The sequence below is a fragment of the Callorhinus ursinus genome, unplaced genomic scaffold, assembly GCF_003265705.2.
Source record: "Callorhinus ursinus isolate GAN/ISIS: 27379988/994484 unplaced genomic scaffold, GSC_fseal_2.0 scaffold107, whole genome shotgun sequence".
NCBI lineage: Eukaryota > Metazoa > Chordata > Mammalia > Carnivora > Otariidae > Callorhinus > Callorhinus ursinus.
In genome coordinates, this window is record NW_027397169.1 from 339,741 (window position 1) to 410,347 (window position 70,607).

Consider the following 70,607-nt stretch of genomic DNA (forward strand, 5'->3'; position numbering starts at 1 on the left):
TATATTTAATTTTGAAGAAACACCAAAATGCCTTACAATGTGGGTAGACTCTTACTTTCCCTCCCCCAGCAGTGTATTTATTCTTGTCCCTTCACTTGCTATGGGCAACCTTTTAAATTTTAGCCATTCTCATAGGTGTGCAATGGTATTACATGGAGCCATTTTTTTATTGACGTGAAATTCATGTAACAGAAAACTAATCATTTTTAAAGTGAACAATTCCATGGCATTTAAGCACACTCATAATGTTATGCAACCAGCACCTCTAATAGGTAGCATGGGAATCTTTTCATGGGCTCGTAGCATCTCAGAGAATATCTGCTTGGGACTTTGACTGGGACTGCATTGCATTTCTAGGTTAATTTGTGGAGGAGAACAAATACTCACTGAGCACCGACTGGGTGGCAGGCATTGTAGGTGCTGGAGACTGGCCTTGAACCGAATAAGACCCCCTCCCCCATGGAGGGGAGTGAGTGGAGGTGGGGTGAGGGGGCAGATGGTCAGCTACTAAACCCTACTAAACCAGTGCATCGGTGTCAGATGGTGCTAAGTTCTGGGGACTAAGAACCAAAGGAGGAGGGATGGGCATGCTGGGTTGGGGGAAAGAAGGGTCACTATCTTTATATATGATAATCAAAAGAGCTTTCCGGAACAGAGAGACATTCGAGTAGAGACCCAAAGGAAGTAGATGAACTGTGCAAGTAGGTAAGTGGAGAGCATTCTGAGAAGCACAGACAGCAAGTGCAAAGTCCCTGAGGCAGAAGTGTGTTCCAGAAACAGGAAGTCTGGAGGGAGTGTGGAGGGGGTGGTGCAGTGGTAAGAGATGATGTCAGGGGGTGGGGCTGGGGAAGCACAGAGTGAGTGTAGTGAGATAGGTCCTTTGGGAGATTTCAGCAGAGAGGCGCATGCTCTGACTTAGGCTTTTAAGGGTCTTACTGCAGTGAGAAAAAAAAAGCCCTCTTTAAGGAAGTGATTTATCTAACTGAAAGCTTCTGGCTCAGGACTATGTTTTCTCATTTGTTTTGTTTTTGCCAGATTGGTTTAATAACAGCAGTGTCTAGGTACACTTTGTTCTGAAGCAGCAATTATGTTAATTTGTAATGCAGAATGAAAAGCGTTGCTGGGGAAGAAAGGGATCTTTCTGATACTTTTCTTCTATTCTCATTACAGTGTGAAATTTCCGCTTGCATGGAGTACTTTGGGTTACATGATTAAGTTTCTTCATTTAGTCAAAACGTATTTGCTATAGATGAATGTTCCCAGCCAGACAATCGCCAAGAGCCCAAATGTAGAACCAGCCGAAAGGTCCATCATCGGATGAATGGATAAACCCGATGTGGCCCATCCATACAATGGGGTATTATTCAGCCATAAAAAGGAATGAAGTCCTGTTACGCCACAACGTGGCTGAGCCTTAAAAATATCATGCTAAATGAAAGGAGCAGAAGGTCAGGTATCATATGATTCCATTCATATGCCATGCCCAGAATAGGTAAAGCTGTAGGGGCAGAAAGAGAGTGGTTGCCGGGGGCTGGGGTAAAGAGGGATACGGGTGGGTAGCTAGAGGCTATGGGGTTTCTCCTTGAGGGCTGAAATGCCCTACAGTTCCTTGTAGTGCTCACTGCACAAAATCTGCAAATGTACTAAAACCAACCAAATTATACATTTAAGTGGGTGAATTCTAGGGTATGTGGCTTGCCGTGGGCTGAGTTGTGTCCCCTCCAAACTTCTGTGCGGAAGCCCCAATCCTCTGTACCTCAAAACGTGACTGTATTTAGGGATGGAGACTTTATTATTTATTTTTAATTTTTAAAATTGCAACAGGGCCTTTAAGGAGATGATTCAGGAAGCCATTTGGGTGGGCCTTGATCCAATATGTCTGGTGTCCTTCCAGGCAAAGGAAATTTGGATACACAGAGTGGCCTCATGGATGTGGACGTGGAGGGTCGTCCACGTGAGGACACGGGGAGAAGGTGGCCACCTGCCAACAGAAGAGGGAGGCCTCAGAGGGAACCAGTGGACTTGACCTTGGACTTCCAGTCTCCAGGACTGTGAGAAAAAACGTGTTTAAGCCCCGGAGTGTGGGGTATTTTGTTATGGTCGCCCTAGCAGGCTAAAGTATGTGTCATATCTCAAAAGCTGTTTTATTTATTTTTTAAAATTTTATTTATTTGACAGAGAGCATAAGCAGGGAGGAGGGATCAAAGGCAGAGGGAGAAGCAGGCTCTCTGCCGAGCAGGGAGCCCGACGCGGGGCTCGATCCCAGCACCCTGGGATCATGACCTGAGTCGAAGGCAGATGTTCAACTGACGGAGCCTCCCAGGCTCCCTGCTCAGTGCGGAGTCTGCTTCTCCCTCTGTCCCACCCCCCAACTCATGCGCTCACTTGCTCTCTCTCTCAAAAATAAAATCTAAAAATAATAAAAACTATTTGTTAGATTAGTTGCAGGTTCACAGCAAAATTAAGAGGAAAATACAGAGATTTCCCACATACCTCCTACCCCTCCCGGACATGCATAGCCCACCTTATGGATATCCCGGTCAGAGTGGTACGTTTGCTACAGCTCATGAACCCTGACCTGTCATTACCACCTAAAGTCCATCAAGGTGCACTCTTGGTGATGCACATTCTGTGGGTTTGGACAAGTCTGTAATGACGTGCGTCTATCATCGTAGGATCAATTACAGTGTTCTCACTGCCCTAAAAATCCTCTGTGCACTGCCTCTTCGTCCCTCCCTCCAACTCTGGCAAGATCTTTTTACTGTCTTCACAGTTTTGCTTTTCCAGAATGTCATAGAGTTAGGATCATACGATCTGTAGACTCTTCAGATCGGCTTCTTTCCCTTGGTCAGATGCATTTCAGTTTCCTCCACACAGTTTCGTGGCTTGATAGTTCATTTCTTTTTAGCGCTGAATAATATCCCATTGTCTGGATGTCCTGCAGTTATCCATTTACTTACTGAAGGATATTTTGTTTGCTTCCAAGTCTTTGCAAATATGGATAAAACTGCTATAGACATCTGAGTGCAGGCTTTTCTGTGAACATAAGTTTTCAATACCTCTGGGTAAATACCAAGAAGCATGACTGAGGGATCGTATGGTAAGATAGTTTTGTATGATATGTTTGGTTTTGTCAGAAATCGCTAAACTGTCTTCCAGAGTGGCTGGACCATTTTGTATTCCCACCAGCAGTGAATGAGAGCCCTATTTGCTCCACAGCCTCGCCAGCATTCGGTGTTGTCAGTGTTTGGGTTTTTTTTTTTTTTTTAAGATGTTATTTATTTATTTGACAGAGAGACAGCGAGAGAGGGAACACAAACAGGGGGAGCGGGAGAGGGAGAAGCAGGCTTCCCCCCGAGCAGGGAGCCCGACGCGGGGCTCGATCCCAGGACCCTGGGATCATGAGCTGAGCTGAAGGCAGATGCTTAACCAACTGAGCCACCCAGGCATCCCCAGTGTTAGGGTTTTTAATAGGTGTGTGGTCGTATCTTGTTTTAATTTGCAATTCCCTGATGACAGATGATGTGGAGCATCTTTTCGTATGCTTATTTGCCATGTGAATATGTTTTGGAATTAGACAGTGGTTGCACAGCCTTGTGAATACACTAAATGCCACCAAAGTTTACCTTTAAATGTACTATATGCCACTGAAGTGTAATTTTATGTTATGTGGATTTCATCTCAATAATAAAACCAAACCAAAAAAAAAAGGGTGAAAGATGAATCAGCATATCTGTGTGCTGATGGGAATCATCTGGTTCAGAGGGAGCACTGTTGGGGTGGCTCCTCGCATAGGCAAGTGGGTTTGGGAGCGGGTGACCGACTGGCTTCGCCTGGGCTTGGGGCATGTTGCTTACTCACAGCAGTGGAGGGAAGGCTGGGCTGGCATGTGGGTCTAGATGCACGCTGGCAGGTTGGTGGGGGTGATGACTAAGGATGTGTCTTTTTTTATTTAAAAAAAATTTTTTTTATTTATTCATCTGAGACACAGAGATACAGAGAGAGAGAGAGAGAGAGAGAGAGAATGAGCGGGGGGAGACGCAGAGGGAGAGGGAGAAGCAGGCTCCCCGCTGAGCCAGCAGCCCCATGCTGGGCTCAATCCCACGACCCTGGGATCAGGGCTTGAGCCAAAGGCAGACGCTCAACCATCTGAGCCACCCAGGCGCCCCTCGGATGTGTCTTTCTGCTGGCTTCTATTTTCTCGGTGATGCCTCCGTTCTGCCACAAGAGTGGGGGAATGATGTCCCCATAAGGATGGGATGTCTGTGGCTTCTGTGCGTTTTGCCGACGCCGCCAAGATCGCAGCGAACTACCTGTAGGTGGCACTCTCTCCCTTTACCATCCAGCCATGAGGCTCCTTTTCACCACGTGCTTACCTTAGTTCATTTCCCGGTTCTTCCCGGGCGGGGGCGGGGATGGGGGTGGGGTTCCGGTGTTTTCTTTTGTCTCTAACCTTCCTCACTCGCTGTGCCATCAAGTGACCTTCAGCTTTGTGTTTTTCTTGTTGCAAAATATACATAGCATGGGGGCGCCTGGGTGGCTCTGTCGGTTAAGCATCTGCCTTGGGCTGAGGTCATGATCTCAGGGTCCTGGGAGTGAGCCCCACGTTGGACTCCCTGCCCAGCGGGGAGTCGGCTTCTTCCTCTCCCTCTGCGCCTCCCCTCCTCCTGCGCACGCCTCTCTAATAAATCTTTTTAAAAATATATACATAACATGAAGTTTACCGTTTTAACCATTTTTAGGTGCACATTTCATTGGCATGGTGTGCAACCATCACCAATGTCTACTTCCAGAACTCTTCATCTTGCAAAACCGTGACTCTGTCCCCGGTAAACACTGACTTCCCACCCCCTGCCCCACCCGTGGCTCCCACCATCTACTCTCTGTCTCTATGAATTTGACTCCTCTAGGAACCTCATAGAAATGGAATCATGCAGCATTTGGGTTTTTGTGCCTGGCTCATTTTACTTACATAGGGTCTTCAAGGTGTGTCCATGTTGTAGCAGGTGTCAGAATTTCTGTATTTTTTTTTTTTAATTTTTGAAAGACTACCTTATTTCCTTCCACGTATTAGAAATGTAACAAGCAAGTCTTTTAAACGGTGCTAGTGTTTATCTTAAGCTGGTTTCTGCTTTCCTCAGTGCTTTGCTAACAGACTTGCAAGGGCGTTGTGTGGGCTGCCCCCCCCCCCCCCCCGGGTCTGCAGCAGCCCTATCATGCACAGGTCTGAAGGTGTCGTGGCAAAAACATGGGTCTTGTGTCAGAAACAAGCCTGTCAGCTGCCAGAGATAAATTGCCCTGATTTTCTGAGGTTAACTCATCTGTGCTTTTCTGGCCAAATTGTCCTTTGGTCATGATGTCGCCCTAACCTCCCCCCAACACCCTGCCCCATGGTGAGATTTGGATGGCAGTATTTTATTTAGGATTTCTGCTTCTAGGTGACAGTATTGAAGATTGGTGTCAATTTTCCTATCTTGGTCCATAGTCTTTCTTACCTGTTTTTATTTTTATTGAGGTGAAATATACATAAGAAAATTAACCCTTTGAGGGGCACCCGGGTGGCTCAGTCTGTTAAGCACCTGACTCTTGATTTTGGCTCAGGTCATGACCTCAGGCTTGTGAGATGGAGCCCTGCTTTGGGCTCCGAGCTCAGTATGGAGTCTGCTAGAGATTCTCTCTTGCCCTCTGCCACTCCCCCTGCTTGTGCATGTGCACTCTCTCTCTCTCCCCCCCCACCCAAAAAAATAAATAAATAGAATCTGGGGGAAAAAAGGAAGAAAATTAACCCTTTGAAAGCAAACAGTTCAATGACACGTACGTAGTACGTTCACAATGTTGTACAGCCACCACCTTTGTCTGGTTCCAGAACGTTCCCATCATCGCAAAAGGAAACCCCATACTCCTTAAGCAGTTGCTCCCCGCCACTTCCTTTTTCCCTTGGTAACCACCAATCTGCCTGTGTCTCCGTGGATTTGCCTATTGTGGGGATTTCATATGAACAGAATCCATGCAATATGTCGCCGTGTATGTCTGGCTTCTTTCCCTTAGCATCATGTTTTTGAGGTGCGTCCACGCTGTACCCTCTCTGGTTTGGTTTGTGGGTTACACTGTCCTCCGAAAGGAAAGCAGCTGTTCCCCTCCTCTTACTCTTTTTGCCTGTTCCTGGTTTCATCCTGCACCAGATGGGAATTATCTGCTACCTGAAGTGCCAATAAAATTTGATCGTAAAACCCTCTGGGTTCTGTCCTTTAGGGAGAGGTCCTTGTCCCCCCAGTATTTCCATGTCGGTCACATTTACGGATCTACGCAAGTTTTCTGATTCTTCTTGGTATGATTTTTTGCATTTTTTTTATTTAAAACATTTTGCATTATGTTTCCCCATAACTGTATTCATTTCATCTAGATCTTCAGATCTATTGGCTTATAGTTCTTTAGTTTTTTGTTTTTAAATATTTTATTTATTCATTTGAGAGAGAGAGAGAGAGAGACAGAGGGAACACAAGCAGGGGGAGAGGCAGAAGCAGACTCCCCGCTGAGCAAGGAGCCCAATGCAGGGCTGGATCCCAGGACCCCAGGATCATGACCTGAGCCGAAGACAGATGCTTAACCGAGTGAGCCACCCAGGCGCCCCTATAGTTCTTTAGTTTTGTTTCAGTTTTCTGTTTTGTTTTTTGTTCTGTTTTTACCACCCCTCACCTACCACCCCTGCAGCCACCAATCGGTTCTTTGTATCTGAATTCGGATTTTTTTTTTTATTTATTCCACAAGTGAGGTCATGTGGTGTTTGTCTTTCTCTGTCTGACTTATCTCACTGAGCAGAATGCCCTCAAGGTCCATCCATGTTGTTGGAAATGACAGGATTTCCTTCTTTTTTGAGGTGAATCCTATTAGGTTGTATGCATCTTATTTATGCATTTCCTCAAATGCATAAAGACACTTAGGTCCTTTCCCTGACTTGGCTCTTGTGAATCAGGCGGCAGTGAACCTGGGGGTGCGGATATCTTTTCATGGCAGATTTTATTTCCTTTGGGTAAATACCCAGAAGTGGTAGTTCTAGTTTTCATTTTTTGAGGATCCTCCGCTACTCTTATCCTGCGTACTGTTAGTTGCACCCATTTGCTTTCCCACCGGCAGATGCACAGGGATCTCCTTTCTCCCTGGCCCTATGTGATTGTTAACTTCTCATAGTTTTGACCTATAGTTGCTCTTAACCTCATGTATATTTTTTTTTAATTTTTTATTGTTATATTAATCACCATACATTACATCATTGGTTTTTTTATGTGTTCCCTGACTCATTATTTGCGTATAACACCCAGTGCTCCACGCAGAACGTGCCCTCTTTAATACCCATCACCAGGCTGACCCATCGCCCCCCCTCCCCTCTAGAACCCTCAGTTGGTTTTTCAGAGTCCATCGTCTCTCCTGGTTCGTCTCCTCACGTACATTTTTAAAACTCTCTCTCACTTGCCCCCTGCCCCTTCTCTCCAAGTGTTTATCTCCTTAGTCTTCCCAAAGAGCCAGGGTTTTTGTTTGTTTGTTTTTAAAGATTTTATTTATTTATTCGACAGAGAGAGACACGGCGAGAGAGGGAACACAAGCAGGGGGAGTGGGAGAGGGAGAAGCAGGCTTCCCGCGGAGCAGGGAGCCCGAGGCGGGGCTCGATCCCAGGACCCTGGGATCATGCCCTGAGCCGAAGGCAGACGCCCGACGACTGAGCCACCAGGCGCCTCAGGGTTTGGTTTTTATTCTCGGCATTTTTGTTCCTTCGCCCTCTGTTTTGTTGATTCCTGCTTTAATCTGTGTTACTTCCTTGTTTTCTTGTGTCGGGTTTTCTCTATTGCGCACTTGCTGGCCTGCCGCCAGGTCCCCTCTCTGGCTGCACTCAGCCTCCTGCTGTGGAAGTGCCTGGCTGGGAGCCTGTGGTCAGGTTCAGAGGTCCTGGCCAGGCTGATGGACTCTCAGTTCTGGATTGTGAGTGTAGGGTCTGCATGGGTGAGGCCAGGCTTCTCGGGGCTGAGTGGTGGGGCACGGCTGGGGACTTAGGTACAGGCAAAGGGGTGTTGCATCCCTCAGGGGGGTGAAGCCAGTGGAAGAAGAGATGAGGGCAATCCCAGAAGGCTTCCTGGAAGAGTAGCCTTATCTGGGCTGAGAGGTGGGTGGAAGTGGGCCTTGAATGGTGAACCTTTAGCATCTTGGAGAGGGCTTGTGGGGCCCTCTAAAGAATGGATAAAAACCTTGTACCTAGAATCAAATAAGACAACTGTAGAGAAAGCACACAGACACACAGGACAGCATGCCTAGGTCACTAGTGTGCAAAGAGAAACACTTGATGACACACTGGGGAACACGCTTGAGCAGGTATGGGCTGTAAGCAGCATGGCCTCAGTGAGGACCCAGAACACACCTGACCTGAAAACAGATCTTCAAATATTTGCACACGAATGATCATAGCAGCACCGTTCACAATGGCCAAAAGACAGAAACAAGCGGAATGGCCGTCAGTGGATGAATGGGTAAACCAAATGTGACCTAGCCATACAATGGAATATTATTCATCCATAAAGAGGAACAACACAATGAACCTGCAAAACATGAGGCTGAGTGAAAGGAGCCAGACACAATAGGTCATGTAAGCTGTGATTTCATTGCTAGGATTCCGTTGCTCGGAACAGGCAAACCCACAGAGACACAAGGCTGGTGGGTGGTTGCCAAGGACTCGAGGAAGGAGGAGGGGGGTGTGAGTGCTAATGGGGGTGGGGTTTCCCTTTGGGGGATGGAAATGTCTTGGACCTGGGTAGAGGTGGTGGTGGTGTGCCACTGAATCATTCACTTTATTTATTTTATTTTATTTTATATTTTTTAAATATTTATTTGACATGGAGTGGGGGTTGGAGAGCAAGCACAAGCAGGGGGAGCGGCAGGCAAAGGGAGAGGCAGGCTCCCCGCTGAGCAGGGCCTGGGATCACAACTGCTTAACAGACTGAGCCACCCAGGTGCCCCCGAATCATTCACTTTAAGGTGATTAATTTTATGTGAATTTGACCTCGATAAAAAAACATATATCAAGAAAAACTTTTCCATCATTTCCATAGATTTGGAGTATGAAAAGAGAATCTAGCATGTTCTAGCTGGCAATATGCCTGCTTCCTCTGTGCGTTTTTTGATTTTTGGTTTTCTTTTTAAGTAATCTCTATGCCCATTGCGGGGGCTCAAACTCACAACCCGGAGTCCAGAGTCCCGTGCTCGCTCGGCCGAGGGAGCCAGCTGGGCGCCCCGCCGCACCCCACCCCCATGCAGTTTTTGAAATCTTTTCATTGTTTTATTGTGAAACGGCGTCTATAAAAAGGTACACAAAATAAACTATGGATACTTACAAAGTGAACATCTGCTTATACCCACTTTTCAGTTAAAAAGCTCATTCTCCCATTTTTTCCCCCTCTCATTTTGTTTTATTGGAATTTTGGCAAACATGAAAAACAGAAACATATTAATAGAAAAAAGAAAGTACTAATCATCGATATCTCTACCACCCCAAATTCATTACCGTTGATATTTTGACGTATTTGCGTCTATTTTCTGTGTATATTTCCTAAAAATGTGCAAATGATTTGGGCACCTGGCTGGCTCAACTGGTAGAGCATACGATTCTTGACCTCTGGGTTGTAAGTTTGAGCCCCATGTTGGGCGTAGAGATGACTTAAAAATAAAGTCTTAAAAAATTATACAAATAATTTATAAATAAATGCATCCTTAAAAAGTAGGAAGTTATAATGAAACTGCCTTCTGGTCTCCAACCTTCGTTACCACCGACTACATGGTCTTTATTTATTTTTTTTTAATTTTTAAAAAGATTATTTATTTGACAGAGAGAGCGAGAGCACAAGCATGGGGAGCGGTGGGCAGGCAGAGGGAGAGGGAGAAGTAGGCGATGTGGGGCTCGATCCCAGGACCCTGGGATTGAGCCACCCAGGCGCCCCCCCTTTTTAAAAATTTTTTAAAAATATTTTATTTATTAGAGAGGGCATGAGTGGGGAGGGGGAAGGGCAGAGGGAGGAGAAGCAGACTCCCTGATGATCAGGGAGCCTAACTCGGGGCTTGATTTTGGGACTCCGGGATCATGACCTGAGCTGAAGGCAGATGCTTAGCCAACTGGGCCACCCAGGTGCCCCCTACTACGTAGTCTTTAGTCTACATTAGAATATTATATATATATATTCCATAATTTGTATTTTTATGTAGATGCGATTGTATACATATTTTTGCAACTTGTTTTCCTTTACTCAACAGCATGTTTTTGGTGCCTTTTCAGGTTGATAATATGACTGTAATTTGCAGTGATACAGAGCACTGAATCACATGCATTTTGCTAGTACATTTCCCTGTTACTGGCCTGTTGGATAGCTTTCCTTTCTCCTACTAACCACAAAGCCCCTACAGCCTCAGGCATTGCCCGTGTGTCTGAGATGCTGAGAAGCAAGGTCTGGGCTTGTGGGGTCAGCATGTTTTCAACTATTTTAGTTAGTGCCTACTTGTCTTCAAAAATGACCTATATCCATTTCCACTCTACACCCTGCCCCCTAGGAAAATATTCCCCTCCTCACCCCCCCCACCATCTCATTAACATTTGATAGTAATGAACTTACATTTTTGTCTTCCCTCATGGTTGGAAAATAAGTCTCATGGCGATTTCAATAAGCATTTTCCTGATTATTAGGGAGGCTGATTGACTTTTTATATTTTATTAATAGACTTTCTTTTCCAGAGCAGTGTTAGGTTCACAGCAACACTGAGCAGAAAATAGAGTTCCCACACACTGACTGCCCGCACACAGGCACGGCCGACCCTGACATCCCCACCAGACTGGTACATTTGTACAGTCAGTGAACGTACGCTGCCATCATTCTTCCCTCTGTGGTTTGGACAGCTGTATAATGAATGTGCCCATCATGATGGTAACACACAGGACCTTCACTGCCCTAAAAAATCCTCTGTGCTCTGCCTATATTCATCTCTCCCCGCTCCCCACCCCCGGAAACCACTGATCTTCTTACAGTCTCTAGTTTTGTCTTTTCCAGAATGTCCTGGAGTTGGAATCATCCATTACATCGCCTTTTTAGACTGGTTTCTTTCACTTAGTGATAGGCTTTTAAGGTTCCTCCATGTCTTGTCGTGACTTGATAGCTCATTTCCTTTTAGTGCCAAAGGGTATCCCATTGTCTGGATGCCCCGCAGTATACTTCCCTGTTCACCAACTGAAGGACATCTTGGCTGTTTCCAGGTTTGGAAAATTGTGAATAAAGCTGCTATACACATCTTTGTGCATGTTTTTGTGTGGACCTAAGTTTCCAACTCCTTTGGGTGGGTAAGAAGAAGTGCACTTGCCGGATTGCTTTGTTAGAGATTTGACTAACTCCCTCCCAGAGTGACTGGACCACTCTGCACCAGCGGGGACCGGGAGCCCTGTTGCCCTGCATGCTTGCCAGCATCCGTGTTGTCAGTGCTTTGGAGTTTGGGCATTCTTATTTTTTGTTGTTTTTAAAGATTTTATTTTATTTTATTTTAAAGATGTTATTTATTTATTTATTTGACAGAGAACACAAGCAGGTGGAGTAGCAGGGAGAGGGAGAAGCAGACTCCCTGCTGAGCAGGGAGCCCGATGCAGAACTCGATCCCAAGACCCTGGAATCATGACCTGAGCCGAAGGCAGACACTTAACCGACTGAGCCACCCAGGCGCCCAGGAATTTTTCATTTTAATGGAGTCCAGCCTATCAATTCTTTTCCTCAAGGACCACATCATTGGTGGCATGTCTAAGAAGTTCCCGAGAAACCCAAGGTCACCTAGGTTTTCTCCTCTGTTATGTTCTAGGAGTTTTATAGTTTGGTGTTTTTACATTTAGGCCTGTGAATCATTTTGAATTTATTTGTGAATGGAGTAAGGTCTGTGTCTAGATTCATTTTTCCCCTGCAGGTGTCCGTTTGTTCCAGCACCATCATGGTGGCAAAGACCGTCTTTTCTCCGCCAAAGGTGAGTTGACTCTATTTATGTGGGTGTATTTCTGGGCTCTGTTCTGTTCCATCGATCTGTTTTTCTGTTCTTTCACCAATACCTCACTGTCTTGGTTATCACAGCTCTATAGGAAGTCCTGACATCAGGTCGTGTCAATCTTCCAGCTTTTTCTTCAATATTGGACTGCCTCTTCTGGGGTTTTGCCTCTCTGTATAAACCTTAGCATCAGTTTGTCAATACTGAGAAAACTCGCTGGTGTTTTGACCAGAAGTGCATTTTATCTGTAGATCAAGTTGGCAAGAACTAATGGGTTGACAATATGGAGTCTTCCTGTCCATGAACATGGATATCTCTCCATTTATTTAGTTCTTCTTGGTTAGAAGATTTAGATTCCTTTCATCAGAGTTTTGCAGTTTTCCTCATATAGGACTTGTATGTATTTTGTTAGATTTATACCAGCGTATTTAATTTTGGGGGTGATAACGTAAATGGTATTCTGCTTTTAATTTCTTTTTTTTTTAAAGATTTTATTTATTTATTTGACAGAGAGACAGCAAGAGAGGGAACACAAGCAGGGGAAGTGGGAGAGGGAGAAGCAGGCCTCCCGCTGAGCAGGGAGCCTGACGCGGGGCTCGATCCCAGGATCCTGGGATCACGACCCGAGCTGAAGGCAGATGCTTAATGACTGAACCACCCAGGTGCCCCTGCTTTTAATTTCAAATTCCACTTTTAGATGGCTGGTACGTAGGAAAGTGATTGACTTTTGTACCTTAACCATGTATCTTGCTACATTACTATAATGGCTTATTAGTTCCAGGAGGATTTTTTTATCGATTATTTTGGATTTTCTGTGTAGATGGTCATCTCTGTGAACAAAGACAGTTTTATTCCTTCCTTCCCAACTTGTATCCCTTTTATTTCCTTCTCTTGTCATATTGCATTAGCTAATACTTTCAGTTTGGTGCTGAAAGGCAGTGATACATCCTTGCCGTGGTCCTGTTCTTAGTCAGAAAGCTTCAAGCTTCTCCCCATTAAGTATGATGCTAGCTGTGGGGTTTTTGTAGATATTCTTTATCAAATTGAGGAAGTTTCCCTCTATTCCTAGTTTACTGACTTTCCCATGTTTTTTTTTTTCTCTTTTAAATTGTGGTAAGATACACATAACATAAAAATTACTATTGTAACTATTTTAAGTGTATAGTTCAGTAGGTATAAGTGTATTCACATTGTAACCAATCTCCAGAATTCTTTTCATCTTGCAAAACAGAAACTCTATACCTGTTAAATAATTCTTCATTTTCCCCTCCTCCTGCCCCTGGCAACCACCATTCTACTTTCTGTTTCTGTGAATTTGACGACTTTAGACACTTCGTAAGTGGACTCATACATTTGTCTTTCTGTGTCTGGCTTATTTCAGTTAGCATACTGTCCTCAGAGTTGATCTATGTCATTGCATGTGTCAGAATTCCATTCCTTTTTAAGATTATATTCCATTGTATTTTCTCACGTTTAAAAAATTCCAGTTTTGTGACATGCTTGTTCATACCCTGTTGACCTGTTTTCTTTTGGGTGGCTCTTCTACTCACTGATATTTGGGAGTCCTTTCCCTTCCCCTTCCCTTTCCCCTGCCCTGTAATCTCCATACCCATTATGGGGCTCGAACCCACAACCCCAAGATCAGGAGTCGCATGCTCCACGACTGAGCCAGCCGGCGCCCCCCAGGAGTTCTTTAGTAAGTTTCACTCTGGGAAAAAAAAAAAATCTCTACGGACTAAACAGTTATTCCCTACTCCCCCCTTCCCTCCCAGCCCCTGGCAACCATAAATGCACATTCTATTTTTTATAGCTTTAGCTATTCTGGATATTTCAAATCCAGAATTTTGGTTCAAAGGAACCATAAAATGTGACCTTTTGTGTCTGGCTTCTCTTTGTAGTTTAATGTTCTTGGGGTTCATCCATGTTGTAGCATGAATCAGTATTTCCTTTTTCTGGCTGAATAGCATGTCTCAGTACGGATATACCATAGTCTGTTTACCCATCTGCCCACTGACGGACAGTGAGGTTGTTTCCATCTTTGGCTACTGTGAAGGGTGCTACTATGAACATTCGTGTACAAGTATTGTTTATCTGTTTTCAGTTCTCTGGGGGTATATGCCTAGAGTGGAACCACTGGGTCATATGGCAGTTTAACTTTTTGAGGAATTGCCAAACTGTGTCCCACAGTGATTAACCATTTTACATTCCTACCAGCAAAGTATGTGGGTTGTTCCTTTTTTCCACATATTTACCAACATTGCTTTTGTTTTGGGGTTGTTTTTTCTTTATCCATCTTTATGGATGTGAAGTACTATCTTGCGGTTTTCATTTACATTTCCTGAGGACTTACCATGTCGAACCTCTTTCATGTGCTTGTTGGCTATTCGTGTATGTTCTTTGGAGAAATGTCAGTTCAGGGGTGCCTGGGTGCCTCAGTTGGTTAAGGGTATGCCTTTGGCTCAGGTCATGGTCCCAGGATCCTGGGATCGAGTCCTGCATCGGGCTCCCTGCTCAGTGGGGAGCCTGCTTCTCCCTCTGCCTGCCGCTCCCCCTGCTTTGTGCTGTCAAATAAATAAAAAATAAAATCTTTTTTTTAAAGATTTTATTTATTTACAACAGAGAGAGAGAGAGAGAGAGAGAGAGAGACAGCTAGAGAGAGAACACAGGCAGGGGGAGCAGGAGACGGAGAAGCAGGCTCCTGGCTGAGCAGGGAGCCTGATGCGGGGCTCGATCCCAGGACCCTGGGGACCATGACCTGAGCCATAGGCAGACGCTTAACGACTGAGCCACCCAGACGCCCCAAAAAATAAAATCTTAAAAAAAATGTCAGTTCAAATCCTTTGCCCACCTTTTGTTTCTTGTTTATGCTGTAGTGTTCCAGGAGTTCTTTATATATTCTGAGTACTAGGCCCTTTTCAGATCTGTGGTCTGCAAATATTTCCTCCCACTCTGTAGGTTGTCTTTCTGCATATCCCTTTTAAGTTACATTTATTAATATGAATATTTCTCACCACGTTTCACAACTCTGAAGGCTGGAACAGAGGCTGTATATCTGTCTACCTGAATCCCCTTCTCCTGCCCCCCCAGGTCAAAGGTAACATCACGGTTCTGCCTTTGTTTCTATGTCCTGCTTCCTAATGAAATAGCCCTATTGGACAGATGTTCAGGCCTAACCAGTACCTCATTTTCTTTGTTGCTTTTGAACTTTGTAGAATGGTCAACAATTTTACATGGTGCTGAATGGTTTTCCAGAAATGGTTGTACCAACTCACACTCCCCACTGTAATAGAGATTTTTGATCCCTGTCTTCTCCAACACTTGCTTTGTCCAATTTCTTTCTTTTTGCCAATTGAATGGGTCTAAAATGGTATCTGCTAGTCTTGCTTTGCGTATCTCTGATCATTAATGAGATTGAATCCATCTCATGTTTATTGGTCTTGACTGTTTCTTTTTTTTAAAATTTTTTATTGTTATGTTAATCACCATACATTACATCATTAGTTCTTGATGTAGTGTTCCATGATTCATTGTTTGTGCATAACACCCAGTGCTCCACGCAGAACGCGCCCTCTTTAATACCCATCACCAGGCTAACCCATCCCCCCACCCCCCTCCCCTCTAGAACCCTCAGTTTGTTTTTCAGAGTCCATCGTCTCTCATGGTTCTGCTCCCCCTCCGACTTACTCCCCTTCATTCTTCCCCTCCTGCTATCTTCTTCTTTTTCTTTTTTCTTAACATATGTTGCATTATTTGTTTCAGAAGTACAGATCTCTGATTCAACAGTCTTGCACAATGCACAGCGCTCACCATAGCACATACCCTCCCCAATGTCTATCACCCAGCCACCCCATCCCTCCCACACCCACCACTCCAGCAACCCTCAGTTTGTTTCCTGAGATTAAGAATTCCTCATATCAGTGAGGTCATGTGATATATGTCTTTCTCTGATTGAAAGACATTTCAATTTCACTCAGCATGACACCCTCCAGTTCCATCCACATCGTTGCAAATGGCAAGATCTCATTCCTTTTGATGGCTGCATAATATTCCATTGTGTATATATACCACATCTTCTTTATCCATTCAGCTGTCGATGGGCATCTTGGTTCTTTCCATAGTTTGGCTGTTGTGGACATTGCTGCTATAAACATTGGGGTGCACGTACCCCTTCGGGTCCCTACATTTGTATCTTTGTGGTAAATACCCAGTAGTGCAATTGCTGGATCGTATGGTAGCTCTAATTTCAACTTTTTGAAGAACCTCCGTACTGTTTTCCAGAGTGGTTGCACCAGCTTGCATTCCCACCAACAGTGTAGGAGGGTTCCCCTTTCTCCACATCCCCGTCAACATCTGTCGTTTCCTGAATTGTTAATTTTAGCCATTCTGATGGGTGTGAGGTGGTATCTCATTGAGGTTTTGATTTGGATTTCCCTGATGCCGAGCGATGTTGAGCACTTTTTCATGTCTGTTGGCCATTTGGATGTCTTCTTTGGAAAAATGTCTGCTCATGTCTTCTGCCCATTTCTTGATTGGATTATTTGTTCTTTGGGTGTTGAGTTTGATAAGTTTTTTATAGATTTTGGATACTAGCCCTTTATCTGATATATCATTTGCAAATATTTTCTCCCATTCTGTCGGTTGTCTTTTGGTTTTGTGGACTGTTTCTTTTGCTGTGCAAAAGCTTTTTATCTTGATGAAATCCCAATAGTTCATTTTTGCCCTGGCTTCCCTTGCCTTTGGCAATGTTTCTAGGAAGAAGTTGCTGTAGCTGAGGTCGAAGAGGTTGCTGCCTGTGTTCTCCTTTAGGATTTTGATGGACTCCTGTCTCACATTTAGGTCTTTCAAGCATTTGGAGTCTGTTTTTGTGTGTGGTGTAAGGAAATGGTCCAGTTTCATTCTGCTGCATGTGGCTGTCCAATTTTCCCAACACCATTTGTGGAAGAGACTGTCTTTTTTCCATTGGACATTCTTTCCTGCTTTGTCAAAGATGAGTTGACCATAGAGTTGAGGGTCCATTTCTGGGCTCTCGATTCTGTTCCATTGATCTATGTGTCTGTTTTTGTGCCAGTACCATACTGTCTTGATGATGACAGCTTGGTCTTGACTGTTTCTTCTGCTATCAATGTCCGTGTCTTTTGGTCTTCTTTTCTTTAGTAGACCTATTGTCGTTTCTTGCTGATTTGAGTGTACTCAGAATATCTGGATGTGTCTCTAGGGATAATGAGGAAAGGTGTGTGTACTTTTGGTTCTGGCCAGATTCCCCTCTTCCGGGGGCTCCCCAGGACCGGTTCCTTTTCTCTGCCAGTCCCAACAGTGTTTGTACCAGAACAGCTGGTGAGAAAGGGATTTCACTGCGGTCTTCAGCTGCCCCCTGCTTACGCCGAGTGAGCATGAGCATCCCTCCATTCACACCCTTCCTGCGGACCACCTGCTCGCCTCCTTCCTCCCTTCTCCTCTCCGATCAGCTCTCTGCGGATGTTTAAAAACGGAGGGGCAATTGACATTGCTTCTCTCTTTTTTAAAAGATTTTATTTATCTGACAGAGAGAGACACAGCGAGAGAGGGAACACAAGCAGGGGGAGTGGGAGAGGGAGAAGCAGGCTTCCCGCGGAGCAGGGAGCCCCATGCAGGGCTCGATCCCAGGACCCTGGCATCATGACCTGAGCCGAAGGCAGATGCTTAACCGACTGAGCCACCCAGGTGCCACCCCCCCTTTTTTTTTTTTTTAAAACAATTTTATTTATTTAGTTGGTGCAGAGAAGGGGAGCACAAGCAGGGGGAACGGGAGAGGGAGAAGCAGGCTCCCCACTGAGCAGGGAGCCCAATGCGGGACTCCATCCCAGGACCCTGGGATCATGACCTGAGCCGAAGGCAGACGCTTAACGACTGAGCCCCCCAGGCGCCCCTCCTGCTTTGGTTCTTGTTCTCTCCTTTCTCTTCCCTCCAGGTCTTTCCATCGAGTCTTGAACATCTCTCCAGCTCCCCGCGCCCCCGCCCAGCTCACGCTGGCTGCCGCCTCTCCCGGCGCCTCTTTCTCCAGCCCCTCAGTGTCCCTTTCTCGCCTCCTGTGTGCTTGTTCCTGGGCCACCTGCAGTTCCTATTTGCCCTCCCTTCCCTGTCCTTCCTCCTGTTCGCTCTCCCAGGGGCAACAAAGCAGGGCCTTTCTCGTCCCTTTTGCTGAGCAGAACTACCAGATCCATACCCCTGCCCCTGGGCCCAGCTTGCTGGTCGCCTCCCCCTCCCCCCCCCTCCCAGCCCCCCTCTTCCACTTCCACCTCTGCACCTCTGGGAGGGTCCTTTCTCTCTTCTTTCTTGCTCTCAGTGACCTGGCCTCTCACACACTTCCTCTCCTGTCCCTGTCCTCTGCCACCTCTCGACCCCAGGCCTCTCCTCTTCAGTGCCCCTGGGGGCAGCACATGTGGCCCTGCACGGCGGGGGCGCTTGTGGTATGATTCCCAGACCCTCCACACCTTCCCGCAGAGCTCCTGCAGAGGTGGTGACCTCACCCAGGCTGATCCTGGGGGAGCCCACTGGAACTCATCCCCTGGGCCCCCTTTCAGGGTCTCCACGGAGGCCCTGGGATTCTGCCAGCCTCGAGCAGGGGCTGCCCACCCTGACTTGGGTGAGCCTACTGCCTTCTCCCCTTTAAGCTGGGTCTGTGAGTGGCTGGCCAAGGGCGGCCCCGTGTTGGAAAGAGGTGGCTTGGCTCTAGTCTTGGCTGGGAGCCAGGGACTCACCTGGGGTGGGGGGATCTCTATGCACTGCCTGCTGAGTCCGCTGGGGGTGGGCATGTGTCTTAGGGTGAAGGTGAGTGTCTCATCAGTAGGATATGTAATTAGAGACCCCTTGGGGCCTCCAGGGACGGACGAGGAACTCTAACAGGGACATAAGCTCTCAGAGAATTTGGCTCCATTCAAGTTTTATTGGACTCCTTTCGGCCTGGAGCTGGCTCTGGTGGGCTGCGGAGGTGGCCTGCTGCCCAAGGGAAGGGAAGGGAGAAGGGAAGGGCGGGCAGAAGGAAGGGGCTGGAGAGAGATCATTAGCCCTCACCCCCCTCCCCCAGGGGAGGGCCGTCCCTGTCTCCAGCACTGGCCCCAGGGCCACCAGTCCAGCCACCCCATAAATCCCAGCCACGGGGCACAGGGGGCCAGCCCTCAAGGCCAGTCCTCGGCTGGCTATGTGGCCGGTGTGTGCCCGTTGGCCAGCCGCCCAGCGAGCCGGCTCCGAGGGCCGTCCATGGGGGCTGCCCCGGGCCTGTGAGTGGCGCCATTCTTCAGCGGCAGGTGCCCCTGGTCCGCCTCCCCATCGCTCGAATCGGACTCCTCCACGTCGCTGCGGACGTCCTTCTCCATCTGGGGAACAGGGAGGGGCATGAGGCTTGGGCTGGGCCGGGCCTGGGGGCTGCAGGGGGGGCACACACAAGCCACCCCTCCCCGGCCCTACCCGGCCTTTCTTCAGGAAGCTGCAGAGCATGCGGAGGATGAGGCAAGACCAGAACACGTGCAGCAGCTGCAGCACCATCAGCAGGACGTTGAAGAAGTAGTAGCCAAAGAAGGGGCTCCGCTCAGCAATGGACTCGTAGTATGTGGTATAGAGGATCCTACAGCAGCGAAGCAGGAGGGAGATGGGGCTTCAGCAGCGGCCGCAGCCCTCAGTCCCTGGGACCTCTAACTTGTGTGACCCTCCTTGTTCCAGAACCTTCATGGCTCCCTCTGCCCTCCAGAGGGATAGCAATGTTCTTTAGCTGGGCATTTAAGTGCCCCTCTCACCTGGTCATATTTAATTGTTAGAACGCACACTTGCTGACTGGCCATTCATGACCATGAACCCTAAGGGGATGCTTGGTGGTCTAGCTGCTCCCCTGCGTGTTCTTTCACACCTTCTCTTCTCTCCTCAGAGCCCCCCCGGCCCCCCAGGCAGTGAGCTTTCGCCCCGCCCTGCCCCCGGCTCGGCTGTGGGGTCACCAGTGGCCAGCCTTGCTCAGGCAGCTGGCCCTCCCTTCCTGATGCTCTCCTCCTGGGCCTTCAGGGGCCCGCATTCCCGTCTCCTCCACAGGCTGCCCCAACCTACAAATTTCGGGGGCTCCAGGTCACCCAGTGACCCCATCCAGTCTTGTGGCTGCAAACTCTGGACATGTACATGTGCATCTCTGTCTAGAAGCCTGGGGTTCTAGACAGACCCCACCAACCAGCACAGCCAAAGCTGAGCACCTGCTCAAGCAGCAACTCTGAACTCATGCCTGTTTCATGACCCTCGAGTGACCCCCGAGTGTACCCACCTCTGTCACCTGCAGTGGTCCAGCCCCACCATGGCTCACCTGGGCCAGCGCAGTCTCCTGGGCTCTACCTCCCCAGGCCTCCCCAGTTCCTGCTCAGGCCTCTCACCAGCTGTTCCCCAGCAGCCACCAGAGGACGCCTGTGAGCCTGAGCCAGGTCTGTCCCTCTTCCGCACACAGCCCTCCAGGGCTCCCTCCTCACTGGCGTAAAAGCCTAAGTCCTTCCTGAGGCCCCCAAAGCCTGGAATGACCTGCCCCGTCCGTCCCTTCTTCCCTGTCTCCCCCTCGCTCACTCTGCTCCAGCCACATGGGCCTCCTTGCTGTACCTCCACGGCAGGCCCAGTCCTGCCCCCGGGCCTTTGCACATGCTGTGCTTGCTGCTTGGACCACTCTTTGCCTATGATCAATGTAGGTTTTCTCCCTCCAGTCTCTCTCTGTGAATGCCATCAGCGACGTCTTCCCTGACCACCCTAATTCCAACTACCTACACACTTCCTGTGCTCTTCCCAACCTCATTTTCTCTTTAGCAAATCACTTTCTCATGCTTTATATTCTACTTGTTTGCCTTATTTATTATAGTCCCCACCCACCCCACGTCAGCTTCACTTGAGCAGGTACCTTCATGTTGCTCCCTCATCAGCAAACAGACTGGGCAAAGACTTTAGTGAGTGTGTGCCCAACCCTGCTGCCACCTCCATGTTCTGGGCACAGGGGAGAATGATTGAGCCCAGAATGCTGTGCTCAGTGCCAGGAACACCTTTCCTTGCCTTCTCCTGGAGGCCTCCTGGCCAACACCCCCAACTCCATGCGTCAGGAAACGCAGGGTGAGGTAGGCCTGGACCTCAGACATGCCCTCCCTCCCTGCTCCCCAACCAGCGGGAGGGCGGACTTACTTTGTAGGGAAGAGCACGAGGCGAGTATAGAAGAAGACCAAGGAGAAGATGATGAAGAGGGCGTCGCACACTTTCCGCCTGTTCGTGTAATTGAACATCTTACCGGCCTGGGGAGGGCGGCAGAGAGACACGGCCTCAGGCCAATGGTGGCGAGGGAGGCGGGGAAGGGGCGAATAGGTGAGAAGGAGGGTGCTGGGAAAGGGCAGGGCCTCCTCTCCAGGTACTGTCCAGAAAGGTGAAGCGTGTGCCTCCGGGAGTGTGAGAAGCTTCATTTCCCTGGAAGCCACAAGGGCGCGTGGTCTCACGGCGGGGAGGCGGGGCGGGGCAGGGCGGGGCGGGGCCTCCCCTCCCAGGAAGGCTGGGAGACGGGGCTGGGAGGGTGGGGTTGGGGGGAGGATCAGGCTGGGAGGGTGGGGTGGGGGCGGGGTCAGGCTGGGGGTGGGTGGGGGCGGGGTCAGGGTGGGGCGGGGGAGGGTCGGGCTGGGAGGATGGGGCTGGGGGGGTAAGGCTGGGAGGGGGGGCTGGGAGGATGGGGCGGGGGAGGGTGGGGCTGGGGGTGGGGTCAGGCTGGGAGGGTGGGGCTGGGAGGATGGGGCTGGGGGCGGGGCCAGGCTGGGAGGATGGGGCAGGGGCGGGGCCAGGCTGGGAGGGTGGGGCGGGGGCGGGGGCAGGCTGGGAGGGTGGGGCAGGGGCGGGGGCAGGCTGGGAGGGGGGGGCTGAGGGCGGGGTCAGGCGGGCCAGGCCCACCTCCAGGAGGTAGTCGGAGGCGTCATGCAGCAGCAGCACCAGGGAGCCGATGCGCAGCAGGTTTGAGCTGTAGGAGAACACGATCAGGATGATGGTCACGAAGTGGTGTGCCACCTGCTCCTTGAAATCCTGCGGGAGACGGTGGGTCACAGCAGGGATGAGTCTGGGGGGGGCACCCCACTGGGCTGGGGGCAGGCCCTCTCTGGGGGCTGGCTGGCTGGCTGGCATCTGTACCTTGTGGACTGCAGGTCCTCCGGCCTGAGGCACGGTGGGGGGGGTGTCTCAGGGTAGGGGGTGAAGCCATCCCTCCCTATGTGTGACTGGATCACAACCTCGCCCCCAACCCCAGCATCACTTCCCAGCCAGATTCTCGGCCCAGGCTCACCTTACGCTTGACATCAAAGGGCAGCGTGATCAGCAGTGAGACGTAGAAACTCAGCTCCAGGAGGTACCAATAGTAGAGGGCCGGTTTCAGGGGCTGCGGGGACGTGGGGCAAGGTTAGCTGCGGGGCGGGGGTCGAGGCTCGGGGGTGGCGGGGCATGGCTTAGGGCCCTCCTCGCTTGCTCAGAACCAGGACCCTTGAATCCCAATGAGTGAAGAAGGTATAAGCTCCCCGTCCCTGGAGGTAGTCAAGGGCCAGTGGTTTTGCAGCAGCTCCTGCTCGGAGTTTCCCGGTGTCTGGTCCCTCCCCATTCCGCAGGGGAGGCAAAAATACAGAGTGGAACTCGGAGGGGAGTCATGTGATGTCCGTGGTTCGCTCTCCCGTCTGTGGCTGAAGGAACTCTAACCACCCCCACCCCCCACCCCCAGCCTCCAAGCTCCACCTGCCACTCACCTGATTTGGGTAACTGTCCCAGCACATTGCCGGTGTCCACAGCCATGACTCCTGCAGGGACACGGGAGTCTGAGGCTGCCCAGAGGTCAGAGCCCAGCCCTCTACCCCGCCCCCCGGGGGGGCCCTGTCCAGGGCTGCTCTCATTCTAGACCCAGAGCTGTGGGCTGCGGATCCCCAGCTCCCGTGCACGGTGTGTCCTCAAAGGGCACCTGAGCAGACGCTTTTGCATGGGCTCCCTCTGCCCGAACCCCTCCGCACCCCCCAGTCCAGGCCCAGCGCACCGCAAGGGCTTGTGGGATAGGTGGCGGGGGAGGCAAGCGGCCAGGAACACTCACGTGGTAGAGGATGGACAAGCCACCGAAGAAGGAGCACAGGTAGAAAGCAAACCTCCAGCTGCAGATGGGGAGGGAGCCCATGAGGCAGCCACCGGAGGCCCGGACTCCACCCCCCCCGCCCCGCACCCCCAGAGCCCCCCGCCTCAGCCCCACCCCGGGCTTACCTGGCCTCGCAGAACTTCTTGGTCAGGCAGGGCCGGTCCTGGTTCCGGCGCCTCCGGAACCAGCGCTGGGTCTGCTGCAGTGTGAGGCCACACTGGGCCGCGAGGAGGGCCATCTGGGGCTGGGGAGAGGTGATGGCGGGGGGAGTCACAGAGGAGGCTTCCCGTCCATGTCCCAGGACAGATGAGACCCAGCTGTGCTCCCCCTCTACCCCAGACCTCGCCTGTGGGATTGTCTGCCTACGGACATGGGGGGGGTCCCCCCAAAACAGGCCGTATGAAAATCAGCCCTGCTCACAGGAGAGGCAGGTGGCTGATGGGGACGGGGACTAAGAAAGCAGCTGGGGGTGGGGCAGCCCCCCTACAGGTTTTCCTATACCCTTCCAGAAGAGTCAGGTCTTACCCTCTCCCCAGGCAGGCAGTTAAGACCTTGCCTCCCACCCCTACCTGCAGAGGGAGGGTGACTGCGGAGGGGGAAGGTCCCCTCTACCGAGAGCCACAGTACAGTACAGATGGGAATGGGGGCCATCACAGGTCTGCTGTGGTCAACGCCCCCCCCCCCAAGCAGTCAGTCCTTCCTCTCTCACCAGCTCAGCAGAGCCCTGCTCCCCACCCCCCCCAGGCGCAGGATCTGCCCACTGGGCCAGCTGGGCTGGCTGGTGGAGTGGGGGTAGGAGCGCTGTGGGGGCACAGAGGCTGCCCTGGGCTTTCCCTGTTCCTGACAACGGGGCCCCATCCCACCCCCAGGCCCCATCCACAAGCCCCCCCCTCCCCCGCAGGCCGACGGGGATGGGGAGGGGCATCAGGGGGTTCTCACCTCCTTGGGCTTCCACCCTTCTGTGAGGAAGTACTTCTCCAGAGTGGCATTGGGCTTCACCAGCCTCCTGGCATGATTGCGCACACCTAGCAACCGACTCAGGGGCATGCCAACAAATCTGGATGCAGGGGAGACAGAGCCTGTCAATCCAGGTGGGGAAACTGAGGCTCAGAGGGGCCAGGTCACACACTGGGAGCCTGGAGGGGTAGTCTGGCCGCTGCACTGGGACCAAACCTAAGAAAGGCAGCTGGGCGGCCGGTCTTCAGGGTGGGAATGTGGAAGTTAACTTTTGGGGTCTCAAGCAGCTCCACTCAGTTCCAAACAGGAAGGAGAGTCCCCTCACTGCCCGCCTGTCTCATGGTGGTCCGGATCCTTGTCTGTCTCCTGCCAGGCTGGGGGTCCCCAAAGGCAGAAAGGAGCAGGTGCACTCCCTCTCAGGCCTCCCTTCTCCCAGTGTGGACATGTGGAGGGGCCTGGTCCCTGGCCAGTCATCATACATCCCACTAGACCCTGCCCCCCGGACTTCATACCCACCAAACATCACCCTGCATTTGGGGAAACTGAGGCTCAAAGCAGCTCAGCAAGGAACTCCTTCCAGACTCAATCATGACGGGGAGTGGGGGAGGAGGGGACTGTCATTTCTTGAGTGCTGACATCTGCCAAGCATGGGTCCAAGTCCACATTAGCTGCCGGTTCATTTAGCTCTACTGTCAAAGTCCCCATTGTCCTGATGGGCAAACTGAGGCCCAGACAGGTCAGAGAGATGCCCAAGGTTACACAGCGAGTGAGTAGCAGACTGGCCCAGGATTTACTTCAAAAATGGCGAGAACCTCTGCCTTCGACCCTGGAAAAGCTATCCAATCCCCATGGCCCTATGAAAGGACACCTCTGGGATGTGAACACACCCCCCCACCTCTGATGAGGCCATCAGTTAAATACACAACCCCCCACTCCAGGTTCCAGTAGTGAACCTGGGCATAGTCTGACGTCCCCCCCCCCCCCCCCCCCCCGTCCCCGCAGGAAAGGTGGCGACTCGCCCTTCAAAGCCTGGCTGACTTGAGCCTCTTAGAATCCCTCAGGCAAAGCCTCAATCCCAGATGACCTACGCTGTGTGTGACCACAGGCCTCCCTTGACCTCTGGGCCTCCATTTCCTAGTCTGTAAAATGGGGATAATAGTACCACCTCACAGGGTTGCCCTGAGAGCTAGGACGCATAAGCTGCTCAGAGCAATGGTGGGCACAGAGTAGGCGCTTAGAGGGTATCTATTAAATAAATTCAACCTCAGTGGGTATTCCTTGGGTCCCCCCGGGGTCCAGGCTGTATCCAGGGAGCCCAGACACCAGGAAGCTCCTCAGGAACCGGAGAGACAAAGCAAGATGCAGAATGCTCCCGTGTCCCTGTGGTCAGGGCAGGACAAAGCCAGGGACCCAAAGTGGAGGCTGAAGGGGGCTAAGGGCTCGGGGGGTGGGGGAGGGACAGCAGAGGGGCCCTGTGGGCTTCCTGCAACCCAGCCTTGAAGGAACTGCAGAGGGGTGAGTGCAAAGGCCAGGTGGCTGCATAAGAGGTACCAGACCTGCGGAGGGCGTGGGGAGGGAGGGAGGCAGGAGGGGGAACCTTGCAGGGGTGGCTGATCATGGGGGGCCCAGCAGCAAAGGGGCCTGGCAGGACAGGTCTGAAAGCTTTGACTACAGAGCTGGTCAGTGTGGGAAGGGTGGGGCTACCTGCGACCCAGGGAAGGGACGCCAGGAGAGATGCTCTCACCCAGGAGACAGCCAGCCAGGGAAAGAGGAGACCCGGTTTGAAGCAGGGTCTGGGTCCCATGAGAAATGACTGAAAATCTACAGGGTTTGGCAACCAGGTTGCTGGGAACCTGCGGGTGGTGGTGGTGGCATATATTCCGGGGGGGGGGGGGCAGCACCGGGCGGAAAGGGGCGGGGGGGGGGGACAGAAGAGGGGGGGGCGGGGCTAGTTTAGGCACAAAAGGGGAGGCCAGAGTGCTTTTGCTCCTTCCTTTGGCTACAAAGGGAGGAGGGAAGGTGTTAGGAGCCAGGAGGGAGGGGTGGAGAGGGTGAGGTGGGGGGTGAGGGAGGGATAGTAGGGGGCTGATGGAAGGATGGCAGGGGGAGTGAGGTGGGGGAGTGAGGGAGGGATAGTGGGGTGAGCTGGGGGTTGTGGGGGATGAGGGTTTGTGGGGGCTGAGGGGGGATGGTGAGGTTGAGGGTCACCTTGCCTACAGGAGAGAGGCAGGAGGGAGTGGGCAAGAATTTCCTTGCTCTTTGCTCGGGCGCCTGGGTGGCTCAGTTGGTTAAGCGGTTAAGCAACTGCCTTCGGCTCAGATCATCTCAGGGTCCTGAGATGGAGGCTCCTCCCCCCCATTGCATTGGGCTTCCTGCTCAGCAGGGAGTCTGCTTCTGCTTCTCCCTCTACCCTTCCCCCACCCCCCTACCCCCCCACCCCCGCTGGTGATCTCTCTCTCTCTCTCTCTCAAATAAAATCTTAAGAAGAAAAAAAAAGTTTCTTTGCTTGCTGACTGGCCTCTGCAGACCCATCCTTGGTCAGCAAAGCAAGAACACGCCCTCCGGGGCCTCACCCCATTTGCTGACGACACAGCAAACCAGCCTTCAGAGGCTGGAAGAGTGTGGGCGGTAGTGGCTAGGGACGAGGTGGAGCCGGGAAAGGCACGCGGGCTCCAAGCCAGGCTCCATCCAGGACGCATTAGGACGAAAACCACACAGGACGGATGGCCAGGGTGAGCACTGCGCACAGGGGAGCGACAGCAGGGCCGGGCACCGCCGAGAGGCGGACACTCACCTCTCGAAGATGAAGCGCATGACCACCAGGGCCAGCGCCAGGGGCAGGGCTGCCAGCATATCCCGGGGGTGGGCATAGACCAGGCCATCCCGGTCCTCCAGGGCAGCCCACGAGTTGTTGGGTGGCAGCCACAACCTCTCCTGCCAAAACCATTCGCTGAAGCTGGACCACATCCTGTGGGCACATAGTCCAGTTAACGGGAGCGTGGCACACAGGAGGGCCCACCATCCCATCCTCAACACCTGTCCCCCGATGCCCGGCAACCTTGAGTTTATTACAGCCCGGGTTAAGGAGGGAGTTGGGCTGGGTGCCCTCAGGCAAGTGACCTGACGGCTCTGAATCTCAAGTTCATTTGTCAAACAGGGGCAGTAGCCCACCTGTCAGCCCAGCCTCACAACACCAAGTGCTTCCCCGGGTGCCTGCTAGCCCTGAAAACACACCTCATGAAAAGGGTTATTACTTTGCACTTCACAGGTACAAAAAAGGTGGCCAGAAGTCAGGGGACTGGCTGACTGGAGTCATAAAGTTGAGTTCTCAAACGTCCAGGAAGGTCTCCATGTGGGAAAGTGCCTCCAATGCAGCCCAAAGATGACCAGTTGAGGAAATCTGCAGTTCGCTTCCTGAGCATCCTTCCAGGTGTGAACGTCGGCAGCCTCGCTTGCTATGAGGCTGGGTTGCGGTTGGGCAAGCGTGCCTAGTGCATGACATGCTTGCCAGGTCACTGGAGCAGTACAGGTATGCTTTCCTTCCACCAAGGCTTTCCAGCGGCCATCTTGAGGAGCCCAAGCAGCTTTGCCCTTTCCCAAGATCTTAAGACAAGTGCCCAGACCCCCACACTGGTCCCCACTTGGGATGTTTGTTCATCATTATGTCTGTCCATCCCATCCATCCATCCATCCATCCATCCATCCATCCGCCTTATTACCTGCTGATCTGTCTGTCCATCCACTCACTGTCTGTCCATCCATCTGTCCCTCCATCCACCAACCAACCCACCGACCAGTCATCCATCTGTCCATCCGTCCATCATCTGTTCATCCATCCGCCTGCCCACCTTGTCCATCTACACATCTGTCCATCCACCCATCTGTCTGTCCATCCACCCATCTGCCCACCCAGCTGTCCCTCTGTTATCTGACTTGTTCATGCCAGAATGTGGCTAGGTGTTGGGGACACAGTGGAGAAAAAAGTAGACCCATTCCTGTCCCTGTGGAGCTCTCAGCCCAGCAGGGGGGTCAGCCAACACACAAGTACGCAGATTCGTAAATGAGATAGGACCGTGTGATGGGGCTGCTTGACAATGAGCAGGGTACCATGATTTTAAATGAGGTGACCAATGAAAGCCTAAGGAGATACCATCTGAGCAGAGACCCAGAGATGAGGAGGGCCTGGGTTTATGCAGAAGAGAGTAGTGGTGGTAGGGAGGGACTTTCAGAGAAAGAAGCAGCAGGTGCAAAGGCCCTGAGGCAGAACCGAGCTCAGAGTGTTGGGGGAACAGCAAGAGGCCCCTGTGGCTGTAGCGGAATGAGTGAGGGGGAGAGAGGGAGGAGGGGAAGGCAGGGAGGGGACAGGGGCAGGTCGTACAGGGCCTGTGGGCTTCAGGGAGGAGTTGGGATGACGTCCCCCGACATTTGTGATGAAAATTTCAAACCTACAGAAAAGTTGAAAGAATTTACAGTGAACTCCCAGAACCCACCACTAGATTCTACCGTCCACATTTTGTTCTACCTGCTCTATTTCATATCTGTCAGTGCATCCATCCACCCCCCTCCTTCCCCCCCCAATCAGGCCATCTTATTTTTCCGGATGCATTTTAAAATAAGCAGCAGACATCAAGTTGCATCACCCCTAAATATTTCAGCATGCAGATCATTAGCTAGGCTTCAGTATTTGCTAATGGGTTTGTTTTTTCTTTGAAGATAAAATTTACTGGAGCGAAATGCATAAATCCTTAAGCGTACAGTCGCTGAGTTTGGACAAATACAGGTACCTGCATGACACAGCCTCCAACCACGAATATTCCCATCCCTCCACGAAGCTCTCGTGCCCCTCTCCGGTCAATCTCCATCTTCCCCGTCCAAAGGTCACCTCTGTCCTGATTTTTGTTTCCATCATGCATTTGTTCCATCTGTGCTAGAACTTCATAGAAACGGAATCACACACTCCACCTTTGTGTCTGGCTTCTTTCGCTCCATGTAATGGTTTTGAAATTCATCCATGTCATAGCATCTATTGGTAGCTTTTTTTTTTTTTTTTTTTTTTTTTACTGAATTGTGGATACATATCATTTGCTTGTGGATGGGTGACTGGGATGCTTCCCATTTGGGGTGATTATGAGCAAAGCTGTTAAGAGCATACATGTCTCCCTGGCCAACCCCCAGGGGTGGAATGGCTGGATCACAGGGAAGCTGCCTGTCCAACTTCATAACCAATGGCCAAACTGTTTTCTGGGGTGGCTGTACCATTTTCCACTCCCACCCGTGGAGTGTGAGGGTTCTGTGGCCCTTAGTTTTATTTTAGATAAGAACACAAGCCACGGGGCGCCTGGGTGGCTCAGTCGTTAAGCGTCTGCCTTCGGCTCAGGTCATGGTCCCAGGGTCCTGGGATCGAGCCCCGCATCGGGCTCCCTGCTCGGCGGGAAGCCTGCTTCTCCCTCTCCCACTCCCCCTACTTGTGTTCCCTCTCTCGCTGTCTCTCTCTCTGTCAAATAAATAAATAAAACCTTTAAAAAAAAAAAAGCACACAAGCCACGGGGGGTTGGCAGCCTTGTGGGAAGTGGCCTTTTGGAGGCCGGAAGGAGGGGCTATCCACTGGAAGGAGGTGGAGGGGAGGAGCAGGTTTCCAGAGACTATTTTTTTAAGCTTGTTAGTTTATTTATTTTTAAGTAATCTCTACACCCAACATGGGGCTCGAACTCATGACCCTGAGATCAAGAGTTGCTCGATCTTCCGACTGAACCCACCAGGCGCCCCTGCAGAGACATTTTAGAGGCAGAGCCCCCAATAACTGAATACCCTCCAGACAGGAGCCAGAGGAAGAGACGCACACACACAGGATTCCATTTTTATCAAGTTCAACAGCAGGCAAAACCAACCGAGGATGCCAGCATCAGTGTCCCAGGTTACCACTAACCCAGTGGCTTCAAACGATGCAGATGTACTCTCTCTCAATTCTGGCGCTCAGGAGATGGGGCTTGCTGGGCTGAACGCAAGGTTGGGCAGGGCTGGGCTCCTTCCAGAGCTCCAGGGGGGAATCTGTTCCTGCCTTTTCTGGCTTCTAGAGGCCACTTACACTCCTTGGATGAGGGTCCCATCTTCTGTCTTCAAAGCCATCTCTCTCTCTGACCCTCCAGCCTCCCTCTAATAAAGACCTCTCTGATGACACTGAGTCACTGGGGAATCAGGGGTCAGCCCCCACGTCAAGGTCAGCTGATCAGCAACCTCTATTCCCCTTCACCACAGGAAGCTCCAGGATTAGAACGTGGGCATCTTTGGGGGGCATTATTCTGCCTACCACATTGCTGGGCATCGGACAGGTGGCTGCTCTGGGGACAGGCAGTGACCAGAGGGGCCCTGTGGGGTTGCCTAAGGCTGGCATGTTCTGTCTACTGATCTGGGTGCTCTTCTGGTTGAGAAAATTCACTGAGTTATCCATCAGTGATGTGGGCCCTTTACTCGTGCCAATTAAAATGCCTGCGCTTTAAAAGTCTACAATTCTGATTCCAATTCCACCATGTGGGCTTGTTCCCCACCCCCCGTTGCCAGTTGGCTGTTCTGCAACTCAACTGAGTTCTGACACTCTACCTGGAGACAGCATCAGATCCCACAGGGTAAGGGCTCAGTCCTACAGAGACTGTCCCCCCAACTTCAGCCACCAAGTGTGTCTAAATTAAATCGTCACCTGCGCTTCTGACCAACTGGCTATAAATCAAAGGATCCCCGGAATCCCTCCTGAGGGTTTTGAGTAATTTGCTGGAGTGGCTCACAGAACTCCGAGAGACATTTTACTTACTAGATCACCGTTTCATTCCAAAAGGACACAACTCAGGAATAGCTGGATGAAGAGCAAGGTGTAGGGGAGGGGCGCCCACCTCCACGGGCACTACTCTCCCCAAATTTCCATGCGTGCACCAACCAGGAAGCTCTCTGAACCTCGCCCTTCGGGTTTTCAGGGAGGCTTCATTACAAAGGTATGCTTGATTACATCATTTAAAGTTTTTTTTTTTTTTATGATTTTATTTATTTGAGAGAGAGAGAATGAGAGAGAACATGAGAGGGGGGAGAGTCAGAGGGAGAAGCAGACTCCCCACTGAGCAGGGAGCCTGATGCGGGACTCGATCCCGGGACTCCAGGATCATGACCTGAGCCGAAGGCAGTCGCTTAACCAACTGAGCCACCCAGGCGCCCATGATTACATCATTGATCATTGATGAATGAGTCAGCCTGCAGCCCCTCTCCCCTCCCTGGAGGTGGGGCGGCACTGAATTTCTACTCTGTATTCATGGTTGCCTTCCCTGACACCCAGCCCCTCTCCTTCCGTGACCCAGGGGCTTTCCAAAAGTCACTGTGTTAACCTAATAAAAGACACCTAGATCATTCTTATTGCAGGAAGTTCCAAGGGTTTTAGGAGCTCTGTGTGAGACCAGGGTCAAAGACCAAATTTTTATTTCTTACTATAAATCATAACATCACAAGTCAAATACAGAAAAAAGAAAAGCTGTCAGAGTCTGGGTCTCAGAACCAGCATGTGGCTGACGTTCAAGTCCATGGGGATGGATGGAATGGCCCAGGGAGGGGGGAGATGAAGGAGAAGCCCGCAGACCCCACCTGTGGGGCATCCGGCAGTCAGGGAGGTGATGAGCCATGGCAGCAGCTTGACAAATGGTCAAGGGTGTGTGACATGGCCAGTCTAGACCCACCAGGCTCAGATGGCCCAGACAGAATGGACAGATGGATGCAGAGACTTCTGCCTGGGTGGGTTGATTGCTCTACAAGAAACTAGCTTCACTAACAGGCAAGGTTGGCTTGATCTGGAGCACCCCTGGGGCCCGAGGGCACATGCCCAGCGGGGCATTCCCACCTCCCAACCAGAGCCACGCCCACTGCATGGCCTCTCCAGCCTCCTCCTACTCTCTCAGCAACATCCCCCACCCCTGCTTAGTGCAGATGGAAATGGGTTGGGAGTCCCAGGAAAGCCCCCAGCCAGCCAGAGCTGAAGCAGGTATCCAGGAGTCCAGGCCCCAATCCCATATTCTTCTCTCATTCAAGGGTGCCCAGATGAGGATCCACCACCGCCGTGCTGCTTGCAAATCGTGATGAGCTTCAGAGACAAGGCGTAACACCAGGAGCAAGGACATCTTCCAATCTCAGGCCTCTGCCGATATCCCGGCTTCCAAGCCCCCCATCCACTGCCTGACACTTTCTGCTCCCACCACACCATAGGATTTCACACAGCCAGCTTTTACAAGTGCTGTCTTCTGCCTAGAATGCCCACTGAATATTTATTGCCCTATGCTGGGTGCTGAGGACACTAAACAGTGAGGGAAGCAGGCAAGGTCTGTCTCCACAGGGCTTACACACCTTCTTTGTCTGTCTGACAAACTCCTAGGCATCCCTCAAAACCCAGTTCATTTGTCACTTCCTCCTGGAGGTACCTCCCGATTGCCTCCACCTTGGGTTTAGTTAAAGTGCACTCCCCCAGTCCTGCTTCACTCACTGTGATGTTGGGAGCTAGTTATGAAGTCTTTTTAGAGACAGTGGGGGGTGGAGAAGGAAGGAAGCATGATCAGCCTGGAACCCCAGTCCCCTCAGCCTAAGCAAGCCCAGCCCTTTCTGGTGTCCGTGTCAGACTACCCCACCTTGACTGCAGAGGTCTCAGCCCTGGAAGCCCTACCCTTTCTCTAACCTGTCTGTCTGTCCCCACCTAGCACACAGGAGGGGCTCAGGTGCGGCTGTTACTGGACATTCATGGCCAGCAAGGCCCAGACTTCTCTTCCACTCCCCACCCGACCCCCAACAGACACCTCCTTCCCAGGGGATGGGAAGGAATGAAGCTCAGGGTGGCATTCCTCATCAATTTTCATTTTTCTCCTTTGGGCCGCAGCTCCTCTGCTCATTTCCTGTGACTCCGCCACACTGGGCCCGGTGGCCCCATCTGAAAAATGGGTACAGCCAGACGGCCTGTTTTTCCAGGCTGTTGTATGGGCCCAGTGGGCCGGGCAGTTCACCAACACTCCACACGGGTATCACAGCGAGGTGATTCCTGCCTCACCCATTTACCAGGTGAGCAACCTAAGGCAGGCAACCAGGCCGTTCTGTGCCTCCGTTCCCTCATCTGTGAAATGGGTAACAGGAACCCTTTGCACACGGGGTAGTGGAGTGAGCGCTACATAGGACTGACTTGCATGTTGTTAGCAGCAGAGAGGGGAAGCTGGGATGAGGGGCAGTCTGAGGAGGAGGGGTGCTGGCCTGCATGCAGCAGGTTCTGGAAGGTTCTTCCCAGAACCTCCCTGACCTCTGCAGCTTTCCCTTAAAGCTGTAGCTGGTGAACTCAGGCTGGGCTTGGCCAGGGCCACCGAGGGGCCATTTGGAGAATCATCGAGTGAGTGAGTGGCTGGTCCAGCCCAACCAGCCTGAGCCTACATCCCCATCACCCCTGCCCTGCCCCCAGTCGCCAGCAAGGCTGCTGTGTCTTCAAACCTCTTTGGCCTCACTCCCAGCCCTGCCCCTGCCACCTGGGAGCCAGACTCTGATAATCCTTCTTAGTGGCTAAAAATATCCTCAGACCTGGAGAGAGAGATCAGGGCTTTGTGCTGATACGGGGAAGACAAGATGAGCACAGGATCCCTGTCCCCCCTCGGGGGTTTGACCCCTGGCTGGCTGGACTCCTATTGCTCCCTGGAACTCTGGAATGCCCCCCAGTATGGCCCGCCAGAGCAGGGCTATGCACAGAAGGTTTGTTTTATTTTAAACCTAGCTCGAAATACAGGACTTGCCCGGGGTTTTGAAAAAAGAAATCAATTCAGACTCCAGATGTCTGGGCTGCCCAGGGACGGACGGACGGACACGCACGCACACACACACACACACACACACCCCATCCCTCTCGCTCCTGCAGCCTGGCCTGCTGCCGGGGGTCACCTGACTCCTGTGGCTGGAGGCCCAGGCAGGGAACACATGATGTGCTACGTGGGGTGGGGGTTGTGTGGTGATAACCACAGCCCCTGCTGCCCCCTGCGGATAGCCTTGGTTCCCGCACTGTGGACTCTCTGAGCAGAGTCCTACAGGCTGTGCTCCCTGCCCGGCCCCCGGGGCAGGACTCTGCCTTATACCCCAACCCCTCATATTTAGACACACTTCCAGGGGCGCCTGAGCAGCTCAGTCAGTTAAGTGTCTGACTCTTGATTTCCACCCAGGTCATGATCTCAGGGTCGTGAGATTGAGCCCGGTGTCAGGCTCTGCACTGGGTGTGGGGCCTGCTTAAGATTCTCTTTCCCTCTCCTCTCTCTAAATAAATAAATTTTAAATAATTTAAAAAATAAGAAAAAAAAAAGACACACTTCTGCCCTCCATACTCTGGTTCTGTTGATACACCCTCCCACACCCCACCAACTCAACTTACTGCAATGGCTGCTTTCTGGCCTTCTAAGTCATCAAGCTCATTCCTGTCCCAGGGTCTTTGCATGTGCTGTATCCAGCTCACCAAGCTCATTCTTGCCCCAGGGCCTTTGCACATGCCGTTCCCCTACACATCCCTGTGTCTAGCTCTCATTACTCACATCTCAGCTCAGAGAAACCTTCTCAGATCACTACCAAAGAAGCCTGTGTATTATTCCATCTCCTCACACTGTTTTGTTCCTTCAGCCCCTCCTGTCCTGCTAGATCTGTTATTTGTTCATCTGCCTCACCCCAAGACATAAGATTCCCGAAGGCTAGAATGTTGTTTTAGGCACTGCCATATCCTGAGATAGGGCCTGGCACAACATTAGGTGCCAACTAACTGCTAAGTGGATAAATGAATGGGTAGTATAGACACATGGACAGGTGGGTGGATGTGAGGACTTCAGTGCAGGTGGTCAGACTTTTCTAGGAAAAAACAAAACAAAACAAAACAAAAAAACGCGCGGGCTCTCCTGGTTCGCCCAGTTGGTGGAGCATGAGACTCTCGATCTTGGGGCTGTGAGCTCAAGCCCCATGCTGGGTGTGGAGCTTACTTTAAAAGAAACCACCTGGGTGCCTGGGTGGCTCAGTTGGTTAAGCGACTGCCTTCGGCTCAGGTCATGATCCTGGGGTCCCGGGATCGAGTCCCGCATCGGGCTCCCTGCTCATCAGGGAGTCTGCTTCTCCCTCTGACCCTCTTCCCTCTCGTGCTATCTCTCATTCTCTCTCTCTCGAATAAATAAATAAAATCTTAAAAAAAGAAGAAGAAGAAGAAAAAAATAAATAAAAGAAACCACCTGTTTTAACAGGCAAGGTCAGCTCGATCCCCATAAAGGTGATCCACTGTCACCCCATTTCGGAACTGGGGAGCCTGAGACTTAAAGCAAGAAGCTGCTGGCCACTCAGCCAGCGAGGGAGAGAGCTAGAACCGGAAGCTCACCAGGGTGGCAAGGGGGCTGCTCTGTACTATCAGTGGGCTCAGGGCTCACAGGACCCTGCAAAGCCTCCCCAGGCTTGCCTCCACCTATTGAGTTTTCTCCCCCACCCTCTCTCTGTGTTTTCAGGGCACCAGTTGCTCAGCACGTGATTTCTTTTTTTAAAGATTTTATTTATTTACTTGAGAGAGAGAGAGTGAGCGCACGTGGGGGAGGGAGCCGAGGGAGGGGGACAAGCAGACTCCGCGCTGAGCCCGACGCGGGGCTCGATCCCACGACCCTGAGATCACCACCTGAGCCGAAATCAAGAGTCGGAGGCTTAACCGACTGCGCCACCCAGGCGCCCCTCAGCACATGATTTCTTAACTTTTACACCCCTCGGCAGGCTCGGGGGCTTAGGTGAGCTGGACCAGGTTTCCCAGTATCTCCAGCCCACTGGCCACGCTCTTCAGCCCTCCCGCTCCCCTGGCTGCACCTTCTCAGAACCACCCCTTGGCAATGCCCCCAGCCCCCAAAAAAAACACCCACCAGTGGGGCCATGAGGATCACTCGCAGCTGCCTTGGGCTGGCCGCAGGCCCCCCTGATGGCATCTGCTCCCTCCTACGGACCCCCTGCACCCCTGCACTATCCCACACCCAGTGCTGGGATGCCTGTGAGCTCCCCCCTTTGGTCCGGCGTCCAGGACTTTGCATCTGCCTGCCTCCTGCCTGAAATGCCCTGCTTCAGTGGGCCAGTTCCCACTTGTCTTTCAAGACCTGGGTCAGATTCTATTTCCTCCTTAAGAGGCCTGCTCTGCCTTTCCCACACTCAGCACAACCCCCTCCCCACAGCCTTGCCAGCCCCACCGCGCCCCACCCCTGGGCCTTTCTTTGGAGCTTTCTTCAGCCCCGGAGCTTAGAGAGCTAGCTGACTCTGAGTGTCCCCCTGGACAGTGAGAGCCAGGGAGAGACCTCTGGGGTCCCCAGCATCACCTGGTGTGTGGGTATATTGGGGGGGGGCGGTCAGTCAGGGAGGTTTCAAAGACCAAGAAAGGAGAGATGATCAGGTCTTGGAGTTTGAGGGGGAAGGGAGCAGTCCTCAGTCCCAAAGGCAAGTGGGGGGCAGCAGGATCTGACTATTACCTGCACAGGGACTGATGAAGCTTACAGGTGCGGGATAAGGGGAGCCCACTTGGGCCATTAGAATAAAAACAAAAATACAGCTTTTTTGAGGAACCCCTGACATACAAGAAACTGCACATTTAAAGTGTGTGATTTGATGTGTTCTGACCTATGTTCATATGCGTGAAATCGTCACCCCAGTCAAGATAATGAACATATCCATCACTCCCTGAATTTCCCTGTGCCCTTTTGGAGCCCGTCCCTCTCTCCCTTCCAGTGAAAACTTGCAGTCTTGATGTCCAACAGTTGGGGATCAGAACCTCAGGACTCCATACCAAGAAATCTTACATTATATTCTGAAAGGCAGAGGAAGATACATCATGGATGGACCTTGAGGCCATTACGTTCATTTGAGGAAGCTAGTCACAACAAGACAGACAGTGTAGGATTCTGCTCACAGGAGGTCCCCGGAGGAGCCCCATCCACAGAAACAGGAAGAAGATGGTGGGCGCCAGGGGTCGGGGAGGGGGTGGGAAGTCAGTGTTGCATGGGGACAGAGTCTCAGGTTGGGGAGTTGAGGAAGTTCTGGAGAGGGATGCACAGTAATGTGAATATATCAATACTGAACTGTGCACTTAAAAAATGGTCAAGAAGGTAAGTTTTATGTTATGTGTATTTTACGACAGTTAAATTTTTTTAAGGGGGCGAGGGGGAGAGGGAGAGAGAGCAGGCTCCATGCCCAGCACGGAGCCTGACCCGGGGCTCAATATCATTACCCTGAGATCATGACCTGAGCTGAAATCAAGAGTCGGATGCTTAACCAGCTATGCCACTCAGGTGCCCCCAATTATTTTAATTTAAAAAACTACCAAAGGAGGGGCACCTAGGTGGTACAGTTGGTTAGGCAACCGACTCTTGGTTTCAGCTCAGGTAGTGCTCTTGGTGTTGTGAGACTGAGCCCAATGGGGTGGGGGGGGCACTCCGCACCTTGGAGTCCACTTAAGATTCTTTCTCCCTCTCCCTCTACCCCTTGTGCTCATGCTTTCTCTAAAATAAATAAATATATCTTTAAAAAAAATTACCAAAGGGGGAAAAAGAAGAGGAAACATTATGCTCATTGACTTGGGTTGGGGGGGTGGTGTCAGGGAGTTAAAAAAAATAAAAGCAAAATTCAGGGAGCCACTAATGGCCCGATACATCATTTACACAATGGAAAAGCACCGGGAGAGCTCGGCTTCCACGGAAGGCAGAGTCAGCCACATGAGACCAGACCTGTCGGAGACAACCAGAAACCCTGGACGACATACAAAAACACAACTACCTGAAAGCCCCAACATGGTAGCTACCAGCAGCATCGGGCTATCTGCATTGCAATGAACTGAAATGAAACACAATTTCAAATTCAATTCCTCAGTTGCACACAGCAAAATTTCTCTACTCAATAGCCACACACAATTGGTGGCTACCAGAGTAGTGCAGATATGGGACAGTTCCATCGTTGTAGAAAATTCTACTGGGTGGTACTGCTCTAGAGTGACCCCAAATAGGTAGTAGTTGGAGGGGAGTCTATACCTGGCATACAGGAGCAACACAGGGTGGGTTTCCCATTTGTACTGCTCTTCACTGGAAATAGAAACCGGCTTGAAAAACGAGAAGAGCCCAGAAAGATCACAATTGCTCAATAATGGGACGGAACATGTTGGAAGGGAGAGAGCCAGAAAAAGGAAGTTCCAAATTCTACACAAAAACTCTGCACACGTCTCTTGCTAAGCCCTGAACCATGCGTGTGCAGGGCAGACTCCAAGCAGCCCAGCTAAGGCTGAAAGAAAGGAAGAGAGATTTCACCTGCCATACACCATGAAGAAAACAGACTTTGGAGCATGAGTCCAGACAGGTTAATTGCCTGATTAAAAAAAAAAAAAAAAAAAATCAGTGCTCTACAGAGGAACACAACAGAATCCAGAGTCTCCACGATACATCTTGACAATGTCCAGAATACAACCCCAAATTACTTGATCTTTGGAGAAACAAGACAACACGAACCATACTCAAGACAGAAGGAAATTAATGGGGACTAACTTCTGAGGTGACCCAGATGTTGGAATGAGCAGATCCAGACTTTGAAGCAGCTATTATAATCTATTCAAGGATGTGAAGAAAAAAAAAATAGTTCCTACTGAATGAACAAATAAGAAACCTCAGTGGAAAAAAAAAAAATGAACCAAATGTAAATTCTAAAACTGAAAAATACAAGACTTGCAATTACAAAATCACATGTGGGCTTGATAGCAATCGGAGAGGATTGAAGAGTCAACAAATTAGGAGCTAGATAATAGTAAACATTCAAACTGAAGAACAAAGAGAAAACAAAGATCGAATAAAAATGTGTCATCTGGAGGATGTCCGGCTGGCTCAGACAGAAGAACATGCAATTCTTGATCGTGGGGTCGTGAGTCTGAACCTCACAATAGGTGTAGAGATTATTTAAAAGTAAAATCTTTATTTACTTATTTTTTTAAAGATTTCATTTATTTATTTGACAGAGAGAGAGCACCCAAGCAGGGGGGACAGCAGAGGGAGAGGGAGAAGCAGGCTTCCTGCTCAGCAGGGAGCCCGATGCGGGCCTCGATCCCAGGACCCCGGGATCCTGACCTGAGCCGAAGGCAGATGCTTAACGACTGAGCCACCTAGACGCCCCTAAAATTAAAATCTTTAAAAAAAAAAGTGCCATCTGGAAATAGTGGTGACATTTGCACAATGCTGTGAATGTATTTAGGGCTACTAAGTCACACACTTAAAAATAGTTAAAATGGCAAATTTTATGTTTTGTATGTTTTACCACAGTTGGGAAAAAAAAAAAAGCACACAGTCTCAGTGACCTTTGGGACTATCAGAAGATCTAACAGGCACATAATTAGAGTCCCAAAAGGAGAAAGGAATAAGAATGGAGCAGGAAAAAATATTTAAGAAAAATATTAAAGGCTCCATATTTTCTCCCACAGCTACATATATGCATGTGAACTCACGGAAATAGGCCATAAGGATATATAGTCCATGCTCAGGAGAGTTATTACATCAGGAAGTCAGGGAAGGGAGGAGTTGGTCCGCTTCTTTTGTGATTCACTGATTTTTATAAGCAATGTTTTTTTTTTTAAGATTTTATTTATTTATTTGAGAGAGAGAATGAGAGCCAGAGAGCACGAGAGGGAAGAGGGTCAGAGGGAGAAGCAGACTCCCCGCCGAGCAGGGAGCCCGATGTGGGACTCGATCCCGGGACTCCAGGATCGTGACCTGAGCCGAAGGCAGTGGCTCAACCAACTGAGCCACCCAGGCGCCCTATAAGCAATGTTTCACAGTGACTTAAATTTTTATTGTTTTTTAATTTTTTAAATTTTATTTATTTGAGAGGGAGAGAGACAGTGAGCGAGCAGGCGAGAGCACAAGAGCAGGGTGAGGAAGAAGCAGACTCCCCACTGAGCAGGGAGCCTGACGTGGGGCTTGATCCTAGGATGCAGGGATCATGCCCTGAGCCGAAGGCAGCCCTTTAACCGACTGAGCCACCCAGGTGCTCTAATTTTTAAATTGTGGTCAAATACAGATAACAAAAATATACCATCTAACTATTTTTAAGTGTACAGCACAGTGGTATTAAGTACAGTCATATCATTGGGCAACCATCACCACCATCTATTTCCAGAAATCTTTGCATCTTGCCAAATTGACACTCTGTCCCTATTAAACACTAACTCCCCGCTCCTCCACCCCCGATCCCTGATAACCTCTACTCTGCTTTCTGCTTCTGTGGATTTGATGACTCTAGGTCCCTCCTATAAGTGGAATCATACAGTATGGGTCTCTCACTGAGCATAATGGTCTCAAGGTCCATCCTTGTTGTAGCAGGTGTCAGAATGTCCTTCCTTTTAAGGCTAAATAGGCTTCTAGTGAGTGTATATATATTAAAGGTGACTTTTTAAATAGGAAATCATCTTAATACAAAAGGAAAATAAAGGTTTCCACTGAAGGGGTGGTTGGCAAAGTAGATATGGGCTCAGAGGGGGCATTTCCAGCTGTCAATGAGCTCCCCACCCCAGCTCATCATTAAGAACCAATTTCCAATCAAGATCAGCCCCTTCAGGGGCGCCTGGGTGGCTCAGTCGCTAAGGGTCTGCCTTTGGCTCAGGTCATGATCCCAGGGTCCTGGGATTGAGCCCCGCATCGGGCTCCCTGCTGGGTGGGAAGCCTGCTTCTCCCTCTCCCACTCCCCCTGCTTGTGTTCCCTCTCTCGCTGTGTCTCTCTCTGTCAAATAAATAAATAAATAAAATCTTTAAAAAAAAAAAAATCAGCCCCTTCAGCAATGCCACTACCCACCTTCCAGGGTGGAGAGAACTGTGGGTTCCAGGTTGCACTCTGATGGCACCCCTTCTCCACCCAACCTGGTCTAACATCTGCCCTACTTCTCCCACCAGCTGGCTACTGGGCCCTTCTGCCACTCCCTGGGGATGGCATACACGGAGGCAGGTTCAGGTAGGGCCAAGTAGCAGCAAAAGCCAGGCTGCTTTCTGGGACAGCAGGCCTTGTCCATACCCATACCAGGGATTGCCCAACATACCTGGGGTGCTGGTACCATGCCAGGTGTTACACATAGATGTTTGCCTAGGGCAAGTGCCCTGCCTTCCTACCTTGTAAATGTTAGACATGCCCTGAGGAAGATGCTGTCTGTTAGCGTCCATATTTCCTTTTTTTTTTTTTTTTTTAAGAGAGACAGGGCATGCATGGTGGGGAGGGGGGAGTAAGGGAGGGGCAGATGGAGAGGGAGAGAATCTTAAGTAAGCTCCATGCCCAGTGCAGAGCCTGATGCAGGGCTTGATCTCACCACCCTGAGATCATGACTTGAACTGAAATCAAGAGTCACACTCTTAACCCACTGAACCACCCAGGTGCCCCAGCGTCCCTATTTCATGGAAGAACTGAGTCTCGGGGACCCCGGGTCACAGAGCTGGGGCACAGCTGGTGTCTGAACTCTGCTCTATACCACTAGGCGCTTGGGATGGACCTGGGCTCACAGAACCTCAGCTCAGCCACAGCAACCCTGGCATTCTTGGAAAGCAGAACCTGCCTTTAGCCCCTGACTCCACTCCATCTCCACCTCTCTACGTTGGATTCTGCCTAGGTCCCCAGAGACACCCCGCCCTCTCCTTGGCCAATCGCAGTGGCCAGTTCTTTGTCTATGTATCCATGACCTCCTATTGCATATAGGACTCCTTGTCTGCCCCTCCCTCCAAGAACTGTGGCGTCCTGGCTCCCCTCCTCTCTGCTGTTCTGTCTCTAATGCACGCTGGTTTTCCTCTCCTTTGGCCCCAAATCCAGTCCTGGACCCCCACTGCTATCCGCTGTGCCTGGAATTCGCACCCACCTGGAAGCTGCGATCGGCACAGGCGCACGTTGGGGCTCCAAATCCCGCAGCTCCCAGGTGTCTCCCTCGGCAAACCTGCTAAACCGAGAGCACCTGCCCCTTGCCCAGACACGCCACGATCAAGATCAAGTCATCCTGCACCGGAGTGTGCGCTCTTCCTCCCCAGGCTTCTTGGCCAAGGTCCCACCTCCCACCCCGTCTTTGGGGACAGGCATGTGGGAGTCGTCCCAGAGCCCTCAGCGCACAGCCCTCCTCTCGGGCTGCGACGGCGTCCGCCTGCCACGAGACCACCGAGCGGGTCCCTTCCCACTCAGGTCAATAACTGTGGCCTCCTCCCTGGGCTCCCGGCCTCTGGGCTTTGCCCAGACCACCCTTCTAACGTGCAGATCACACCTGTGGCTTGAAATCCCACAAATGCTCCTGCCCCCAGCACCATGCCCCCCGGTACACCTCTGGGCCTGTGCTCGGTCTGTTCCCCCTACCAGTAATGTCCTCCTTTCTGCCTGCCAAACGCCCTCCCTCTGTTCTCACGGTCGTGGGCCAGAAAGCCCTGCCCCTGGGTTGGATTGGGGGCCCTCCCCTCCATCCCTCCCAGGCCCGGTCAGTCTGCGGCCCCAGCCCTCTCCCATCTGCGCACCCACCGATCTCCTTCCAAAGCCTCCCTTTGTTTTTAAGCATGTTGATTTTTCAGAAGAAACTTTCCCTCCCTCCCCTCAAGAGAAAGTCGATGTCGCTGCCAACAGTGGCCATAAGACAGAGACAATGAACACAAGACAACATTCGGTCCTGGCCAGCGCTTGATGCTGGCGAGGCTGCCAGTCCGGGTCCGGGCTGTCCTTGTTCAAGGGGAGGGTGGCAAGTGCCTGTCACCTAGGCCTTAAAGATAGAGTGGCAGCATGGGAGGCTCAAGCCTCGAGGTCGCCTGAAGGGAGAGATTCTGTGACCTCTCCTTGCACACAGGCTGTCCTTGGGTTTCACAGATGAGGGAAGTACTGCCCCAACAGCTCCTCAGTGGCTGAGACAGGGCTGGGGAAGGACATCTTCGGGGGGGGGGCGTCGAGGATGTTGGGGCGGGCAACCTCACGCCTGGGCAGGAATTTGGGGACATACAACCCAGTGGCGGGAGGGGCTGAGAAGAGCCGGTGTGGGCAAATTCCAGGTGTGGGACTCGGAGAAGGTGCCTTCTGAGCACAAAAAGGGTGATGATGGGGAAGGGCAGGGCCTCGAGGGCTCTGGAGCCCCAACACCCCCAGACACTGCCTCCCTGCCCCAACTGCCATGCCTCTGAACGTGGACCCACGCCCTTGTCTGGGTTCCAGGTCACACAGGCAAACCGTGACCTTCAGAGTTCACACACCTGGGCAGATCTGCTCCTGCGGGGTGGCCTCAGGCCAGCAGCACCTTCTGTGAAACTGTCACCGTCCTGTCTGCCTGCCCAGGAAGGGCGCGGAGCCATTGCAGGGAGCCCGTGAGCGCTGGTCGTCCTCGGTGCGGGGCTGGGGTTCCAAACCTCATGCGGTGGAGCAGAAAAGGGTCCCCCACCGGAACGCCAGGCTGTCCGTGGGCCCTTTAAGGACCAGAGGTGTTTGTGTAACGAGAGACCAAGCTGCACTTCCTCTCAGATGAGCCCCTTGGATGGGATGCGCACAGATGCGGGGCTGCTCACCGATGAAGGGAGGGCGGCTGGGGCATGCAGGCAGGCCGAGCACTCGTCCCCACCCAGCCCTCAGCAGCACACAGCTCAGAGGACAAGCCTCTCCCTCCCACCCCCTGCCCAGTCCCCCCCACCCGGGGGGGGGACCTCCTGCAGACACCACCCACCCCCACCCGTGGTTCTCAGCCAGGGCCCATGGCCAGATTCCCAGGGTCTGGTCAGATTTCAGAAACATCACTCCAGTGCAATCCCCGGGTGTCCCCTCGGCCTGAGTCACTATTCATCACTCTTCCAACCCTCCAAAGTAAGCAGCCTGCCTGTTGCTTCTTCCAGGAAGCCTTCTGGGACTTCCAGGCTGCATTGTGGGTTCTACATTTGGTCTGTTTTATTTTGCCTGGTAACTGCCCAGGAGCGTAGCTCTCTACCTATCTCACCAACGAACAGGGGGGCTCTGGGAGGGCAGTCACCAGGGTCTGATTCCTGTCTGTGTCCACTGTCAGCTCCAACTCAGGCCTCTGTTCCAATATTACCTCCTCACAAGAGCCAAGTTACGTCAGCACAGGAAAGGCAACAAAGAACGCCTTCGCCAGCTACAAATAACGATGCTGCTAAAATTTACAAACGGTGGCGCTTCCAGAATATCTCAGTAATAACAGAGGCATCCAGTCTCCGTGTCCTGGGCAAGAATAAGGTACTCTAGATGAAAGCCAGTGGCTGCAAATGTCCACGGAGTAATGGTTTCTAAATATTCTGTGCCCGGTATCTAGGCAGCATTTGAGCAATGCTGTGTGCAAATGACTTATGTTCTGGTTGGATTTCCCAAGGTCCCAAGGCCCGACCTCTTCATCTATTTCCAGAAGTTCAACCAGTTATGTGCACTCAGTCCTGGATGATTACCGTCCAAGGTTGAAACAGACTGAAACAGGTGAGCAGCTCCTGACCTGTGGCTTGCTCCTGTCTCAATCCAGAAGTTACTACAAGCATCTTTGATATTTCATCAATGCAAATGCCATGGTTCTGACCATACCCGCTACCGCCCCCCCACCCCCCAGAAAGTGCTCTGAAAATCCTCAGCCCTAACAGTCAACTTCACCAAACGTGGGACCAACAACTCAGGCGTGTAAGTAAGAGACCTCGTTCCCTGAGCTCGTCCCACAGGCTCTTAGATTTAATGAGCACCTCTTATTCTGTGCATCGCACTATTTCTGTGGAGTCATGTAAATTTCGTGGGGGGGTAAAAAGGGCTACAAGCTTCAGAATTCAAAATCAGTCCCTTGCCAGAGAGAACCACCCAAGAGGAAGCATGTGCCTGGGTACAACCCGACACCCCCTCAGAGAACCGCCTCAGTTTGCAGACCCAGGGAACCTCTCGACTCCCAGTGGACAAGAAACTGGACTTCGGTGTTAGAAATGAGCCATCTGGAAAACAGCACTGGGAACATACATCCTAAAGGGTCATGGCATTCGCCCGGGGTTCATAGTCTATCAAAAAAACTTTCTTCTTATTCAAAAGTGAAAGATTCGAAATCTAGGAAGAGGGGGGAAAAAATAGGACCACCTTAGAAAGGCTCCGCTCCCCCCTTACTCTCAACATGTTTGTGGAAAATTCTAGGAATATGTGGGAAAGTTCTAAGTGTCCTGACTCGGTGTCTAAATTGCCACCAACTGCTTCCAGGCTCTGGTTAGGCTCCCCGAGGAAGCTGCGGGGTGTGGCCAGCGCCAGGTGCTTCTGTGGTCTGCGTTTTGCAGCTGCATAAACTGAGGCACAGAATCACCCAAGGCACAAAGGAGGAGGCAGTGGGCTGGGATTCACATGTAAGCCCACACGTCTCTAAAGGCTGCCTCCTTGTCATCACCACACAAACATTTATTGTGGGCCTGGAGCTGAGGTCCTGGACAGGGTGAGTGTTGGGGCGGCAAATACTATGCATTTTATTAATTGATTTCATTGTGCTGGATAGCGGAGAGAAAAATAGGGCAGGAAAAAGACATCAGGAATTGGGCAGTGGGGGCTGCAATTTTAAACAGGAAGATCAGGATGGTCTCCGTAAGAAGGTGATAACTGGGGGGCGCCTGGGTGGCTCAGTTGGTTAAGTGTCTGCCTTCGGCTCAGGTCGTGGTCCCGGGGTCCTGGGATCGAGCCCCGCATCGGGCTCCCTGCTCGGCGGAGAGCCTGCTTCTCCCTCTCCCACTCCCCCTGCTTGTGTTCCCTCTCTCGCTGTGTCTCTCTCTGTCAAATAAATAAATAAAATCTTAAAAAAAAAAAAAAGGTGATGCTTGGGAAAAGACATGAGGAAGCCATGGGCATAGAGCATTCTAGGCAAAGGGAACAGGCTGTGTAAAGGCCCTGCGGCTGGGCCACGGGCAGTAGCTTCAAGTGATCCGGACGAAGCCCACGGGGCTGGAACAGAGGGGCATATGGGAAGAGGTGCTGGCAGGGAGGTGACAGCCTTAGATTAAGGCCCACCCTAGTCAACATCTCAGACGGAAAAATGAGATCCAGAGGCCGACGTTTGCAGAGCTTGCCCTGCCTACTCTCCCCTTCTGTCACTGCCCTTGTCCCCTGCCATCTCCTAAGAGTGTAGTTAGACTCCTCGCTCCAGCCGTAGCTCCGTGGCGCCTGCCAGTCTCATTGTCATAGCTGAGCCAGGGCCAAAGGGGCCTGCCCTGAGGCGTACCCATCCCTAGTTTGGAGAGGGGTGGGGTGGGGAGGACAGTGGCAGCCACAGGGTCCTGGCTCAGCAGGACCGCTGATCTCCCATCCAGAGTCCAAGGCTCTGAATCCTCTCCTTAAAGCATCTGAAGCTTGCTAAGGTTTGGAGGCACGCCTGGGTCAGCGGTGGGGGTGAGAAGGGCGACCAGATCCAGGTGGCCAGGCCCTCCTCCACATGCACTGCGGGGGTGGGAGGGTGGGAGGGGGGAACTCGAGTCTTCTCTGCCACCTGGAAAGGGCTAGTGACAGCAGGCTGATGGCGGGACCATCCTCAAAATACAGCTGCTTTGGTTTTTGCCGCCTGCTCTCCTCGCATCTCTGTCCCCTCCCTGAGAGTAACCTGCTCCATATCCAGTTCTGTGTCCTGCCTGGCCTGCCCGCCCGGTCACTGCCGCTGCCCGCCTCCCCCCACCTCCCCCCTGCCTTCATACCCCCTAACTGTGCCCTCTTCCTGGTTACTTCACTTCCTCGGGGGAAGTCTTCAAGGTCAGCTGAGCCCCCATCACGGAAAGGGGAAGACTTGCCCACCGGGAAAAGGGGTGGATTCTCTTCCTTCCTCCTGCCAGCCTCCTGGGCCATCAGGGTTCCAGGAATGACCCCTGCACTCAGGGGACAAACCACCCCACAAATTGCAAAGCGGTGGGGCTCCGCAACCTCTTAACCTTCAAGCCAGGACCCTCCCAAGGTCTGCTGTTTTTGGACTGGGGCACCCTGAGACCTTTGCTCTCTTCGTCTGCCCCTCTGCCCACGCTCCCCTTTGTTCCCTCTGATCCAGCCACCCTGGCCTCCTTGTTATACCTCCAACATGCCAGGCCTGGTCCTGCCTGAGGACCTTTGCACATGCTGGTGCCTCTGCTTGGCATGCTCTTCCTCCAGATGTCTACCTGGCTCTTTCTCATCCTTCGGGTTTCACACCCGCTACCCCACCTCCCTGCCTCTCAGAACATTAGCTCCATGAGGTAGCAGCAGGGAGGCTTGTGTTCGTTGCTCAGCCCTGTGCCTCCCACTGCAGGCACTTCATAAATATGTGCTACATGAATAAATGACAGACACAGGGGCAGAAGGGAGGTGGGGGCGGGGGGGGTACAAGCAGAGGAGAGAGCGATTCTTCAGGGTGAGGCTGGCACCGCAGAGACACAGTCATGGGGTCCTGGGGCAAAATATGGGGTTGGGAGCCCAAGATGGCAGGGGAGAGAGTTGAGCTCCTGTGCATTCATTGTGGGGAACTGATGGGACAGTCTCATATTAACAAAGGTATGAAGTCGAGATCGAAGGAGGAGAAAGACCTCTATGCCACTCTGGTCAGAGCCCATTCAAGTGTAGCAAAGAAGAGCCCATTCTGAATGGCTTGGGATGGGGTGGGAAAGACAGCCAAGGGAGGACAATCCCTACCACTGAATTATTTAAGCAGAGGATTCAGAAACTCAGCTGAGCTGACCATTTCCTCCTTTTTGAAGCCCTTGCTCCCTGGCTTCTGCCTTGCCACCTAACTGTTTCCTTGCCTCCTCTCCCTGCCCAATCCCCCCAGGTGCTGATGCCTCCCAAGCTCCAAGCTTGCTTCTTCAAAGCCCACCCTGCACCTCGCCCCCACCTGGGTGTCTAGCAACATCACAATTTCCAGATGCACCGGAACCTGCTCCCCAATCAGCGGCTGCCCCACCACCCCCACTTCCCATCTCTCCAGGACCCATGCACTTCTCCCTCATCCCCATCTCCATCTCGATCTGGATCAGCGAGGTTGCCTCCAGTCTGGTCTCTTAGCTCCTGCCATGCATCCTGCAGTTTCTCCCCTCCACATCTCTGTACCCTGGTCTCTCTGCCCTGTTAACTCTGAATCATCCTTAGTAACCCACCAATGATCACCTCCTCCAAGAAGCCTTCCCTGGGGAGGGTGAACCAGGCCACTCCTCCGGGCTCCCTCCCCCCAGACATCTGCTGTTTTACCAGGTGCTTATTAGCACCTGGGTGCTGTGTTCACCTCTGAGGTGATGACTGCTATTATTCCCATTTTACAGGTGAAGAAGCTGAAGAAGGAGGTGAAGTCAGTAGCCTCCGGGCACCGAACTCAAGCGGGCAGGACAAGGTCAGAGGCAGCCTCCAGACAGCGGGAGAGAGGACAGCCTGTGGTGCTCAGATAAGAGGAGCCTGTCCTCAGGCACCTTCCGCAACCCGAGGGTGGTGGGAGGCCCATTCCTGCTTCCCCCCCGCCCCCCGACCGCCAACTACAGGAGCTCAGTGGCTCCTGTGCCAAGTGATCACTCCAAGCCAGGCGCTGGGCCAACCAAACACTTGACATGCCTGACTCAGTCTGCAGAAGGCCCCGGGTCTGGAGGTGGGCAGTTACACAGTGCTCCCGTTTCTCAGAGCAGGAAATGGGGGCTCATCATGCTGTGAACTCCCGCTGGCTCTGGCGGCCTCCTCCATTCCCTCGGGGCCCCGGAGGCTGCCAGTGGGATCAGCCAAGCCCTTTCCTAGCCAAGGCTTCCTTTGATCAGAACAACACTCCTGGGGATAGGTTCTACTGACCCATTTTACAGATGGGCAAACCGAAGCCCAGAAAACTTTCCCTGGGGTCACAAGACCAGTTCCATGACCAAGTCTCCCAGCTCATTTCTACCACCTCTTCCCTCCCCCCTCTCAAGACACCTCCATTGGGAGTAGGTGAGCTGGGAAAGCAGGCAAGAAAGGTCCTGGCTTGGCCTGCGGGGACCCAGGTGCGCTGAGTCTCCTGGCACCCACACCCCAGCCATGTTTATTCACAGCAGCTGCTCTTGGAAGGGGCCTGAGTCGAGACTGGGAACCCTGGGAGCTTCTAAGGCAACCCCATACTCCAGAATGTCTTTCTCGGGCAGCCTCCCTAAAAGAGATCCAGGTCACTGGACTGGGGACAGCTTGGCCCCTGCATTCAACGGCTGGAGACCTGGCCTGGGTGTAGAGTGGGTCTCCAGGAGCCTCCCCTATCAGGTGGCATTTCACAGGTTTTGCAAGTCAGACTCAGCCACGACAGCCCCACCCCACCTGCTTCTCCCTCAGTTTCCCCATCCCAGCAAGCAAAGGCCCCTGCATACTCCCAGCTGCCAGCGCCAGAAATCTCCTCCGCGCAGGTTCCTCTACGCCCCACTTCTGAGCAGGCAGGGAACGCAGAGGATGTTCTTCTGCCAGAATGCACACCCCCTCCCCGCGTCACCCCCTTTCCACCACCCCCTCCGGTGGGGGGCCAAGCCAGCAGCCTCCTCCCCGGGTTTCCTCCCATCCCTCCTGCCCACAGCAGGGGATCTTCCTAAGACACAACAGGACCGGGTTACTCACTTTGCTCTTAAGCCTCCCGTGCCCCCCCCCCAAGACTTGAGAATGGAATCCACTCACTCCCCGCCATCTTCGAGGCGCGGGCCAACCTCTCCCCACCTCCGAGCCTTCCTCCCGGCGCTTCAGCCACGCTGGCCTCTTTTCTGCCCTGCAGACACACCAGGCTGGGCCCTGCGTCAAAATCTCGCTGCTTCCTGGGCCTCAAAAGCCCTCGCGGGCTGGTCCACTCAGGCCCAGATGACACCTTCTCTGAGAAGCGCTCCCTGACCCTTACTCCATCTCCCCGAGCTGGTGTCCTCCCCGCACTTAGCGCGGGCTGGAGTGATCGGAGCCTGTTTACACGGTGGCTAACCGTCTACGCAGCCGCGCCGCGTCCCCAGCGCGGGCACTCCGTACGGTTTCCTTGGCGTCTGACCCACACTCGCGTCGCGCTCCTCGCATTCACGCACCCGGACTCCCCCGCGTCGCCGCGCCAGGCTCGCCCCGACTCCCTCCTGCCCGTTTCGCAGCCGCGTCCCCGGCGCTCGGGGGAGCAGGGCTCTCTCGGGGCGGCGGCCCGGGGCCTGGGACCGGATGGGAAGCCCCGAGAGGCCGCCCCGGGCCGGGTGAGGGGGGCCGGGGCCGCCATGGCCGCGGAGGTGGGGCCGGGGCTCGCCGCGAGGGTGGCGTTCCGGGCGCGGGGGCGCTCGCTTACCTGGGGGCGCAGGCGGCGGGGCGCACCGCGGGTGGGCGGCAGAGGCGGAGAGGAAGGAGCACGCGCAACCAGCACGCGGCCGCCGGACTCTGCTCCCAGCGCCGCCTCTGCCGTGGGGCCCGGGGGGGTAGGCTGGGGTGGAGGGAACGGGGCGGGGCCTGGAGGGGCGGAGCCGGGGCGGGGCCCGGCGGGGCGCGGGGTCCTGGCGAGGCTCGGGGTCCTGGCGGGGCTCGGCCCTCTCCGCGAACTGGACAGCTTCCGGGACCCCGGCCCCCGCGCCGCCGGCCGGGCCTAGCTCCGCCCCAGGCCCGCCCCCCGGGCCCCTCCCCCCGCTCCCCCCTCCCCAACCTCCCGCCGGCCCGGCAGGCCGGCCCGGAGGCGCGCTTGGCCGAGATCCAGCCTCAGGTCTTTTGCTTGCGCCTTATCTCTCGCCTTTGAACCCAGCGCCGCCGCGCTCAATCTGGCCCACCGTTTTGTTCTGTTCTGTTCGCTGCACGTCCGCCGGATCCCCTCCCGGGTCCCCTCTTCTGGCCTGGCTCTGACCCGCGCATCTGCATTCACACCGCGGGCACCCTGATCCGCTGGAACTTACGGCGGGGCGTTGCTGGGGGAGGCCCGGACTCTGTCTCAGGCCTCAGAGGCCATCTCGGGTTCCCCAAGCCTGGGGACTAACTTATCCCAGCTCGCAGACCAAGCCCCCCAATTCGTGGTTGGTGAGGCCGAAGCGCGCGCAGGACCCAACTGCCCAGTTGGGAGATTGGGGGGTAGTGGAGGTCAGCCAACCAGGCAGAGGCTTCGATTTGGTGGTGTGCAGGGGTCAGGAGGCAGAGCTGTGGAGATAGGCCGGCGTGGGTGGTGGTGCAGTCCCGGGCCCTCTCTTGCCAGATGGAAGCGAAAGTGACCCAGGATCAGCAGCGCGCCGGAGCGGGGAGCCTGGGCAAGCCTTGAATGAAAGACAATCCTGGATGAGGCAGAGGTAGTCTGTGAGCATCTGTGCCCCACCTGGGGGGGCTCACGGTCCAGCTGCTCCCAGCTGAAAGGAAGGGGGTTCCAGAGCAGCTAGCCAACCCTCTCCTCATCTGGAAAAGTGGCTTCATTTTTGGGCTATAAGCCTCTCCTTGAAGCAGATCCAGGGCTAGGTGGGGGCAGGCCCCGCCTTCTTGGCTGTGGGGCCCTAAGCAAGTTGCTTCACATGGCTGAGATTTGATTTCCACACATGGGATCGAGAACCCGTGCCTCCCAACCCAGCTTCAGGTCTTTGCACCTGCTATTTCCTCCACCAGACTATGTTTCCCTTTTTCAAATGTGTGCATCCCTCAGCCCTCAGGGCCCTCTGCAGAGCGCCCCACACCTCTACCCCCAAGAGCTCCTTTGTGCATCGGGGAAAGGAGAGACCATAAAGCCCGTGGAGCGGCTCTGAGCTACGGGGTGACGTTGCCTTGCACCTGTGGGTGCTCAGAGCCTGGCAGCCATTTGTATTAGTAGTAAAGGGAGACATCGTGGAATGGGGGAGTCCAGGCCCCAGGGGAGAAGCCCAGCAGATCCCTGGAGAAGAGGAGGGAGAGGCCCCTGAAAGGATGTGGGTGGGCCAGGGTCAGAGAGAGACTTCAGGCGGGAGGTGGGGTGGCTGGAGGGAAGGGGTCAGCCGGCAGGAAGAGATGCAGGCTGAACTTTCTCCAGTCGGGCTGCTGCATGGCTACCTTATGCCCTCCTTCTCCTGCCCCCACCCCATGGAAGAGTATGGAGTATTCAGGACAGGCTTCCTGGGGGAGGTGACCTCTGAACCTGCGAGGTGAATGGATGGGGGCAGTAAGCCGAGTTAGGGTCCAGAGGTGAGTGAAGAAGAGAGGACAGCCATGTGGGGCCGGCCACCCAAGGCCCTCCAGGGCTCTCCCGTGAGAGGCACAGTCAGACTTAAAATTAGACTCTGCAGTGGGTGCTTCTGGGGCCTGATGGGGGGTGGTGCAGACAGAAGTGAAGAGAGGGACTCCGGAGGGATTTAGTGGTAAAGTGGCCAGGGCTCTGGGCATCAAGGGAGGCCAGGACCTGGTTGGCGGGAGTGGTGAGTTGGCAAGCCCAGTGTGGGGTGTCTGTGGAGAGGCAGTGGGGACCCCAAGGAGGCCCAAAGCTGGGGAAGTTTGGGACAGGTGGGGTGGGGCATGGAGAAGACTTTGTGCTAGCTGTTCTTTCGGCCTGGAAGCCCCCTCCCTCCATCCCTTGGGTTTTTAATGAAAGGTTCCCCCTGCGTGACCCGTCCCACCACCCCCCTGCCTTCCCCTTCCCCAGCTCTCTCTCCTCAGCCCTCCTCCCTCTTGATTTTTCTATCCTGTGCCTGATGGCCTCCCTGGGAAAATGTTCACCCCTCAAGGCTGGGGGCTTCCGTTCTGATCCCCTGGTGACCCTAATGCCAGAAACGGGGCCCGGTACACAGTGTCTCACAGATGTTCTCGAAGGGTGGGGAGAAGGGGGAGAGGCAAGGTGAGGAATGAAGTTTGTTGTTGACCCGTCTCCAGGTCTGGGTCTCTGTGTGTTTCTGTGTTTCTTTGTGAGTGTTCGTGTGTCCGTGTGTCTGTGTTTCTGGGGTGTCTGTGTGCAAGTGTCTGAGCATGGACACACACAGCCTCAGCTTCTCTGGCTGCCTGCAGGGGTGGGGGGATGGGAGGGAGGAGGCTGAGCTTTTCTCCCTGGAGCTGCGCGGGCCCGTCTTCCAGTCCTGCTGCTGCCTCCCCCAAGGGCCCTCCCAGCTCCCCAGGGCAGCGGGCTAACCCACTTGCATTGATGCTGCGCGCCCACCAGCCTGAGGTTCCCAGCAGCCGGGCAGGGAACAGCATGACCCGGTTGGTGCCAGGCACCCACGCTGGGAGCTTTACGGAGGTGAACATATCCGGCCCTGTCTGTGAAGCAAGTGCATTTAAAATTCCCATTTCGCAGGTGAGGACACAAGCCCAGAGTGGTGCAGTTCGCCGCCCAAGGTCACACAGCCAGAGAGGAGGCAGCTTTGAACTCAGCTCCTTCTGACCTCTTATCCTCTGCCAGCCCCCCACTTTCTTTCCCTTTGCTGGGTTGGAGGCATCCGGGTGGGGACACAGAGGGTCCTCACCTTCCCTCAGCCCTGGTAGACTCACACCCCTCACTCTTTTTTTTTTTATTTAAGATTTTATTTATTTGACAGACAGAGACAGCGAGAGCAGGAACACAAGCAGGGGGAGTGGGAGAGGGAGAAGCAGGCTTCCCACGGAGCAGGGAGCCCGGTGTGGGACTCGATCCCAGGACGCTGGGATCATGACCTGAGCAGAAGGCAGACGCCCAACGACTGAGCCACCCAGGCGCCCCCTCACACCCCTCACTCTTGATGGCCATACTCCCCTATCCCCAGGGCTGGCCTGGCCCCCCGGGGGTGACGGGAAAGGGCCCCCACACCTACTGTGCGTCCGTCCCTACCTTCTTGGTCATAGGATGTCCCGGGTCATTGATTCCTGCCTTTCCCCCTGACGTGCACAGGGCATCCGGGAAGCCCTCATTTCTCCTAATCTCTGCCTGCATGCCTGTGAGGTCTGTACAATCCAGCAGAGAAAACATCCTGGGCCTGGAGGTACTGTGACCAGCCATCCAATGTGCCTGGGACACAGGGTTCCCAGTGCTAGCACCCGGACGGTCCTGAGCAAACTGTGGTGGTTGGTCATCCTAGTGGGAGGTGAGGTGACCTGCCCTCAGTGACACAGCAAGACCAGGAGACCCATGTCAACATCTGCCTATTCAAGATACCATCGCCTCTCCTAGATTTGATTAGGAGGAAATTGAGTCCTATTTTATTATTTTTTTTTGAGATTTTATTTATTTGAGAGAGAGAACAAGAGGGAGCGAGCAAGAGAGAGCAGGAGTGGTGGGGGAGGGGCAGAGGCAGAGGGAGAAGTAGACTCCCTACTGAGCAGGGAGCCCACCCACCCCTGAGATCATGACCTGAGCCGAAGGCAGACGCTTAACCCACTGAGCCCCCCAGGCGCCCCGAGTCCTATTTTATAAGGCTTTTTAAAATAGGAGATGAAGGGGTGCCTGGGGGGCTCAGTTGTTAAGCGTCTGCCTTTGGCTCAGGTCATGATCCCAGGGTCCTAGGATTGAGCCCCCCCGTCGGGCTCCCTGCTCCGCGGGAAGCCTGCTTCTCCCTCTCCCACTCCCCCTGCTGTGTTCCCTCTCTAGCTGTGTCTCTCTCTGTCAAATAAATAAATAAAATCTTAAAAAAAAAATAAGAGTTGAAAATCTCTGATTTGCATTGAAATGTTTTTCCTTTGGAACAGTTAACACATAACATTCAAAAGCTGCACAAGGGTTTGCTGGGGCAAAGAGTCCTCCTTTACCCTATCTCCCAGGCCCCCAGCTCTGCCCCTAGAGGCTCAATAAATCGGCTTAGCTTCCTGAAATTAGTTTTTGTGTATAAATGTACACCTTCTTTTTCTTTTCTTTCCTTTTTTTACATTTTTAATTTTTTTTAAAGATTTTATTTTTTCAAGTAATCTCTACACCCAACGTGGGGCTCAAACCCACAACCCCGTGATCAAAAGTTGTAGGCTCCACTGACTGAGCCGGCCAGGTGCCCCATTTTCTTTCCTTTTTAAATTTTTTATTTATTTTATTTTTAAAAAAGATTTTATTTATGTATTTGACAGAGCGAGAGAGGGAACACAAGCAGGGGGTTGAGGGGGAGGGAGAAGCAGGCTTCTTGCGGAGCAGGGAGCCCGATGTGGGGCTTGATCCCAGGACCCTGGGATCATGACTTGAGCCGAAGGCAGATGCTTAACTACTGAGCCACCCAGGTGCCCCTCTTTCCCTTTTTTAAACAAACACTTGCATTTTGCATATTGTCCTTGTTTAAAAATTGAGGTAGAAGAGATAATAACATAAAATTACCATAGTAACCATTTTTTAAAACTTATTTATTTATTTTTAGTAATCTCTAAACCCAACTTGGGGCTTGAATTCAGGACCCCGAGATCAAGAGTCACATTCTCTTCCGATGGAGCCAGCCAGGTGTCCCAAAGCTCTTTTTAATATTAAGGAAATTACTTCTTATTCTCTGATACAAGCTGCAATATCCTCCCCACCCCCCAATTTGTTATATTTTTACTTTGTTTATAATGTTTTCTCCCCATGCGTCTATTTGTATTTTTAGGAAGCTGGACTCACCTTTTTCTTTTACAGCTTTTTTGTTTAATTATTTTTCTTAGAAAGACCTCACCTATTCTCAAGTTACTATTTTTAAAAGGCCCCCACATGTTTTTTCCCTTGTACTTTTATGATTTTATTTCTCACGTGTAAAACTTTGATCCATCAGGAATTTATATTGAGGTAAGGTGTGAGGTAGGGATCTGACTTTTATTCTCCTGGTTGTCCCAACAGCATTCACTGCATCATCCATCCTTTAAATGTGCAATTTGGGAGCTTGCTAGGGCTGTCACATCTGCAAGCAGGCTAGTCATAGGGTGTGGAGGGACGCTAGAGTCGTCACAACATGAAAACTGTTTACTACTAGGTGGATGATTTAGGAAATCAGACCCCACTTCAGTCTCCAGGGTTATATCAGCACCAAGCTGCACCCATGGAACACTTTTTTTTGGAGGGGGGATCAGTTCTCTGTTTGTGGGATGTTATAAACAATCCCCCAAAATGATGTTAACACAATGCAAGTCTATTGCAAAATGATATGACCAATCTGGAACCTGGTGGGATTTCATGTGGTGGGAGAAAGTGGCTGTGGGCAGGGACCAAAACGCAGGTAAGTTATTGATAGAGGAGGAATTGGTGGTCAGTCCAAGGAATAAATAACACAGAGAAAGTGCCCATTGGTGGAGGCAGGACAGGCTGTTCCAGGGAGAGTGACTCAAACATCAAATGGGTCAGATGCAGACCTGTGTCTGGTTTCCTGAGGCCGCCGTAACAAAGTACCCAAAACTGGGCAGCGTGGACAACAATGATTTATTCTCTTACAGTTCTGAAATTTCCATGTCCAAAATCAAGGTGTTCACAGGACCATGCTCCTTCCGACGGCTCCAGGGAAGGCTCTTTCCCACCTCCTCTGTCTTTCACGGCTGCCTGAAATCCTTGGCATTGCTTGGCTTATAGACACATCGTTCCAGTCCCTGCACATGACCATCTTCCTCTTCTTTGTGTGTCTGTGTCCAAACTTCTCTTATGAGGTCACTGGATTAGGGGCCCACTCTACTCCAGGATGACCTCACCTTAATTTGATTGCATCTGCAAAGATATCCCTTTTCCAAATAAAAGTCACATTCCCAGGTACTGGGAGTTAGGACTTCAACATATCTTTCTGAGAGACGTAATTCAACCTACAATACCCTCCAAGCGGGGTGCCTGGGTGTCTCAGTTGGTTAAGCAGCTGCCCTCGGCTTGGGTCATGATCCCAGGGTCCTGGGATCGAGCCCGGCGTTGGGCTCCCTGCTCAGCGGGAAGCCTGCTTCTCCCTCTCCCACTCCCCCTGCTTGTGTTCCCCCTCTCTCTGTCTCTCTCTGTCAAATAAATAAATAAAATCTTTAAAACAAAATCAAAAAACCCAAGACCCTCCAAGCATTTTTAGTTGTGTTTTGTTTTCTCGCTCTGTGTGTGTGTCTATTTTCTCCCCCAATGACTTCAGAATCCTATTGAAATATTGAACGTGAATTATTAAATACGATTTGGTGGGGGGAAATGCTCTTCCGAAAACCTCCCAATGAATTAATTTCTTTTTTGTTTGAAGAATTAGCCTGTAGTTTCAGTTGTAGCTCACATCTTGTTTACTATAAAGCAGAATGAATTCCTTGTCATAATTTGTACTCTGTTTTCGAAAGACAGAGTTCCTTCCAATCAACCCTTTTGTTTCTTGCTTTGGCCTTTTGGTGCCAGTGTTAATTGGAGGGGCTTTTCTCTGGGACCAGTGAGCCAAAGCTGATGAAGAGGCCCCTTGGTAATTCCAGGTCAATGTGCTGGGTATGTGATGGGGGAGGTTGGGTGGGCACAGGATGTTCAGGACGTGGGCAGGAGGTCAGGGTGATCTTCCCAAGGACAGAATGTCCCTCAGCTGAGGGGGCAGGTAGGCAGAGACGCAGGGGGCTGGGAAAGGGGGGGCCCTTGAAACAAAAGTCCAGTGTGACCTAAGAGGGGGCAGCATGAGAGAGACTGTCCATTCAAGCCTGGGGGGCCCAGGGCTCACCCTTCATGAACCACATTTGGATTTTTATAGGAGAGTGTCATGCTCTGATTTAGTCTGAAAGGTCACAGGGCCTGTGGTGTGGGAGGTGCAAAGAGGGATTAGGGAGAAAGGAAGCTGGTTTCCCAGCTGAGGGTGTCTGAAGGCTGGTGGGACAGGCGGTGGGGGGTGGAAGGAGAGGGAGTGGGGAGGGAGGTCTCACGGGTGGGTCTGGACTGCGCCTCGCCTCGCGTGATGACCCTCTCTGGCTGGGTGGTCAGGTGGGTGACCCTGAGTGGGGGGCACGGGGCAACAGCAGACTTGGAGGGACGGTGCCCAGTTGCAGGGGAGAAGTCCTGATGTCCGTGGGAGGCATGCACCGGAAGCCCGCTGTAGCCCTCTGAGCTGGAGATGTGGGGTCCTTAGTGTCGGCCCCGGCAGAAGCGTGGGATGGCAGGAGGCCCCGTGGATGGCAGTCCCCGTGCGTGAGGGCAAGCGGAGGGGCTATGGGGAGAGGTTAGGTGCAAGGGGGCCACCAGCCGGGGCTCGTCCTGCCTCTCCCCTCGGGCTGGTGGAACGGGCCACCCCTGCACCCAGGCCGCAGAGACCATCGGGCAGCGTTGCTAGAACTCGGCCTCTAGACTATCCTGGGGGCAAGAACAGCATGGAGACAATCCAAGAGAAGGAGTGCGAGGGGAAAACAGCATTTATTGACCATTTCCCAAATGCAGGGCATGTCCTCGGCTTCTTGCCTATTAAAAGTAACAAGAGCCGCAAAAAACTGTCACGGGATGCTTCAGTGACAGACGTTATTTTAAATGACTCATCTGACCCTCCCGTGGCCCTGTGAGGTGGGCACCCTTACCTTCTTTCTCAGGCGAGGAAACTGAGGCACAGAGACCTTAGGGCCCCGGCCCCAGGTCACATAGCGTGTGAGCACCGGAGCCCAGCGAGTCACTAGCCGCCCTGCGTAAAGCCTGCCTGGGGTTTGCGCTGGTGAGGACAGGGCTGAGGCGGGGGGCGCGGGAGGAATCTCCCAAGGTCTGCAGGAGTGCAGGGGCTGTGAGCTGGGGGCGGGGCTGACCTGACTCCACCTCCCGGGAACTTTCCCCGCCCCCCTCCCGCTTCTGAAATGGCTACAGGCTTGGGCGGCGGCGAGGAATCCTCTGGAAATGAGAGGAGGGGAAATGAAAACCCGGGAAGGACAGGCAGAGCCCGGGTAGGGGGCTGGAGTCGTGGGGGCTGCTGGGAAAGAAGAGAGATGGTGTTTATGCTCTGAACCTTTGGGGTGCCTGCCTTGTCCTCCCCCACGGGGTGGGGGGATGGGGGTCGGTACAACCTTTGGGCAGAGACCTGGGGTTTCTCAGTCCCCCCGCCCCGCCCTGGAGTCCCCTGGGTGGCTCAGAGGGTGTGGGGGCTTTCTCTGAAGGAAAGGACCCCGGGGTGAGCCCGTAAGCTTTTGCATATTACTCAAAGCCTTCTCTTTGTATTTTGCAAAACCCAGTGTGCGTAGGAGCTGAACGTCAGAGGGCAAGAGTGTGTCATGCCAGCCAGGCAGTCTGGCAGAGAGGAAAGCAGGTGCCAAGGCCTGGAGGTTTGAAGCAGCATGTTTGGGGCTGAAGGTTAATTTGATGGTGCAAGGAGCTGTGAGGGTAGGTAGAGGTGAGACTGCAAAGCAGGACCAGCACCAGGAAAGTCCATAAAGACTTGGATCTAGGGGCGCCTGGGTGGCTCAGTCCGGGGCGCCTCGGTGACTCAGTCGTTAAGCGTCTGCCTTCGGCTCAGGTCATGATCCCAGGATCCTGGGATGGAGCCCCGCATTGGGCTCCCTGCTCTGCGGGAAGCCTGCTTCTCCCTTTCCCTCTCCCTCTGCCCCTGCTTGTGTTCCCTCACTCGCTGTGTTTCTCTCTCTGTCAAATAAATCAATAAAATCTTAAAAAAAAAAAAAAAAGACTCGGATCTAACCTTGGGGGCCACAGGGAGCCATGGAAGGGTTTAGAGCAGGTAGGAACACAGTCTCACGTGTGTGCCTTAGAGATCCCCTAGCTGTTGTCTGGAGGCGGGCTGGGGAGAGGAGAGGTCAGAGCAGTCGCCCAGTGCAGAGTTGAACAGGGCACAGGGGTAGAAGAGGATTTTTAACTTTTAGAACCTTTTATTTAAATAAAGCACATATTCAGAAAAACACACACAAGTCACAGATGCTGGTGTTCATCTAGCCAGGACACAGATCTAGGACAAAGTATCACCAGCCCCTCGAAGCCCTTGCTGTGCCTCCTTCCTGTCACGCCCACCCGGGTAACCCCTAACTTGACTTTGAATAGCCTACGATCCATTGCCTGTCATCTGGACTTTGTATAAATGGAAGCAGGCAGGGCATTCTCTTTACGCCAGGCAGCATGAGGCTGGATTCACCCACGTTATTCCCGGTTGCAGTCTGTGTTCGTTGTCATTGTATAGCAGAGTTTCTCAACCACCATTGACATCTGGGGCTGAATAATTCTTGGTGGTGCCACACACACGGCAGGATGTGGAGCAGCATCCCTGGCTTCTACCCACGAGATGAAGAGGGCACACCCCTCTAAGCTGTGACACCAGAAGTGTCCCCAGACGTTGCCAGATGTAAAAATCACCCCCGTGGAGAATCACTGTTGTATAGTGTTCCATTTTGTGAAGTTACCACAATTGATTGACCTATCCTTTTGTTGGGCATTTAGATGCTTTCCAGTTTGGGGTTATCATGAGCAGGAGTGTTATGAACTCAAGTATGCATTTCCATTGATTTTATTCCTAGGAGTGATAGCATAGGTGTTTATTCAGTTTTGTGGATTTTGCCAAAGAGTTTTCCAAAGCAGTGTGGAAACATGAGTTGGTATTGTTTTTCTCACGTTAGCCATTCTGGTAAGTGTGGCATGTCATGGCTTTTTTGGTTTTATGTGCATCTCCCTGATGACTCATGATGTCAAGCATATTTATACCTATTGGCCATTTGGAGATCACCTTTTGTGAAAGGCCCATTTTTTCCTTTGAAGTTTCTGTCTTTCTCTTATTGGTCTGTAAGAGCTCCTTATATATGCTGGACATGTGGTGGCATCAGGGCCATCTTCATTCTAGTCCCTCTGGTCCCTCTGGCCACCTCCATCACACTGATGCCCCCTAGCTGTGTTGACTATCAGGTCACACTCCACTCTGGCCAACAGACTCCACTGGCCATCAATCTGCAACAACCTGATTTCTCTGGCCACTGCAGGGAGACACACATGAAAGACACAAGTACCCAGAACAAAATCACTGCACTCTCCACAGGGAAAGGCACTTCCACAATCTTTATCTACCTTCCTGGGAAGAGATAGAACCATAAACAACATCTAGAGCTATTGCTTGTGTTTTATGTGATTTATATAAATAGTATCACACTGTATTATCATTGCACAACTTTTTTTTTCACTCACAAGTATGTTTTTGAGATACATTTATGTCCAGATAGAGATGAGGGGGGAAACTATTCATTCCTTCTTCACTCCTGTATAATATTCCATCACAGAACCACCCTCCTTTTCATTTCTCTACTCCTTCACTGATGGACATTCCAGTGGCTTCTAACTTTTCACGTCTCACATCACTGCAAGAAAATCCTTATATCTGGCTCCTTGACACCTCTCAGAAGTCATTTTTTTTTTCCTCAAAATCCACTGTCCATTTTTCTGCTGTCTCTGCAGTAAATGGTTCCATTTTATTGGCGATTCGGAGATGACCTTTTGTGACATAGTCATTTTTCCTTTGGGGTTTCTGCCTTTTTCTTGTTGATTTGTAGAAACTCTTTATATATGCTGGATACAAGTCCTTTGCCAGATACTGTTACAGCAAATATTTTGGAAGAAGTTTTGGGAGGCATTCAGGAAGTAAGGTCAATAGATCTAGGTGACTCCATGGAGGAGAGGGAGAGGCAGGGGTGGAGAATTAGCCCCAATCTCTGGGGCTAAGTGTCAGGGTAGACTGATGGGGTCATTGCTGAGGTGGGATCCTAGAAGGAGCCACAGGTGAGGGAAGTGCAGAGTCATCAGAATTTGTCCCGCAGCTCCACAGACAATATGGGGGCTCCACAGGAAACGGCCCCTGGGTCAGCTGCAGACCTTGGAAATCATGTGCAAGATAGGCAGTCTTATGCCTTTTTCTTTTTTTAAAATTTATTTATTTATTTAAGTCATCTCTATACCCACTGTGGGGCTTGAACTCACCACCCCAAGATCAAGAGTTGCAGCTCCTCTGAGCCTCGGTAGCTTGCAGCAGGCCCAGACATACCAACTCTTGATTCAGAGCCCAAGACAGGAAAGGGTCTTGTGGGCCAGCTGAGGATGGCTGCAGCTCTGACACAGGATTTTCTTTTTTTGCATTAAAAAAGGTAAAGGATCATTATCATAAAGGGAAATTTACTTTTCCCCTTTGTTATGTAGCTCTGTGAGTTTTAAGCTGTGCAGAGATTCGTGTAACCCCCATAATCAGGACACAGAACAGTTCCCTCACCCCCAAATTCCCTCACCCCACCCCTTTAATAGTCTCCCTCAGCTCCTCCCCACAACCACTGACCTGTTCTCAGTCATGACAGTTTGGCCTTTTCTAAGACTGCTGTATAAATGGAAACACACAGTTTGTAGCCTTTTGAGACTGGCTTCTTTCATTCAGCATAAGGATAACAGGATTTTTTTTTAATAGACTTTATTTATTAGGTTCACAGCAAAATTGAGTGGAAAGTACAGGGAATTTCCGTATGTCTCCTGCCCCCATATGCATAGACTGTCCCACTATCAACACGGCAGAAGGGCACCTTCTCACCGTCAATGAACCTGCGCACACATCATTATCACCCAAAGTCCATGGTTGACATTGGGGTTCACTCTTGGTGGTGTACATTCTGTGAGTTTGGACAGATGTATAATGAAAGTATCTGCCATTTTACTATCACACAGAATAGTTTCACTGCCTTAAAAATCCTCTGTGCTCCGTCTGTTCATCACTCCCTCCCCCCGAGCCCCTGGCACCACTGGTGTTTTTACTCTCGGGTATTTCTGCCTTTTCCAGAATGTCACAGAGTTGGAGTCCTACAGTGCATGGCCTTTTTGGACTGGCTTCTTTCACTTGGTCATATGCATTTAAGATTCCTCAGTGTCTTTCTGTGGCTGGATGGCTCGTTTCTTTTTAGCGCCGAATAATATTCCATTGTCTGGATGTCCCACAGTTTATTTATCCAACCACCTACTGATGGACATCTTGGTTGCCTCCAAGTTTGGGCAATTATGAATAAGGCTGTTATTAACATTCGTGTGCAGGTTTCTCTGCAGACATAGATTTCAACACCTCTGGGTAGATACCAAAGAACGCATTTGCTGGATCATATGGTAAGGGTATGTTTAGTTTTGGGACAAACCGCCAAACTGTCTTCCAAAGTGGTGGCACCATTTTGCATCCCCACCAGCAGTGAATGAGAGTCCTATTGCTCCACAGGCAACAGAATTTTTTTTTTGGTAAAGATTTTTTATTTTTACATGATCTCTACACCCAGCGTGGGGCTTGAACTCATGACCTTGAGATCAAGAGTCACATGCTCGGGCGCCTGGGTGGCTCAGTTGGTTAAGCGACTGCCTTCGGCTCAGGTCATGATCCTGGAGTCCCGGGATCGAGTCCCGCATCGGGCTCCCTGCTCGGCAGGGAGTCTGCTTCTCCCTCCAACCCTCTTCCCTCTCGTGCTCTCTGTCTCTCATTCTCTCTCTCTCAAATAAATAAATAAAATCTTTAAAAAAAAAAAAAAAGAGTCACATGCTCTTCTGACTGAGCCAGGCGGGGGCCCCAGCAACAGGATTTTTAAAACACAGAAAAGTTCAGACAAAAATTGTGTTCTATCTAGGCGCAGCTTTTTCTTAGAATATCATATGAAAACACTCTCCATATTGTTAAGAAAAATCTTTCTGCAATGTTAGAAAAACCTTACCATATTGTTAAAAATGTTCAAAACATTTTTGATGACCACATAAAAGATTTCGTGTTATTTTTTAATTTTGTTTTTATTCTTATTTATTTATTTTAAAAATATTTATTTATTTTAGAGAGAGAGAGGGAGTGCGCAAGCGGGGGGAGGGGGAGAGGGAGAGAGAATCCCAAGCAGACTCTGCACTCAGAGCAGAGCCCTATGTGGGGCTCGATCTCCCGATCCTGAGATCATGACTTGAACTGAAACCAAGAGTCGGACGCTTAACTGAGCCACCCAGGTGCCCCTTTATTTATTTATTTTTTAAGCAGGCTCCCTGTCCAGCATGGAGCCCAACATGAGGCTTGAACTCACACCCTGAGATCGAGACCTAAGCTGAGATCAAGTGTCAGACGCTTAACTGACCGAGCCACCCAGGTGCCCCTATATTTCTTAATTAAGCTTTTGATTTTAATTCCAGTATGGTTACCATGTAGTGTTATATTGGTTTCAGGGGTGCATTGTCATGTTATTGTACTCTAGCTGACTTAACTGTGTACCTCAGGCTTTGGGCTAGCTGAGTATTGAAATAATACTACCACGAGTATTGTTATGGGTAAATATTTGCCTCCTTCTCATATTTCTGCAGAGTGAATTCTCAGAAGTGGAAATACTGGCTTGAAAGAGGCAAACATTTTATGATTCTTGGTACACGTTGCCAAAATGCTCTCCAGAAGGCTGCAATTTATGCTGAAAGCAGCAAGCCAAAGCGAGATTCTGTAAATAAAAAAAAAAAAGTGACTATTAAAATAGACAACAAGATGTCTCGTTTCCCCCCAACAACAAGTATCCGTGAGAATTCAGGGGTTGGATGTGTTTTGCTCATGTGTCAGCACGGCTGGTCTGCCTGTTTCACCAGGGGATTTGTGATTTCTCTGTTCACGGTCTTTTCCATCTCCTGGCTGGAATATCAGTATGAATCGATTCATGTAAAGCTCTTTAAGTTTTAAAGAGAGTCAACCCAGTACTTTCCTTTCCCATTTCTCCCACTTCTCAGAGCTTTGAAATCCGTTTACTCTTACCCTCTTCTGTTTTCTTCTAGTCACACGGAAGCGTGTAGTTCGATTTTTAGATATTTCATTCTTGAGACCATCTTGTATTTATCGGTGATTGTTGCATAACTAATGACCCCAAAACATAGTGGCTGAAAAGAGCAGCAAACATTTATTACCTTCCCAATTTTCTGCGGATCAGAAATTTAGGAGCGGTCTCTCAGGATGTTAAAGTTTGATGTCACTCCGGACTGGATTCATTTTGAAGGTGGCACGCTCACGTGGCTGGCAAAATTGGTGCTGGCTGTTGGCGGGGAGGTCTCAGCCCCACATCACATGGGCCTTTCCACATTGTTACTTGAACAGATCAAGCAATCCAAGAGACCAGGGGTGGTCAAAGTACCGCCTGTGGGTCAAAATCGGTCCATTGCCTGTTTTTATAAACTTCTGTTGGCATACTGGCAACACATTGCCTGGTTTACACATTGCCCCCGTAGTTGCTTTTGCTTTGCAAGAGCAATGCATTAGCAGGTCGAATCCTTGTGACAACGATTACATGGCTCATGATGCATAAAATATTTACTATCTAGCCCTTTACAGGAGAAATTTGCCTAGCCCTGCAAATGACCAAGACAGAAACTACCATGACTTTTAGGACCTAGCCTTGGAACTCACATACTGTCCTTCTACAGAATAGCATTGATCACACAGGCCACCCCACCTCTGATCTAATATGGGAGGGACTCAAATAAGCAGGCGGTGATGCTCCATCACAGGGGGCCATCTTGGAGGCTGACCACCACATGCCTGGAAGTTGTTCGCTGGTATTTTTTCAAAGATGCTCAGCTGCTTGCCTATTTATTTTCCCTTCTTCATTACTAAAAAAACATTGATTTTGTCCAGGACAGCAATCTGCTCAGTTTAAAACACAAATATCCCCTAGATTCCCTTATAGCTAGAGGTGGCCATGTGACCCATTTGTGGCCAACGAGATGCACAGGGACAAGGAAGATAGGACTTCTGGAAAGCTGTTTTTGATTAGGAGGGAAAACCTTTTTTTTTTTCCTCTCTTTTTTTTCTTTTGGTCATGCACAGCCACATGCAATTCCAGAGTGGTTCTGATGTAGTATGAGACAAGGATTTTTTTTCTCCCAAATAGTTAACTAATTGTTTTATCACCATTTACTAATCTGTGATACCACCTTCATTATGCAAAAATCACACACACACACACACACACTCACGCTCACACACACATGCAAGATTTTAGTCCATGGATATGGTCTCCAATCTTATTGCTAGAGTAACGTTGTTTTCATGGTTCTCGCTGAATGTTGTGTTTTCATATCTGGTAAGGTTTCCTTCCTCCTTTTCATTTTGCTTCAATTATCTTTACCTCTTTATCCTTCTTGGGAACTTTTAAAAAATTTATGTATTTATTTATTTATTAAAAGATTTTATTTATTTATTTGAGAGAGAGAGAGAGCACAAGCAGGGGGGAGCGGAGGAGGGAGAGGGAAAGGCAGACTCTCCGCTGAGCAGGGAGCCTGATGCTGGGCTAGGTCCCAGGACCCTGGGATCACGACCTGAGCCGAAGGCAGACGCCCGCGGACTGAGCCACCCAGGCGCCCCACCCAGGCGCCCCACCCAGGCGCCCCGGGAACTTTTTTTTAAAAGATTTTATTTTTAAGTAATTTCTATACCAATAGTGGGGCTCAAACTCATAACCCTGAGATCAAGAGTCACGTGCTCTACCGACTGAGCCAGCCAGGCACCCTTTCTTCTCGGGAACTTTAGAGTTGATCAGTCAATGCCCCCACCTCTCTCCCACAATATTTTAACTCAGAGTCTGGTATTTAAGGACAGCTATCAATTTCTCTGGCTTTATTTTCTACACTGTTTACAGGGTCCACACTGGATCATGCCGGACGCTGTGCTAAGGGTTACCCACCACTATATGGTTTAATTTACACAACCAACACTGGAAATAGGTACTATTATTTCTTCCATTTTACAGATGAGAACACGGAGGTCCCTAAGTTGCCCAGTGTCGTGAGGCTAATAAAGGGCTAGACACACGATTCAAACTTAGACACTCGACTCTGAAGACTGTTGGAGCCCCTGCATGGTCCATCAGTGCCCCCAGAGAGGCACTATTCTCACCTAGAGTCGACTCAAGGGGTCGCAACAGCTTGAGCCAGTCATGGGAGGCTGCTGAATTCCCAAAGAGAATAATTCCTGTGAACTCCCTGCCTGTGTGTTTCTGGCTTCCCAGAGGGAAAGGGAGGCAGCCCTGGCAGTGGCCAACACTCTCGGCTAGCCACAGAACGGAATGCAGAATTTCCGTTCCCCTGGAACTTTTTCCAACAGTGTGTATGATGGAGGGCTCTCTGTCACTGCTATCTTCTCTCGAGTTGGCTGAGTCTGGATCATTCCATCAATCCATCCATCAATGAGAGTGTCTTGCTGGACTTGGGATCCCCTGAGGATGTCACTGTTGGCAGGTTGGCTGACTGCCCATTGAGTCTGGGTCTATGCCCAGCTGGGGTACCATGTAGCTTTCAGTCACCTGGATGGCTTTGCAGGGCTGGCCCGTCCTTTAGGCACTGTGCCCAGGGCCCATGATACTTTTAGGGTCTCATGAAAATGTTTTAAATTTATTTTTTTTAATATCAGAAGAAAAAAAGTGCATAGAAAATAATGAATATATAATAATGAATCTGGCCTGGATCACATTAATTTTTATACCCATGCAGTTCCCATTATAAATAAAGGAAGGGGCCTGTGGGTAAAAGTGCTTATGACCCACAAAATTCATGCTGTGACCCTGGTGCTCTCCTCCCAGGAAAGCCCCAGCCCCACTTGTCTCCCTACCCCGTTAGGGGGATTGGGTCTCCTGCCCCTGCTCAAAACCCTCATGCAACTTCCCAGCACACTCAGAGTGACCACAGCCAACAAGGCCCCCATCACCTCCCTGTTACTCACCCCTTTGCTCTCTCTACTCCAACAGCACTGGCTTCTTTGCTATTCCTCAGACACCCAACACCATTCCTGCCTCAGGGCCTTTGCACTTGCTCTTCCCTCTGCCTGGAACCCTGTTTCTTAATTCTTATCATAGTTCACTCTTTCCCATCCTTCAAGTCTCAGCTCAAATGTCACCTCCTCTAAGAGGTCCTCCCTGATGTCCCCAACTAAAACAGCCCATTCAGTCACATCACTCTGCTTTCATGTCCCAATATCCCTTGCTGAAATTCTTTTGCTTGTCTGTTTGATAGCTGTCTCTCCTGGTTCGAGAGAATAATAAAAAACTTATTATCTCTCACAATTTGGGGGGTTGGTTGGGTCTAGCCAGGTGGTTCTTGCTTAAGGTTTCTGACAGTCAGGCTGGGACTGGAGTAATTTTCAGGCTTCCTGGCTCACCCATGTGGCTATGGATGCTGGGGGCTCAGCTGGGGCTGTCGACTGGACCTACTTGTGGCCCCTCCCTGTGGCTTGGGCTTCCTCACATTATGGTGGCTGGTTCCAAGAGGAAGCGCCCCAAGAGGGATCCAGGTAGGATCCGCATCACCATTTATGACCCAGCTGTGTGGTGTAGCGTCATTTCCACTGCACTCTGCTGGTTAAGGTAGACACAGAGTTCTGCCCAGCTTCAGGAGGGAGAGACCTAGATCCCTGGCTCTTGTCCAGGGGTGTCAAGTTCACGCTGAAGAAGAGCAAGGAGAATGGTCGAGGTTGTTACAGCTATTTTTGGAGAATACAATCTGCCCATTCCCCACTGGAATGCCATGTGCAGGAAGGTTTGGATGGCTTGCTGCAGGGTCCTCAGTACCTGGAAAGTGCCGGGCACACAATAGGTGCTCGGCACACCAGGTGCTTCTACTGAAACATTCTAATGTTTTCCTGAAAAATCCTGTGTTCCGAAAACTCACATTTCAAAACTAACGGGATATTATTTATACATTTATATATTATCATATAAATAATATATTACTTACATTAAAACAGGATATTAATTACAATGCATATATTAAATATAAATTAAATATTATATTTAATAACAACAATAATTAGGGGGAAATAGGGTTGGGGGAAGAGCAACACAACTCATGGCACTTCGTACCCAGACCACTAACAAAACGAGCTGCGTCCTGGTCAGACCCTTACTCCAGGTGACCCTCCCCCGGCATCTGTGCCAGTCCTCCTCCAGGCTCAAACACCCAGGGCCTGCCTCCTCCTTTGAGGTGAAGGCATTCGCTTCTCAGCCCACTTTTAACCCAATTTATATCTGATCTGGCCTGTGGATGTCTTTATTCATTTATTGTTTCAAAGTAGGACAAAATGTCTTTGCAATGTCTTCACCTTGAAACTTCCCCAGGCAAGAGAGCAGAAGGTGTCAGAGTTCCTGAGGCCCTATGTCAGCCCTGGAACCAAGCCACAGAATCCAGCTGTGAAATGCAGCCACGAACTCAACACAAAACCCAGCCATGAAACACAAACGTAGCCACAGAACCCAACACAAAACCCAGTCAGAGAATCCAGCCATAGAACCCAACATGAAGCCCAGCCATGGAACCCAACACAATACCTGGCCACAGAATCCAGCCATGGAACCCAACCATGAAATCCCACCATGGAACACAGCCAGGTAACCCAGCCATGGAACCTAACACAAAACCCAGTCACAGAATCCAGCCATGGAACACAGCCATGGAACCCAAAGCAAAACCCCGCCATAAAACCTAGCCATAGAACCCAACACAAAACCCAGCCACAAAATCCAGCCATGGAACACAGCCATGGAACCAAACATAAAACTCAGTCATAGAACTCAACACAAATTCAGCCACAGAATCCAGCCATGGAATGCAGCCACAAAACCGAGCCACAGAACCCAACACAAACCTTAGCCACAGAATCCAGCCACTACTTGCTCTGTAGGAGGGCATTTTTATAGCCCTTCAGCCTTTTTTCTTTTTAAATACGATTTTTCATATATTGTTCAGAATTCTCTTTAATTGTGAAAAAGTGCCAGAAGAAAAACACGTGTGAACCAACACTTCTGGGTTATCTTCACCTCCACCCTCTCTCCATCAATTCAAGCCGTCCATTCAAATTTACTAAAACAAAGCCCACGTAAGGAGAACAAACTGTTGGTGTTGAGTCAGCCAGCAGGAACTGGGTGCCCAGATGGGACTGCACCTCGTTCTGGCTTCTCAGATGCAGCCCAGTTGTGCATGAATGAGAGAGGTGTCGGTGGTTCTGTGGCTTCCCAGCTGGGTGCGTTCAACCACAGTGTGCCTTGTTTCTATAAAATGCTGCACCGAGACCAGCTTTGCATGTGTCATCTGCGGGCTGCTTAGAGAGAGCCCCGCCATCAGGAGGGCCCTGCACCTGGTCTGATGCTCTGCAGTTGGATCTGGAGAGCACCCCCTCCCCATTATTTTTATTTTTTATTTTTTAAAGATTTTATTTATTTATTTGCCAGAGGGAGAGAGAGCACAAGCAGGGAGAGCGGCAGGCAGAGGGAGAAGCAGGCTCCCTGCCAGGCAAGGAGCCCCATCCGGGACTCGATCCCAGGACCCTGGGATCATGACCTGAGCCAAAGATAGACGCTTCACCGACTGAGCCACCCAGGCGTCCCTCCCTCACCCCATTATTGAGATACAATTGGCATGTGACATCCTGTAAGTGAAAGGTGTACAATGTGTTGATTTGATACATTGTGAAATGCTTACCAGCATAACGTTTCTTTTTCTGCTGTGAGAACTTTGAAGATCTACTCCTTAGCAACATTCAAGTGTATGATACAGTATTGCTATCTATAATCACCAGGCTGGACCTTAGCTTTTATAAAATTATAACTGGAAGTTTCTACCCTTTGACAATAGCTCACCATTTCCCCCACCCCCAGCCTCTGGTAACCACCACTCTCCCTGTTTTTTTTTTTTTTTTCTGACTTTTTAAAGACTCCACGTATAACGGAGTTCGTACAATCCATTTGTCTTTGTCTAACTTATTCC

At 51.4% G+C, this 70,607-nt stretch overlaps 1 protein-coding gene across 5 annotated transcripts; it reads right to left on the minus strand.

Moving 5' to 3' along the window:
- Positions 1 to 18,950: 18,950 nt before the first annotated feature.
- On the minus strand, positions 18,951 to 50,568 carry CERS4 (ceramide synthase 4). Of its 5 annotated transcripts, none has more exons than XM_073889454.1 (12): positions 50,400 to 50,568; positions 27,365 to 27,618; positions 26,925 to 27,098; positions 24,113 to 24,230; positions 23,299 to 23,417; positions 23,135 to 23,192; positions 22,800 to 22,850; positions 22,349 to 22,441; positions 21,964 to 22,092; positions 21,217 to 21,323; positions 19,492 to 19,648; positions 18,951 to 19,400 (listed from the first exon to the last, which is right to left on the minus strand). In XM_073889454.1, the coding sequence occupies exons 2-12, from the start codon at positions 27,367 to 27,369 to the stop codon at positions 19,224 to 19,226; spliced, it is 1,188 nt and encodes a 395-aa protein (XP_073745555.1). In that variant the 5' UTR covers positions 27,370 to 27,618; positions 50,400 to 50,568; the 3' UTR covers positions 18,951 to 19,223. The 5 variants fall into 5 exon arrangements, with proteins under 5 accessions (XP_073745555.1, XP_025718795.1, XP_025718793.1 ...); XM_025863010.2 differs by lacking the exon at positions 27,365 to 27,618 and adding an exon at positions 43,390 to 43,599; XM_025863008.2 differs by lacking the exon at positions 27,365 to 27,618.
- Between the last annotated feature and the right edge of the window lie 20,039 nt (positions 50,569 to 70,607).

Bases quoted from the DNA above. Each gene is read 5' to 3' on its own strand.
- CERS4 (XM_073889454.1), bottom strand. The intron at 23,193-23,298 runs GTAAGCCCGGGG...CCCCATCTGCAG, and splicing joins AAGAAGTTCTGCGAGGCCAG to CTGGAGGTTTGCTTTCTACC. The intron at 22,442-22,799 runs GTGAGTGGCAGG...ACGTCCCCGCAG, and splicing joins GGGACAGTTACCCAAATCAG to CCCCTGAAACCGGCCCTCTA.